The sequence below is a fragment of the Eretmochelys imbricata genome, chromosome 1, assembly GCF_965152235.1.
Source record: "Eretmochelys imbricata isolate rEreImb1 chromosome 1, rEreImb1.hap1, whole genome shotgun sequence".
Lineage (NCBI taxonomy): Eukaryota > Metazoa > Chordata > Testudines > Cheloniidae > Eretmochelys > Eretmochelys imbricata.
The window spans coordinates 224,929,037-224,999,949 of NC_135572.1; the positions used below are offsets into that span (position 1 = coordinate 224,929,037).

At 50.7% G+C, this 70,913-nt stretch overlaps 1 protein-coding gene across 1 annotated transcript; it reads right to left on the reverse strand.

Moving 5' to 3' along the window:
- Positions 1-24,589: 24,589 nt before the first annotated feature.
- On the reverse strand, positions 24,590-53,385 carry LOC144269984 (alpha-2-macroglobulin-like protein 1). The gene is made up of 35 exons (XM_077826163.1): positions 53,327-53,385; positions 51,470-51,653; positions 50,205-50,370; positions 48,561-48,613; positions 47,208-47,228; positions 46,354-46,513; positions 45,783-45,867; positions 44,722-44,842; positions 44,386-44,500; positions 43,765-43,874; positions 42,833-43,000; positions 42,276-42,506; positions 41,460-41,523; positions 40,894-41,039; positions 39,838-39,987; positions 39,430-39,582; positions 38,417-38,528; positions 36,721-36,802; positions 35,122-35,347; positions 34,884-35,010; positions 34,075-34,196; positions 33,452-33,506; positions 32,432-32,515; positions 31,015-31,191; positions 30,789-30,870; positions 29,763-29,919; positions 29,351-29,425; positions 28,549-28,711; positions 27,522-27,736; positions 27,039-27,254; positions 26,789-26,913; positions 26,173-26,263; positions 25,230-25,298; positions 24,772-24,874; positions 24,590-24,630 (listed from the first exon to the last, which is right to left on the reverse strand). The coding sequence occupies exons 1-35, from the start codon at positions 53,383-53,385 to the stop codon at positions 24,590-24,592; spliced, it is 4,308 nt and encodes a 1,435-aa protein (XP_077682289.1).
- Between the last annotated feature and the right edge of the window lie 17,528 nt (positions 53,386-70,913).

Consider the following 70,913-nt stretch of genomic DNA (forward strand, 5'->3'; position numbering starts at 1 on the left):
GGCAATATACGTTACTAGGCATGTGACTAGGGACGTGGTACCGCCTGATCAGACTGAAAAAAACGCAACGCCCAACCTTCAACCCAAATCCAACCCCCCAGCCTACTCCTGTGGAGAGCTCTTATAAAAGAACCATCCTATGGGATTTACTTAGCATTCTGCAGAGAGGCTGTCACCCTGCTACATTCTGTAGGTCTTTAGCAGAAGGACTGACCCCTATTCTGTTTCACCCTTATTAAATGCTGTAGGACCCTAAAGGTGGAAAACTCTGTATCCTGTTCCATTCAGGTGCCCCCAGCCTGGGCTGGATTGGAAACAATGCCTTAAACAGGAAAGGCCTCATACACCAATCTCCAGCTCTCCTGAGCCTGGATTGCAACCAGGGCCCTGCCGAACTTGAGACTAGGTTGGATCTAGTGGTGACAGCTGTGTATCCTATTCCCTGATCTCCCGGAGCCAGGCCATCCCCTGGCCTTGGCTTTGGGGATTCTGGGTGAGTTGTCAGTTAAATTTGAATGCCTTCTATGGAGTCCGAGCTCATGCATTGGCCAGAGGAAAGATCAGCTTCTCTTGGTTTGCATTAAGGTCTCGGCTTTGACCTATGAACTCGATGTGATCATTGTTACCATAGCCTGGTCCCAGATGGACTCCCCCACCCTACTCTGCCTCTCCACCCTAATATTCTCTGTTTCCACCTGCCTGTGTGTGTGTCCATCCCGGTCTCCAGGTATACAGTATGTTCAGTTATCTCAAGGAGTACCCCTACATCATCAGAGACACTTACAATGACCCCTGTGATGGCCACAGGTGTCACAGGGGGAGTCTTGAGGCTTCTGCATCTCCAGGGACCTCTAGTTCTCCTTATCAGATGGCTGAGACTACTACTCCACCCTTCATGCATGAATATTATCACACCTATTCCTATGCTGTATCGCTACCTGATCTATATGAACTTTTGAAGGTAAAGTCTCTTCCCAACCCTCAACCGGTGTCCTAGGACCCCAGAATCTCAGACTCCAGACTCCCAGCTTGTGGTCCTTCCTGACCCCCAGACATCCAAATTCCCAGATCACTTGCCTCCCAAGTACTTAGAACTTCAGATTCCCAAATTCCCAGTACTCTGGATCCCAAGCTTCTGGACTAAGATTGCTGGAGCCCCACACTCTCAGCTCCCTAATACCCCAGAACTCCAGACCTCTTGAACCTTAGATCCCCAGTTCCCCTTTACCTCAGTCTCCTAGGCCACCAGAACTCAAAGTGCCAGACCTTCAGACTTCTGGACAGGAGGGAGGGAAGTAGGGAAGCCTAGGGGAAAGAAGGATGAGAGAGACAGAGAGAGAGAAAGAAGAAGGTTGGGGAAAGGAGGGAGAGAAGCAGAGGAGAAGAGAGGTGAGAGGTAGTAATGGGAAGAAGGGATGGAGGTTTGTGAAACAGATAAGGGAGGGTAATAACAATTGAAGGATTGATCAAGTGAGAAACCACAAGTCTGTGAGGTCATATGAGAAACAGATTACAAAGGTCAGGCTATTGCGATGAACATGTATGAGTTTGTGTGAGCCACTGCACTCTGTTGACTGCAATGAGAACTATTCATCTGTGTATCATAGGCACTATACAGCTGACAACTGATGGGGATTCTCCTTCATTTTGAATGGTCAGGGCCTGGGTTTTTGATGCCAAAGGATCTGAGTTCTACCCTAGATGTTTCTGTAAAGCTCTGAGTGGCCCTGGGGTGCAGCAGAGGGACAGCCATGACATCCTAAGAGGTCATTGTCACTGACTGGGATGTGGGCAGTCACATCTAGTGGTTAGAGCAGGAGTCAGTAGCCAGGACTCAGAGCCCAGAGTCAATGTCAGGGCCAAAATCAGAGATCAAGAATCAGAGCCAAGGGGTCAGACCCAGGTTACCTGGAGTGAGGCAGAGTAGGCGCAAGGCTGGGGAAAAGGCTAGAAACAAGCAGGCACCCTCACAACCATGGGCAATTGGCTTGAGCTACTGCTGAGCAGCTGTTGCTGCTGGGCTCAAGAGCCGGTCTGCTGATTGCTGACCCTCCCACCCATCGGGCAGCCTGCTATGAGCCAGCTGTGCTTGTTTGGTTGCCTAGGCACTGGCTCCGATGCAGGCCCTGCTTCCAGACAGTCGTTACAATACAAACCAAGCAGGTTTGTGCCCCAGTGATACTGGCCACCCACCCCTCCAGTTCCCTTCTCTTCCTTTACACCCAGAACGCAGTGCTGAAACTTTTAACCAACGTTAAAATCAAGTCTCCCATTGAGTGCCGCACTGGGACCACTTACCATGGAGTCTTCATGAGTACGTCTTGTTTTATCACTATTGCTGTCAAGGTTCCTTCCCCACTCTGAACTCTAGGGTACAGATGTGGGGACCTGCATGAAAACCCCCTAAGCTTACTTTTAACAGCTTAGGTTAAAGCTTCCCCAAGGTACAAACTATTTTACCCTTGGACTTCCACTGCCACCACCAAACTTTATCTGGGTTCCTGAGAAAACGTAGTTTGGAAACATCTTTCCCCCCAAAATCCTCCCAATCCTTGCACCCCACTTCCTGGGGAAGGTTTGGTAAAAATCCTCACCAATTTGCATAGGTGACCACAAACCCAAACCCTTGGATATTAGAACAATGAAAAAGCATTCAGTTTTCTTACAAGAAGACTTAATAGAAGTAAAAAAAGAATCACCTCTGTAAAATCAGGATGGTGAATACCTTACAGGGTAATTAGATTCAAAACATAGAGAATCCCTCTAGGCAAAACCTTAAGTTACAAAGAAGATACACGGAGAGGAATATTCATTCTATTCAGCACAGCTATTTTCTCAGCCATTTAAAGAAATCATAATCTAACACATACCTAACTAGATTACTTACTAAGTTCTAAGACTCCATTCCTGTTCTGTCCCCGGCAAAAGCATCACATAGACAGACACAGACCCTTTGTTTTTCTCCCTCCTCCCAGCTTTTGAAAGTATCTTGTCTCCTCATTGGTCATTTTGGTCAGGAGCCAGCGAGGTTACCTTTAGCTTCTTAACCTTTTACAGGTGAGAGGATTTTTCCTCTGGCCAGGAGGGATTTTAAAGGGGTTTACCCTTCCCTTTATATTTATGACTGGGAGGTGGGAGGGGTCAGGATCCTCTGTCTAGAAAAGAGAGAATAAGGAAAGATCAGCACTTGGTGGGAGTCTGGGCTCCTTTGGGGGAGGCAGAACACAAAGCAGCGGTAAGGAGGCTGGGTCCCTCAGAAGGGAGTATGGGCATGTGTTTGGGTGCTGTGAGAGGTCCCAGAAGCTGGGTTAGGATCAGGTGTCTTGTTGAGGGAGACAAGGTTGGAGGGGGTGCGGAGTGCTTTCAGGGGTTTCTTGCTCAAGAGGGAAGGGCCTATGAAGAGATCAGAATGGGAAGAGGGAGAGATGGGGAGCTGACTACAGGTCACTAGCACCTCAAGGGTTAGGGTGTGGCATGCCCAGTGCATGTGATGTGGGACGTGGGACAGTGCCATTGGCCCTAGAAAGAGCAGTGACTTTATTTTCTCCATCTGATGTGCCCTTGGCCCTAGTGATGCCTTCTAGCACTGACTAGTTTGGGTACCTCACCTTAGCTATGGTGGCACCTGTGAGCCACGCTTTTGGCACTGAGGAGGATGTGGTTAAGAACAGTAACGAGCCAGAAGGCAACGAGGCCGTGCAGGCATGTGCCGGGGTCCCGGAGACCTTCCTGTGGAGTCTGGTCCCCATCAAGTAAGTAGCTGTACTGTCACAGACCTCACAACCCCACCCCACCCCCACTGGGCGAGGGCTAATAGGGCTTGGATGGGAGCAGAGGCAGGGGAATGCTGCTGCTCTGTCTCCTGAGAGGAAGGGTGGCCTTGTGGTTTAGGGAGTAGCTGGGGCTCAGGAGGTCTGGGCTCAGTTCCCGTCTGCACAAGGGGGCTAACAGCACTTCTCTGCTGGATCTGTTTAGATTGTGAGCACTTCAGGACAGGTGCTGTCTCCCGCTCTATGTGCTCCAGTGCCCAGCACCGTGGGCCGGGCTGAGGTTGCACTTGTCGTCTGCACGTATCCCAGGGAGCGAGCCTGAGTGGGGAGACTGCTCCCAGCCAGGATTTTCATCTGGGGCCTTGGCTGGACGCAAATTTCTATTTGCAAAACGTTTGCATGTGTCTCCCATTCAATGTCCCTCCCAGTCCTTTCCCCTACCTCTGTGCCCCCCATGCACAGTCCCGGATTCCTAGCCCTCCACGTTTCTCTCAGCCTCCTATCCCCCTCCTCCAGAGCTCCACCTCTGCTCAGGCCAGGAGCCTGGGCTGAGCATGAGCTCAGTTTCTTTGTGTAACTGTTAAATATTGCTCTATGTACATAGGCTATCAGGTCTGTGGGCATCTGGCCCAGGCCACAATCTCAGCGATATGGTCCTTGCTGGGTGGACCCTCCTTGCTGAGAGCCTTTCCACTCCCAATCTGCCGGTGGGGATGCCTGCACTGGAGCTGGAGGTGTAATTCCCCACTCAAGGAGACAGCTCCACACTAGCTCTGATGGAGCTACTGTGATAAAATGGGCAGCACCAGAAGGGGCTAGCCAACATGAGTACATACCTAGGGCTCAACGGGCTGGCTGCTCCTGCTGCTTGCTCTGTGACGGCCACGCTGTTTTAGTGCACTGGCTTGATCAGAGCTAGCATGGGTACGTCTCTTCAAGCTCCAACTCCAGTGTAGACAGACCTTCTGGCTTCTCTTTACACCCCTGCTCTGTGTTAGTGTGGAGTATGTACACTCCATCACAAGCTCCTTACTCTGTCATTTCCCCACTGAAAAAACAACCAGCCCAGAATACTTAAATGCACCTCTTCTCAGTGAGGCCAACAAAACAAATGTGGAGTTTGTAGCCAGGCCATTTTGGAGATATCATGAGCCAGTAAAAGTCAGGGATATTTTCCAAAAAGTCAACTCCAGGAGTGGTTTTTTGTTGTTGTTGTTGTTTTTTTTTTTTTTTTTTTTTGAAACACCATCACTTCCTTTCTGAGTCCCCTCCAGCCCCTATCAGATCACCCAGAAAACCCTAGGATGAGATATAGCACGTGAAATTTCAGGGTAGCTGGTTCTTTCGGGTGAAGTGAAGGAGGTGTTGAAAATCAAGCGTATAATGGAGCACTAGCCTCCGTCTTAATTATCCAGTGGCAACTCATAACCTTAAGTTCCCCCCCTCGACTGCCCACTGTAGTGTGTTGGCAACAGTGGGGTGCTGATGGGACCCAGGGTTGCACAGTCCCATTCTGAAACAGCACCTCTCCCTGTCTCCCCAATGACTCAGGAGCTGCCAAGCTGCCACTCACAGTACCTGACACAATCACCGACTGGAAAGCCATGACTTTCTATACCTCAGAGCACAGTGGTTTGGGAATCTCTGAGACTGTCAGCCTGCGGACCTTCAAGCCCTTCTTTGTGGAACCGGCCTTGCCCTACTCTGTGATTCGGGGGGAGTCATTCCCCCTAAAGGTCAAAGTCTTCAGCTACCTAACACAGTGCATGGGGGTAAGTGGCTTATCTGGGGGGAAGGGCCCTCTAATAGTCTTTCCCCATTAACAGAGATCCAGACAAGGTGTTACCGCAGTGAAGGGTAGAACTCATCAATCACCTTGGAACAGGATCTCTGGGGATCCAGCCAGCTCTTCACAACCCCATCCCACCCCAGTCTCCCACATTGCCCCATTCCAGCAGGGCTGAACCCCACAAGAATTGTGGTGTCAGCTGAGGATTGATTGCTCCCAGGTTATTTGCCATACTAGGTGCCAATGACCCCTGACCTGGGACTAGGGGCCTGACTAACATCCAGATCAGAAGTTTGAGGGGAAGAGGCAGAAGCAAATCTCACCCCAGTTCCCCTTTTGTCTCACCCCAGATCCAGCTTAGCCTAAAGGACTCTGGGGATTTTGAGTTTGTGCAATCGAATGTCGAGTTCACTGCCTGCCTCTGCCCTGATTTGGCAAAAACCTTCTCCTGGGACGAGATGGCTACAAAACTGGGTAAGGAGGGGTGAGTGACTGGAACTGCAGGGCAGGGCTGAGGGGCACTGGCAGGGTGTGTGGGGAGCCCAGGGCTGGGATAGCAGGCGGGCTGCAGGGCAGGACTGAGAGGCCTGGGTGAACTGGAGGAAAGGATCCAGCTGACCAAATTCCAGGGCGGGTTTTCGATGGTCTAGTCAATATATTTACAATTGGTTTTACAGGGGAGGTGAATTTCACCATCACTGCTGGGGCAATTGAACGTGAGGATGTTTGCACAGAGAACATGACTGTTGTGCTAGAGACAGGAGGGAAAGATACAGTGAATAAACCCCTGCTGGTCAAGGTCAGGTCCTGCTGTGGGGCCCGCTGAGGATGCGGTTTGAAAAACTTTGTGTCAGTCACAGCCTTACACTGAACCATTGACTTATGTGGGGGAGTGGAGATAACCCCTGGTTAACCCCCGCGGGGGCAATCCAGGCCTGCCCAATGCCTCGTGGTGAGGCTGACTAGGGTGTCTTAATGAGCACAGATTGGTCTAAAACAGATACCTGGCCACTCTGAGAGGCATTTTGGGGGTCCCAGGAGGGTTACTGGGTAAAGGCGCTCCAGGGACCTGGTGGTGCTTATGTTGCCTTATTATCTGTCAATATTTCCCCTTCTGAGCCTGTTTGCACTCTCCCGCCAGGCAGAGGGACTGCCAGAGGAAAACACCCACACCTCCCTCCTGTGCCCGAAAGGTAGGGGGGGCACTCCTGGGGAATGTGGGGGAGGTGGCTGATGTTCTGCTGGACACCTATGTGTGCATGGAGGTGGGAGGTGAAACAGAAATAATGTCATCTACCAGCAACCCCCATGATATCGGGCTGGGCAAGAGGAGCCCTGATGAGAGGGGACAGACAGGGGCTGTGGGACCTTTGCGGGAAGGGGGCCGCTGTCAGACAAGAAGGTCTTTCATGGCAGCACAAGCTCCTGGTACCACTGAACAATTGAATAACCATGTCACAGAGCCACTATGCCACTCTGTCACTGACAGCTTGGGCCACCCTGCCTCGAAGGGTATGTCCACACAGCAGGGTAAACCCAGGATTAGTAGAACTCGAGTTAGCAGACCCTGGGTTCGTTAACCTAGGGCTTGAGCATCTACACTCTCTTGTAATCCCAGGTTAGGAATTGTTGAATCCTGGGTCCCAACCTGGGGCTCCAGCATCTACTCTGTATTATGAGGGCCCAAGTCCAACCATCCCTATCCCAGACTTCCTAGCACCTTCCCAAAATATGCCCTCTCTAGCCTATTGTTCTTGAGCAGAGTGGGGAAAAGTTGATTGTCCAGAACACAAAGAAAGTCAGCCCATAGGATTGTGGGATACTTTTGGCAGACTCCCAGAGCATGATTCCAATGGGGCCATCTCTACACTGCAAAGCCGCAGGGCTTGAACCCTGAGTCCCAGCTTGACGCAGGGCTTGGACCCTCCACCTCGGGGCGGGGGTAGGGGGTCCTGGGACCCTGGATCCAAGCCCTGGGTTAATGCGATTTGTGTGTAGATGGAGGGTGGTTAGGCTTGAGCCTGAGTTCAAACCTTGGATTTACATTGCAGTGTAGACATGTCTGGCCATATTATTCTGCCAGTAAGCCCCAGCACAACCGTATCCACTCTATCAGGCCATCATGATACCATGTTACAAGGCCCCAGCAACACTATGCAGCTCTACTATTCATCCACTGCATTTACCCACATGAGCATAACGGACAAACCCCCACACCCCATTCCATGGCCTGGAAGAAGACAAACCCTCCACCTTCGTCTCCCCATCAATATGGCTTCAGGGAAGGTGCGGGGAGTTCCCGTGCGGGCCTGTCAGTGTAACTTGCTGTAATGTTCACCATTCCTTTCGTGTCCCAGGAGACCATCGGTGTCCAGGGAATCTTTTGAATCCTGATGTCAATTATTGGCACGTTCAGATCCAGAGGATCCCACATCTCATTCGCCCCATGGGGATGCTTAGTGCAGGCTGGGCTTCCATGTCACTCCACCATGCTGACAGGCCAGTGCTTTTGTCGTTCGCAGGGAACACCACTTCAGAGACCATCACTCTGGCTGTGCCGGGGGATGTGGTGCCAGGGTCAGAGAGAGCGCATATTTCCACTCTAGATGAGGAGCGTCTGTCTGTCTGTCTGAGCCAGGGCTTCCTTGGAAAACAGGATTCTCCATGTAGGAGACTTTCTCCTTCTAATGCCCTCTTCTCACGGAGGATCAAATTCACCCCTGGTGGAACTCCACTTACTGTGATGATCGGTTTGTATAGAATTGTATGAGCTAAAGATGGAAGATTTCTGTTACCACAGCCCCCTTCTTGTCTATCCACCTGCCCTGAATCCCCTTAGCCAATGCAAGATTGTTCCCTGCAGGATCACTGCCCAGTCAGTGCGCCTCTTTCTCACACACTCTTTGTATATTTAAAATATACACATGTCCTTTGGAGGCATCTGAATGGGAGAAGCCCCATTATGAAGCTACTCCTAAAAGAGCAGGATAAAATGGACGACAACACTGCTCAAATACTTTTTTCATACAAAGCATAATTAACCTGTGCAACTCCCTGCTGCAGGATTTAGAGGAAAATGGCTTTGGGGGGTTAAAAAGGAGACCTATGAATGAGAACAGCATCTGCAGTGCCATTAGCTAGCATAATAATGACCAGGGCTCTGAAACCTCATGCTCTAGTGAATAAAGTGATCTCCACCTGGGAATCAATTGAAAATTCCCCCAACCAGTCCCCCCAAGAGGAAGTATTGCACAGTGATATGCATTATGGGGAATTTTTGCCTTCCTGTGACTCATCCTGCATTGGCCCCTCTGTTATAGAACTAGTAGGATTTGTCGTCTGGTTCAGCACAGTAGGAGGTAGGGTGACCAGACAGCAAGTGTGAAAAATCAGGACGGGGGTGGGGAGGTAATAGGAGCCTATATAAGAAAAAGACCCCAAAATTGGGACTGTCCCTGTAAAATCAGGACATCTGGTCACCCTAGTAGGAGGTGTGACATTGGACTTCTGAATGGGTCCTTAATCTGGACCAGTAATGATACCTCCTATGTCCCGGGTTCTCCTGTCACACCAACTTTACCCTGCCGTAACTCCATTGGCTTGACTCCTGATTCACACCAGAGTAGGGGAGAGGTGAATCAGGCCCTGTGTTTCTAGGTTATTTCACAGGCTATGTGAGCAAAAAGGATTTTTATGTACATCAATCTATAAAGCCCTCTATGGCATGGTTTGGTCCCACAGGAGACATCATGGGAACAGCACTGCAGAACATCGACGGCCTCCTGCAGATGTCCGCTGGATGCAGAGAGCAGAACATATGGTGCGTTTCGCCCCCAACGTCTTCATCACACGGTACCTGGAGGACACAGGCCAGAGATCAAACAGAAAGCTGCTGGCTTCCTGGAAAGCGGTGAGCGGATCTGAATTTAGGTTGTGGTGCTAGCTGTGAGAGGTCGCTGCGGGCTTGTCTACACCAGAAATTCTGCAGCGGTGCGGCTGTAGTGCTTCAGTGTAGATGCTACCTATGCTGCTGGGAGAGGCTCTCCCATTGGCAGAGGTAATCCACCTCCCCAAAAGGCGGCAGCTAGGCCAATGGACGAATTCTTCTCTCAACCTAATGCTGTCTACACAGGGGCCTTAGATGGGCTTAACTACATTGATCAGAGGCATGGACTTTTCACACCTCAGAGCAACATAAACTGGGTCAAGCTACTAAGCTGATCACATGATGAAGCTGTAAGGAGAGTCCTGCTCCCGGATTCCTAGCTGGGTGAATCCAGCATAACTCTACTGATGTCACAAGAGTTACTCCAGATTGATGTTGGTGTAAATGAGTGCAGAATCCTCTTTTATCCCATATCTGTACAAGGGGGACAATAATGCTTACACACCTCTGCCAATCCCTTTGGTGGAGCTGCTCAAGTGCAAAACTCTGAACATTATTATTATAAAGACGAACTGGGAGGGAGATCACTCACCCAAAGAATGGGATGGCTGCAAAACATCTTCACTGTCTGGCTGGCTCTCTGGAGGATACCAGCGACAGCTCCGGTATAAGCACATTGATGGCTCATACAGCGCCTTTGGAGAAGGCCATGGTCCAGAGAACACCTGGTAAGCAGAGATCCCCAGAGCATGAGCTGAGAGCTGGCTGAGCTCAGGTCAGGCATGGCAAAGAGGAACAGATCTGGCCAGGGAAGCACTGCCCTAAGTATAGGGAACCTGAGAAGGTTCGGAGCATCTGATGCTACTCTGAACTGACACTGGGGCTGGGAAATCTGACTCGGGAGCTGATGTACTGATTTGGGGGGGTCTCCATGTTTGGGTGTCCAAAGTTGGGCATCCCAACATAAGATGCCACCTTTTGAAAATCTGACTGCAAAAGCTTTCTCCTCTCACAAGACTCCCATGGCTCTTTGGGTAAGTCTATGCTGCACACCGAGTCTGGATCTGTGGGACCCCAGCTTGCGGACTTGGTTTTTTCAAACTAAGTGTCCGTGCTGCATTGCACACCTGGGTTTGCAGGTAGGTCCCTCAGTCATGCTGACACATCCTTACTGCACTACATAGAGCTTCTGACTCAGGTCTGCAGCTGGGATTTCAGCCCTGCTGTCCCCACCCGCACTTGGGGAATGAGGTGAGAATAGCAGGGACCAGAGGGGAGAAACAACACTGAATTATCAGAAGCTCCAAAATGTCCTGGTGGGAGGGCGTGAGTCCGAGCTCAGGGCTGAAAACTTCAGATCTTTTTTATTTTGTGTGTTGCTTCTGTTTGCCCCCTCCTACTCTCCTAATACTACATCGGGAGGCAGCCCATTTGTTTCACCCCACGCGCAAAATACAATGGGAGATACCATGATGTTTGTGTCCTTTTAGAAACCGTTCTTCTGGGACTAGCAACCCTCGCGTTCTCTGTCCCCCACCCATCTCTTGCCTGGCCTCAGGCTGACCGCTCTTGTCCTCAAGACATTTTGCCAAGCCCAGCACTCCATTCACATATGTAAGCAGTGTCAGGATGAGCTCCACCCTGACATCTGGTGGTGAGGTGTGGCAAGTTGTGGAAAAGAACTTCAGGGGCCGATCTCATTTGCATAGGCACACCCACCACGCCTAGAATGAGGCCATAGCTGCCCAAATGGTCACTTTGGCTGCTGTGGGATCCCCAGTGTCTCTGTTATTGGGGCAGGAAGAATAAATTGTTATTACCCTGATTATGGGAACTGTGCTTGGAACTGTACGTGGCCTTTTGTTATGATGGAGGGACTCACCATCAACTAAGTAGCACTCGCTAGGCAAGGGTCATGGGTTCCAAAATTCTGTGAATTGAGAGAGGTTGGGTACAAGTATTAATACTTGGTGGCATAGGCCCCTTGGTGAGGGCCTTACATGCTAATTGCACTTCCTCCTCTCTCCACTGTGGAATATCAGAGTTAATTTTGATTCTATTAGGAGTCTAGTTACAGGCTGCTGAGCTCATTTTGGGCTAATGGTGTACCAGCATTGAGGCTCCCTTACTACAAGCTGAATTCACCAAGGAGCTGAACTGACTAAGAGCTGAAATCACTGAGCATTGTGTTAAGTAGTGGGGGAGCCTGAAGATATATTGTGGAGCAGTTTATGGGATGGCTGGAGTGCCTTGTGGACAGGCTGGTGGAGCAGTTCATAGGACGGTGGGAGCTGCTTTTGGGAGGTGGAGTGGAGCAGTTTGTGGACTGGCTGGTGGAGCAGTGGAGTGGAGCCGAGTGAAGCAGTTCGTGAGGTGGCTGGTGGAGCGAAGGCCTATGGAGCTGTGGGGCGGTCAGCTTCAGATCATGTAAGGTGCCCTTTACCTCTCTCTCTTCCCCCCCCCCCCACCCCATCTCCACCCAGGTTGGGAGGTAAAGCTCTGCAGATAAACTTTTGAACTCTGGGGCTGCCAGGGACAGAGACTTTTGGATCATTGGATTTTTGGGACTTTGGGTGATTTGGGGTTGCTGGACTCAAGAAACAAAGGGAAAGGGACATGCCCCAATTTGCTTGGGGTGGGTTTTTTTGCTCATGGGTTGTGTTACGAATCCTGTTGGTGGTGTTTCCCCAACATAATGCCACATTGTTTCTCTCTGTTATTAAAAAGCTTTTTGCTACACTCGGACTATGTGCTTGCGAGAGGGGAAGTATTGCCTCTTGGAGGCGCCCAGCGGGAGTGGTATATATTTGTCCCAGGTCACTGGGTGGGGGCTCGAGCCGGTTTGCATTGTGTTATTGGAATGAATCCCCTAGATATTGAACCCGGCCCTTGTTGCTGCCAACTCTGACGGGCAGAAGGGTTATACATAGACAAGCAGAACATAAAGGATGCTGCCAGGGCCCTGACCTGGAGCCAGATGCCATCCGGCTGCTTCCAGATCATGGGGAAGCTCTTCAGCAACGGCTTGATGGTACAACGCACCCCCCGCTGCTTTCCGGACTCCCCAGTTTTGCCTCCCACTCTGTTCCCTGAGCTGTATGTCAGGAGCAAAGCCCAGCTACACTGCTGGGGAAGCCATGTCACTGGACAGCCTGCCCTATGGAGCCAGGATCTCCCCTGATCCAGGGCTGTGCTTGGTCGGGGCCATATTTATCTGGGGTGGTGAATGTAGAGCTAGGCCAAAAATTTTGGCTGAAACTTTTTTGGTGAAAAATGCAAATTGAGCAGCACCGAAACAGTTTGCAAATTTGGGTCGGCCTTGCTGAATTGTTTTGGCCAAAAAAAAAAGGTGATAAAACATTTTGATTTTTTGGGGGGGCTTCAGAACAACTTTTTGTTTCAAAGTTTCTTTCCATTTAATTTTTAAACCAATGCAAGCGTTACAGAGAGACTCAAAATCGGAACAAAACATTTTGTTCAAACCAAAAGGAAATATTTTTCCATGTTTCGATTTCCAAAAAAGTTTCATTTTCAGTTTAATGCGAAGTGATTTCCCCCCCCCCCCCATGTTTTGGAATTGGCAGACAACCAAAAACTCGGTTATTTTCCCTGCTCTCTAACTGCGGCTGTGGAGATCCCCACTCCTCTGGGAAAGGGACAGCCGACAAGTGCCCTGAGCCAACCCCATCTCCAACCAATCCTGCCTGCTACCCCTGCAGGAACTGCCCCTGCTGCCAGACTGTCCCATGACCCCTCAGCAAGCAGCCTGGTCTGCCTTCCCCAGTACCGAATGCTACTCAGAAGGCAGAGAGTGACAGAAAGGAAATGGGGAGGGAGCTGCATCACCAACATGTGGTGCATCTTGATATAAATCCATGGTATATTCACATTTTGAATACTGCGTGCAGATGTGGTCACCCCATCTCAAAAAAGACATATTGGAAAAGGTTCAGAAAAGGGCAACAAAAATTATTAGGGGTATGGAATGGCTGCCATATGAGGAGAGATTAATCAGACTGGGACTTTTCAGCTTGGAAAGGGGGCCTAAGATAGAGGTCTATAAAATCATGACTGGTGTAGAGAAAGTGAATAAGTGTTGTTTACTCCTTCTCATAACACAAGAACTAGGGGTCACCCAATGAAATTAATAGGCAGCAGGTTTAAAACAAACAGAAGTATTTCTTCACACAACACACAGTCAACCTGTGGAACTCCTTGCCAGAGGATGTTGTGAAGGCCAAGGCTATAACAGGTTCAAAAAAGATCTAGCTAAGTTCATGGAGGATAGGTCAATCGATGGCTATTAGCCAGGATGGGCAGGGATGGTGTCCCTAGCTTCTGTTTGCCAGAAGCTGGGAATCGGCGACTGGGCACACTGGGAGACAAAGTGGTCGGGGAAGGGAAATCAGCCCAGTGCTCTCTGGAAGAAGAGAGCGGTTTGTGCTAGGAAGGTGTGTGCTGTGAGGGGAAAGCTGCTTCATCAGAGGTGGAAGCTCCAACACCCTTCCCAGATCACCTCTTCCCAAGTAAATGGTACCATGGCTGTGGTAGGTGCAGCTGTGTTCCATTTAGGGAGGTGGCTTAGGGAGAGCTGGGCTGGGGAAGCAAAGACTGGAAACCTCCCCGTGCTCTGATCTCATTGTGTTTCCTTTCCTCTTCTCTAGCTGTTGGGGAATTATACGGTGCAGTGGAGGAAGGACTTGGGCTGAGCGCTGTCATCACCACAACCCTCATTCGCTCTGGGCTGCTGCAGTCGGTGAGTATCAGCAGCAGGAACATGCTCTCTGAAAACAGTGTGCTCTGCATGTACTCTCCCTCATGGCAGCATGATCTGTATGTGCTCCAGGTGCTCGCCGACTGCCTAATCAGAGCACACGCGGCCTATACACTCCGCATATCTGCGCACATTCTGTCGGCACTGCCCTCCGTTAGGTACCTCGATAATGTGTGTCACTCCCTTGTTTGCATTCTAGGACCCAGTCTTGCAGAAAGCTCTGAAGTGCAGAAAGGATCTAGTCAATGCTGATCCTGGCAGTTCCAGCCTCTACAGCCAGGCACGAGTAGCAAATGCCTTTGCTCTGGTTGGGGATGAGGTAATGAGGAAAAAAAATAGTAAACGGATTGGATCAATCAGCCATCCTAGCAGGTATGACAATCCGCAGGTTAGGATGGAGACACTAACACAGCTGTGAGGGGAACCCAGGACAGGAATAGCAGGGGGGCTGCAGGGCAGGGACAAGAGGCATTGGCAGAGCTGGGTGAGGAGCCCAGCACTGGAATAGCAAGGGGGCTGCAGGACAGGACTGAGGGACATTGGGAGGGCCAGTAGCTGTTGGCCAAGCCCTCACTGAAGACAATATACACTAGGTGTCTTTCCCATCCACTTCTCCTCAGATGGGCAAATGTAGTGGACCCAGCAGCCCAAACCGAAGGAGGGATCCATGTACTGGTATCGGGCTCCATCCGTTGATGTGGAGCTGACATCTAGCATCCTCATGGTTCATTTTTTGAAGCCAAACTTGTCTTCTGCTGACATCGGAAAAGCATCCCAGATCGTGAGCTGGCTCACCAAGCAGCAGAACCCCTACGGAGGCTTTGCCTCAACCCAGGTAACCTGCTGCTTCCCTCACAGGCAGAGAACCCACCTTGATCTGGGGGCTGTAAGAGTAATGGGCTGTAGGCCATAATGCTGTCCTGGGGGGAACAAACCACCTAGCCTGGGAGGCTGTGTGGAGCTACCTGCATGTGGGGGCTGGGGGGAAATCTTTCTCCAGCTCATGCTATCTATTCTAGGGGAAGCCTCAATCTCTTCCTATGTTGCCCCTCATTGTGGTGTGAGGGGTGGGGCAGGAGGAGGGATGGGAGTTCAGACTCTGTTTTCCCCATCATATGTCTGTTCCCCAGGACACTGTGGTTGCCCTTGAAGCCTTAGCCTTGTATGCCCTCAAGACCTACAGCAAAGATGGTCCTGACCTCCCTGCTTCCATCTCCTCTGAGGGCTTCAGCCATGAGATCCAGGTGGACACCACCAACCGGCTTCTGCTGCAGACGGCGCAGCTGCCAGCCATCCCCAGCAGCTACACAGTGCAGGCTCAGGGCCACGGATGCCTGTTCCTCCAGGTCAGTCTGGGCAAGGGAGAGGGGTCCTCTCTGGGGGAAGACCCTATTGAGCCAGCCATGGGTACAGGAAGGAGATGAACATACTCCCTGGTATTCAGCCTGGACTGGAGAGCAGGCAGTTGGGAACTACCCTTCCCCACCAGGCCAGAGGAGCTGCTGTCTTCCAGGAGGCCTGGTGGCCAATTGCCAGACACAGCGGGACAGTGCAGCCACCCAACCTACCCAGTCCTCAGTATGGTCCTTTCCCCCGGCTGTGTGAGACAGCAGAAGGCCTGGAGAGCGCAGTTTGCTCTGTGACATCTGCCCCTGCACTGGGGCTCTCTGTCCATGTCTGCCTCTCTCTGTGTCTCCTGACAGACCACCCTGCGATACAACATCCCTCCTCCAAGGAGCGACCTCACCTTTGCGCTGTCTGTGAGGACGGAGTGCATCGGCCTGAATGCTGCCCGCTTTCCTGTCACCATTCAAAGCCGGTAGGAGACCCACGGCTGCCACTCGCCATCCCTGTGCATGGGAGCTTCTGGCTCTGTTAGCCTCCAGCTCTGTAGCAATCTCCAGCCAGCCAGGGTCCCCCTTTCCCACTCCTCTTGGGAGGCCTAAGTGCTGCTGCGGACCCAGTCTTCCTAGGACAGGGTCCTCCCCCATCCTCCCAAGCACCATGGACGTTACTAGCCCTGGGGTGAGCGGTGCAGGCTGTGGCCCTGACCTGAGCAGTGCTGATCACCCCCAGCTCCCCATGAAGTGTTCAGCATCTTGCAGGATTAGGCCCTGAAACACTAATGTGGAGGGACATGCACAACACACGGGCTGAACCAGCCCTGACACTCAGCTCAGACCTCCCCCGCCCCAGCAGTTTGTCACTCCAGCCTCCTCTGCCTTTCCCAGGCCTGGTTAGGGTCAGAATCGCTGGCATGCCAGCGAGAGGGTGAGATCTCCCTGCTGTGAATCTCCAGCCCCAACTGGAAGCAATAAATACCAGGAACTCCTGAGGAATTTGTTCTCTTGTAACTTTGGACACAGTTGGTAGGGGAGGTGCTATGGAGAGTAAATGGGGGGCACATATCCAGGGGTGTGTGTATTTATTACACTGCAGTTATGGAGAGGGATGCTGGCAGGAGAATGCCTATAGAGAGAAGCAGATCTCTCTGTCTGGCTCCCAACGGCCAAGCTGGAATCTGTCTGCTCCATGGATCACAGTCTCACAGGGTGATGTTCCTCTCTTCTATCCCTGGGCTCTTGCTGCAGCTACACTGGGAACCGTGTGTCCACCAACGTGGTGCTGATCAAGGTGAAGATGCTGTCTGGCTACAGCCCTGTGACAGAGTCCTTGGAAGAGGTGAGCGTGCACACAGCCGCCTACAGCCCTCCATAAAGTCTGTGTGCCGGGAAAACTGGTTTGTAGCCACGAGGAGGCTTATCCGCAAAGCAGTAAGAAGAAATGTATGTGTGCATTCCAGTGGGCAGAGAAATCCAGTTCTAGCTCTTCTCCTCCCAGAGGCCACAGCACCCACAGTCCATCCCAGGACTCTAGGAGTGGGATTCTGGTCACCCAGGACAATCACCACCCACCCCTTCCCTTGAACGTATCACACTTGCCTGCATGCAGGCAAGACTCCCTGGAGACAGATGTTCCATGCTGGAGTCTTTGGGTTTGTTTTCTATTCTCAGTTAAAGAAAATGCCCGTGGTGAAGAAAATTGAAAGAGAAGTTGAACAAGTCACCCTCTACTTGGATGAGGTGAGTTCAACTCAAACTTCCTTTTAGCTCTAAAATAAACTAGTCTCTAATTTCAAGCGCCCAGCCTGAGACACCTATAGCCTGGTTCGCAAGGATGTTGAGCACCAACAGCACCGCTGATTTCACCTGGAGCAGTGAGTGCTTGGCACCTCTGAGAACCAGGCCCAACTAACCCAGTGTAGCTCCTTGTTCCCCTCTCGTGATCGGACCACGTGGAGAGTTAGTCTTTTGCTACCTTCGTGTTACCTGACCTGATCCTTTAGCTGAAGCAGTAGAGGCTCATGCTTTTAGATCCAGAGATGCCAGATTCAGTCCCCACAGACAATCCAACCAGGGTGTCATTGCCAACAAGAGGGGATACAATTTTAGACTTGGTTTTAGTAGGTGGTGAGGACATTGTAGAGGAAATAACCTTGGATCGAGTGATCATGAGTTGATTCAGTTTAAATGAAACGGAAGGGTAATCAATACCAGGTCATCCCGAGCTGTGGTTTTTTTATTTCAAAAGGGCAGCCCTTGGGAAATGAAGGGAGTTAGTTAAAGAAGTCAGCTGGACTGGCGAGCTCAAGGACTTAAATGCGGAAGAGGCTTGGAGTTTCTTCAAATCAACTATACAAAACCTATCTGACATTTTTGCATCCCAAGTAAGGGGAAGAAACTTGTAGGAAATGACTCCAGACCCAGTTAGATGAATAACCACCTCACCAGGGTGATTAGGAGTAAGCAGAGAGCTTATAGGGAATGGAAAAAGGGGTTGACTAGCAAAGAAAGCTACAGCTTGGAAGATAGAAAATGTTGGCATAAAGTAAAAATTGCTAAAAGTCAAGCTCTTACCATGAAAAATTTAAAAAAACCCTCTTATTATTAATTTTGTTATATAACTAAAAAGAGAATAAGGAAGGATGAGGTTGGGCCACTATGCAGTGTGGATGGGAAGAATATTAAAGCTAATCTAGATGTGGCCCAAAAACTAGATGAATACTTTGCCTCGGTTTTCAGTAAGGATGATAATGTGGAACCTGGGCATGAAAGCAGGACAGTTGTTGGAAATGAGTGTCTAGAATTGAAAATGACCACATCTGAGGTGGAAAGAAAATTGAAAGAGCTTAATGTGCTCAAATCAGGGGGACTGGATAATATCCATCCCAAAATACTGAAACTTACATCTGAGATTGCTAGGCTCATAGCAATGATTTTTAATAAATCCACCTATTTGGGAGTAGTCCCATATGACTGGAGAATAACTAACATCATACCTCTAGTTAAGAAAGGGAAGAAAAGTGATCTGGGCAATTACAGCCTGATCTCAGTAGTATGCAAGGTTTTAGAGCAAATTGTGAAGGCAAGAATAATTATATTCGTAGAGGTAAAGGGGATGCAATGCAACATGGGTGTACCAAAGGTAGGGCATCCCAGACTAGCCTGATTTCTTTCTTTGGAAAAGGAACTGGTATTTTAGATAAGGGAAGTGCGGTAGATCTAATATACTTGGACTGCAGTAAAGCATTTGACACAGTACCACATGGGAAGTTATTAGTTAAATTAGGGAAGACAGGGTCAGTACAAGCATTGTATGGTGGAAAAAGAACTGGCTAAAGAGGAGGAGGAAATGGTTGTGCTGAAAGGTGGATTATTGGACTCAAGCGAGGTTACTAGCAGAGCTCCTCAAGGATCAGTCTTGGGGCCAATCTTATGCAATATTTTTATTAATGACCTTAGCACAGAAAAGGAAATTTCCTGATGATACACGGTTAGGAGGCATCGTCAATAGAGAGGAGGATCGGAATATTACACAGGAACATGTGGATGACTTTGAAGACTGGAGTGGAATCCAGAAATGGAATAAAATTCAATAGTACAAAGTGCAAGGTCATGCACTTAGGTTCTAATAATAAGAATTTCTGCTACAAGCTGGGGGCTCATCAGTTAAAAGGACAGAGAAAGAGGGAGACCTGGGTGTTAAGGCTGACCATAGGATGACTATGAGACACAAGTGTGATGTGGCTGAGAAAAGAGCAAATGCAATCCTAGAATGTATCCGATATTACACTCAGGGAGGTGATGTATCAGGCGAGTCATTTCCAGTAGAGAGAGAAATATTAATGCCATTATTCAAGGCACTGGTAAGACCTCATCTGGAATACTGTGTACAATTTCTGGTTGTCCACGTTCAGGAAAGATGAATTTAAACTGAAACAGATGCAGACAAGCTGTTAGTATGATCAGGGGAACGAAGGGCCTATTTTATGAGAAGAGACTGGAAGGGCTTGGCTTATTCAATCTAGCAAAAAGAAGGGTGATTGTTCACTATAAATACATCGGGGAAATGACAGGGAGGGTGAAGAGCTACTTAAGCTAAAGGATAATGCTGGCACAAGAACAAATGAATGTAAATTAGCCATGAACAAATTCAGGGTGGAAATTAGAAGTTTTCTTACCATCAGACAGCTGAGGTTCTGGAACAACCACCCTGTGGGGGGAAACCACTGAATTTGTTTCAAGAGAGCTGGATGAACGTATGAGTGTGATTGTGTGACAGAGGTGCATGTGATGGTGGGAGCAGGGCTCAGCAGCCCCACGGCTCACTTCTGGTTTATGTCCTGTGTTCCTAAAGCTCATGCTTCAGGGCTTCAGCCGACCACCTGCCAGGGCCAGGAAGGGATTTTTTCCCCCCAGTGTATTTTGGGAGGTTTTTTTTTTTTTTTAATCGCCTTCCTCTGAAGCAGCAGGGATGGCTGGGGCTGGAGATGGGACTGAGGGAGGGTGGGCCAGGGGCTCTGAGCTGGCACCGAGCATTTTCTCTCTCAGATGCTGGGCTGGCTGGGTCTTGCTCACAAGCTCAGGGTCTAACATCACCATGTCTGGGGTTGAAAAGAAATTTTCCGCCCTGTCAGACTGGCAGAGACCCTGGGTTTTTTCTCCTTTCTGTGCAGTGTGAGTCATATGCCAGGATCACCTGGGTATATCTCACTTAATTATTTCCCTGTCATTGCAGGGGCCTCAGTCACTGGTGCACCTTGGTCCCTCCTAGTCTCTGCCTGTGGCACATAATAGTGTAGTCTCCTGAGGACTGTAATACTCGGTGTCATTTTGGTTGGGTTGAGTGTGCGGGTGCTGGGTGGTGGTGGTGATGAACTGTGATATACAGCAGGTCAGACTAGGTGATCGGGCAGGAAACATCCCTTCTGGCCTTAAACGCTGTCTCTCTCTGTCTTGGTTTTACACCAGTCCACAGTATGTGACATGCTGCCAGATCAGAATTCTCCACTCATCCACGCTGGTGCTAACATTCTGACTGCACATTGCACTGGTCGACACAACTGCACAAGGCGCATGGCAGGGGACAGTCAGGCCCCAGGTGTCTAAAGAGTGGCACAGATGGAGGCACCCACAGTTCAAGGTCACATTTGAGCATCAAGGTATAAAGAAAGGGGAAATCTCCCGTGGGCCTACAGCTGGGATCAGGGCTGACCGTGGTGTACAGTGAAAAGAGGACTCTCGAAATGGGACTAGGATGATAGTGCATTTCCATGGTGGGTGACCCCCCCTCCCTACAGAGGCTGGCTGTAGGCGAACATTATCACACAAGATCTTGGTTCTGGCTGTAATGTCTGCCTTTGCATCTCTGCTCTTTAGCTGACTCGGGACTCAGTACTTTACCCTTGTGGTGCAGCAAGAAATCCAAGTGAAGGACCTGAAGCCTGCCAACGCGAAGGACTCTGATTACTACATGCCGGGTGAGCTCAGAACTGCTGACCAGTGGCTATACTATTTCAGAAGTCTGGAGCCCGATCCTGCAAGGCGCTGGGCACTCACAGCACCCCTTGAAATCGATGCCTGTCATGGTAGCGCAGCACCTCTCAGGATGAGCAATTTGTAGCGGCAGCTCAGAACCTCAGGTTCCTTCAAATTGAAGCTGATGGAGAGACCTGTCTGATAGCGAATATCTGGCCAATCCCTCCCTCAGCCCTGCGTCCTGCCCCCTGCTGTACACGTGCTAGCTGAGCTTGCTCTCCGGTGTCCTAGTGAGCAGTCTGTTCACTGCAGCGGAGTGAGCGCTAGGGTGAAGCAGACAGGGGCCGGGGGCAGAGATTTCCCTGCAGAGATCCAGGGCTGTAGAACTTGCTCTTCAGGCAGATCCAGCTGAGCCCGGAGCCTGCGAACTTTAGGGCATGCTGCAAGTGCCAGTGTTTTCATAATGGATGGACTGATGATGTCTCCTCTGGGAGCCTGACCCTTCTGACAAAAGAAGAGGACAGAACCCAAAAGAGCTTTCCTTTTGTGTGAGGGAATGTAGACAGAGAGGCACAATGGTGGGTGGTTTAGGTAATAGGGAAAATAATATCCCGTCTGCCCTGGGATCTTCAAGAGGTGAGGAGCTAGAGACATATCAAGGAGTGGTGTTGTTCTGGGCCAACTCTGAGGCCACCAAGGATGTCACTGTTCTTGGAATGCACTGCTCCAAAAGCCAAGGCCCTGACCATTTGAGCTAAAGGAGAATCCCCCATAGCTGTTACCAGTGCAGGGCCTATGACACACAGATCAGCAATTCTGAGTCTAGCCAGTCTAGGGTATGCTCCCTCGTTATTATGAGCAAATGTGCTGGCATTGCATTCGGCTCTGCTTTCATGGTTTCTGACAAATGTGTTTCATGGTCAATTTCCCTGCCTCTTACAGAAGAAAATGCTGTGACAGACTACGGCGCCCCCTGCCTATGAGGTGAGTAGGTGGTGCATCCTCTCATGCTTTGTGTGTGACTAACTGGTACACACTGGGAGGCCTGAAAGTTTCATTCAAGAAAAACACCAAGCTGGGACAAGCATGCTGAGGGTAGGAGGGGACTCGCATACAGCAGAACCTCGTTTATCTGATCTAATTGGGACCAGAGCCGGATCAGATCAACATAAATCCAGACAACTGCAGAATGGGAAAGCACAATGCTGCGGCACCCTCTAGTGGCCACAGGAGAGATGGCCCCTTTCTGGACTTGGGTGCGAGGGTTATCCGGTTAGCCTGGACAGATGGTTAATGGAGGGTCGGATAAATGGGGTTCGACTGTAATTAAGGGGAATGCTTCTGCCAGTATTTAAATTGGGGTGATGAGAGAATCTGTATTGCTGATCCCCCTGAACCATCCAGTTACGCAGCTTGGGGCTGGCTGGAAATGGGGCTGGAATGACGAAAGGCTGCAGAGCTGTCCTCCGGGGTCCGTGAGTGCTCAAGCCCTGCGGCGTCTGTTAGTCAGGCCAGTAGGAGTCATACACCTCCTGTTGTCATAAGAGTGGCTCTACTCTGTGGCTGAACAGAACGCAGTAGCAAGTTAACTGGCTGGTTAGGGGCCCATGTCATTATTGCAAGGATTTTACTGAGCCCCAGAATGGATCCTGATCACTCTGTATTTAGACAGAGATCAACGTCTGTTTCAATAGAGCTACAGGCTCCTCCTCGTGAGGCAGGGCTGTGTATGAGCAGAGCACTAGACTTGGATTTTGGACATCTAGACTCTGTTCTTGGCTCCGCTGGATGACCCTGGACAAATAATTTGATCTGTGCACTTTCCTTTCCCCTTATCTGTACAAGAGGTATGGGAGTGGGAAGATACCTGTCTCCAAAGGGTGCAGTGATGCTCAGCTTATTCATATGTGCAAAGCGCTTTAACATTCCCAGATGAAAGATGCTAGGGGGGGAAATGTTATTGTAATGAACAGGCTGGTGTGCATCTGCAATACTGCCTTCTGCTGGATGGAATCAGCACTACCCAAAACTTACTCCACTGACAGTGTAGGGTCTGTGACAGCGAGATTCTCCTCTGGCTTTAGCTCAAGTGGCTGCGGCCTGGGATGTTGAAGCAGCAGGCGGGGATTGCTGTTGCTGTGAAGTTCCATGTGGCCAAAGTGTCCTAAATCTCCATCGGCTGCTTGTATTGTTTTTTCTCAGGGTTGTGTGTGTCTTTCTTTTCCCCTCCTCTCCTCAGTCATGGACACTTTAAGTCCTTTTCTTTCCTCTTCACAGGATTGGGATAGTCAGCTGCTGACAGCTTTCCAACAGGCCTTTGTCAATCGTGCCCCGCTGATGTCCGATACCATAGTGAGAGATTATGGGTGACGGGACTAATCAATTGCCAGAACCAGGGAACTCACATCTGCTGGTGATGCACCAACATCATCCCTGTGGGATCCCATCATTCTGCAGTGACCATCAAACCAACCTTGCATGCAATTGTTTTAATTCTTTTCCTTGGGCAAGTCCCCAGATTAAATTGACTTGAAGCCAAAGACACCCTCCCCCTGGAAAGGAAAGTCAGACAGGGACTGTGAGCAGGGAAGGAAGCCCTAATCCAGTCTCCCCAGCCAGAAGCTCCTCCGTGAATCCCTCACAGGTTCCCCACACTGTAGCACAGCCATTGCCTTCCCCACTTCCCAGCAGGAGGCTGCAGGAATCTCACTGAGCTGTGGTGGGAGTCACTGCTGGATGCCTCGCTTCCATCCAGCCTCCTCCCCCTGCGCTGAAAGACAGGGCAGAGCCATTACCCAGCAGACAGGGGGCAGCAGTTCACCCCAAACACTTGGCGATTCTGTCCCCCTTGGTATCATCTGGGAAAGCAGCTGGGCTGCTGTGTTAGAGCCAGGAGAGACAGGCAGGACGGGTGTGATCCAGCCCGACCACTCCCCTTGGCCTCAGTGGGCTTTGGGGCAGGCCCTGCCTTGGCCAGCAGTAGGTGGGCTCCTGAGCTCCTTGGTCAGAGTTCTGTCTTAGATCCAGCCCCAGTGAAGTGCTTCCTGGAGTGAGGCTCCATTTTATTCCTTCAGAGGCAGCTTGCACAGAGCCAGCTACAGCTACCTGGCATGTGCACTGCTTGCAGGAACCACCAGGAGGCGGGGACAAATACCTCAGCCCCACTCCAAAGGCCAGATCCCTCCTTCTCCCCCTAGACAAGGTGGCACCATCCCAGCTGCTGCTCCCTATTTGCCCCATGACAAGCAGGGCTCCTGCCTCCCCACAACTCCTCCCTCCCACCACAAGGGTGTCAACTCCAAGCACAACAGAGAGGTTCTTCCAACCCTCACTCAGCCCCTCTTCCCCAGTCCCCTGCAGTGGCTTCCTCACTGTGTCCTGACCAGTGCTCCCCACTACCTAGCAGCCACCCCACTGTCTCCTGGGGCATCTCCTGCCCTCTGGATTCCCATCATACCCCACCCCAGACATCCACTCTCACCCACCCCGCCCCCAGCTGTCAGCTCCCGAGCCACTGGTTAGCCTCACTGTGGGCCAGAGCTCACACCTACCTCAGCTGCAGACAGCATTATAGTCAGCCAGGGCTCGCTCCTCTGCAATGGGAAACAAGAAAGCCAGAATTACACCCAGAGGAGAGGGTGCAGAGTCTCACACCAGCTCCCTTCAGCCACAGCCTGGAGGCCAGGAAGAGCCTGAGCTCCCTGCCTGGATACACAGCAGCCACCACCACCCACCTGGCTGGTAGTAGTCATAGACTTTGATGTTGGCTGGTTTCAGGCCCTTCACCTCGATCTCTTGTTCCAATTGCAGGACGAAGGTCTGTGACTCATCGCTCAGCTTGTGGAGGTAGGAGGGAGACCAGCAGGGAAAGGGAGGGATAGAGAGAAAGAAGTTACACAGCTGCTTTGGTCAGGGCTTGACGTGACTTTCTCCACTTGCAGCGCTTCAGGCTGTTAGAGGGTCAGGACTTTAGAAAAGGAGCAACTACTAGGATTGGCAAACACCCGACAGAGTGACAGGGCTATACAAGCTACCCCACTGCACAGCTCTCCCAATGCCCCTCAGTCCTGCCCTGCAGCCCCCCTGCTAGTCCTGGGCTCCCCACACAGCTCTACCAGTGCCCCTCAGTCCTGCCCTGCGGCTCAGCTACCCCCACTTCTTGTCCAAACCAAAAGCTCTTGCTCAAATTTACCTTCTCTAGATAAATGAAGATTGCATCAATTTTCACCTCCGTTTTCCTAACGAGGGGTCTCTGCTGCAGCTGAGACAGGAGATAAGAGAATTTCTGAGCTCCTCTTCCTCACCGCAGGGAAGAGAGTGTGACCGGGTCTATAGGTTCGGAGGAATGGTGTGAGAAGTGCCCCGCCCCTGCCCTTATGTCAGGTTTCATTTCCTCAGACGTCCCCTCATGGAGAGTTTATTCATAGATTCCGAGGCCGGAAGGTACCACTGTGACCTCAACACAGACCATAGAACATCCCCAAAATAATTCCTAGAGCAGATCTTGATTTAAACATTGTCAGTGATTGAGACCCCATCATGACTGCCGGTAACTTGTTCTAGTGGTTCATTATTGTCACTGTTAAAAATGTGTGCTTTATTCATGATAATTCTTGCAGGCCTAGGGAAGAGCAGGTTCCTGCCTGGATGCTTTCCAAATGAGCTGGGACAATCTCCCCATCCCAGCAGCGAAGGGCATGGATATGCTGTACGTGACCGACCCTGTCTTGGGTGTCAGTCTGTAAATCCTCTCAGCAGCAGCTGGAGCAGTTCTGGGTCTGCCTGCTGGACTTGAGCTCTGATTCACAATCAGGCCAGCTACTGTTTGGTCTGACTCCTCGCCCAGCTCATGAATGCTAGTACTGCTCCAGACACAGGGGAGGGGAGGCTCTAGATTCCCGGATGCTAGGCAGCCTGGGAGTAGTGTGTAGAGAGAGATCAGTGGTTGCCCAAGGTGGTTCAAAGGCTCCAAGTCTTACAGGAGGTTGCAGGGGCAGCTGAGTGAGGGTCCTCACAGCTGTCTAAGAGCCTCTGTCTGTGGAAGCTCCCTCCCCTCTCAGCAAGGACAGATCCCACCAGTGATTCACCACCTCACCCTTTGCCATGGCCCCCATTCTGATGCCAAGATTCCTTACCGATGTGTGGGAGCCTGAAGCCAGACTGAATCCAGACAACAGGGAGACCTCCAGAATCACCATGTTGGAAGTGACTCTGCTCCCGATGTAGCTGGGAGTGGGGAGATGGTCAGACTGTGAGCCGGGGCTAAATGAGGCTGTAACATTTCCTCCCCATCAGTCCTCACCAGCACTAGCCCTCCTGTGCACAGGGACTGGTGCCCAGCGTCCTGGGAGGGAGATGAGGCCTTGGCATTTGAAGATGTGGGGGCTAATGGGATCACACTGCTCTGAGCTGCCCCAGCCTCTTGGGTATCCCTCAGAGATTCCCTTTTCTGTACCTATCAGGCTCCTCCCCCAGCTGGATAAAGCTACAGGACCCTCACACTGTCCCACCCCATTGCCAGGCACCTGGTCCTGACCTTCCTCCCCATCCCTCCCTGCTGTCCTTTCCCCACACGGATGAGCACCCCAGCCCTTTGGCTTGCCTTGTTCCCAGCTGCCAAAGCTCTCTGTATCCCCCCCGCCCCCCCAGGTGGCCTGAACCCCTGCCCAGCTCTGACACTCCCTGCTCTGCGCCAGGCAGGGGCTGCGTCCCAGGTGAGTGATGTATACATGGGGGGAATCGCAGGGTCACCTGACGTGGATGCGGACGGTGAGGAAGCACGCATTGCCCTGGGCGCAGTCCATCAGCTGCGTGGTGACGCGCAGAGAGAATGTCATGGAGACCCGTGGAGGAGGCTCGTTGTATCTCAGCACCGTCTGCAGAGGAGCGAGAGAAGGGGAAGTGACAGATCCGAAATTCCACGCAGAGGGAAGCGGCAGAATTCCCACACCCCACCAGTAACACTTCCCCCTTGTCTCAGACACACTTCCCCGTGACTCACCTGGGCATAGACGCAGCCGCTGCCCTGGGCCTGCACTGCGAACTCCCCGGGGATTTCCGTCAGCAGCGCGTGCTGCAGTAGCAGCCGGTTCTTGTGGGTGACCTGGAACTTCCTCTCAAAGCTCCTCTGAGACTTCACCGTCACTGTCACCTGTGCCAATGCGCTGAACGTCCGGGCTGCGTACTTAGCCAGGGCCTGCAGCGCGACCACCGTGTCCTGGCGAGGGAGAGACAGCTACCTCACTGTTTGTGTCAAACCCTGCGGGCACAGGGAGGGATCTGTGCACCTGGGGAATCCCCCCCTCCAGCCCCCAAGTGCAGTGGGATCTGCACCCCTGGGTACGAGCGCTAGGCTTCTCCTCCCTCTGCCTGAGTACAGGAGTGCTCCCCAAAGGATTCTCTGTTCCTGAGTGCAGCAGGGGCCACAGCCTGCCCAATGCCCGGGAGGGAGGGGGCTCTGTCTCTGATGGGAGCCAGTCATCACCTGTGTGGAAGCAAACCCTCCGCGGGCGTTCTGCTGCCGGGCCAGCCAGGCCACGATGCCGGCAGCAGTGGCCATGTCCCTCGCGTTTATGCGTGGTTTGGAGAGGTAAGCCAGGAGCACGTAGGCTGTCAGCTCAACATCCACTGACTGAGTCCTAGGCCAGAAATCTGTGGCAGCCGGGGAGCTGGGCTTGGGGCTCCAGTGGATTTGGCCTCCTAGGGAAGAAAAAAATAACACACGAGTTACAAGGGGGAAAACACATCTCCAGAGATGGGGAAAGCCATAAAGGAATCATCCCAGTAGTCCGCAGGGGCCCAACCCAGGATTGCTCCCTACAGTCTTTGCTCTGGGGATTTGTCCACTCCTAGATCTCAGTGTTCCACTCCTTCCCTTGAAGAAAGTTGCTCATTCTCACAGACTCCTCTGTGTTACGAAGTGTTTCCTGAATGTCCAACCTGGAATGCCCCCCGTTGCTCTATGGCAGCCCGTGAGATCCACCCCCACAATCCACTTCCTCTTCATTCTTCATGATCACACCCTTCACCTACGGTAGCCTGTTACCATATTCACTGTGACTGGATAGCCAGCCAGCAGGAAACCAGCTCCTGGAAGTGCTCCAATGGCCCTAAATATCCTACAAAATCAGAGCATTTGTAATCGGGGGGGGGGGGGTTCAAAAGCACTCGGCCCTGGCTTACCTCTGCTCCCATTGAAGTCGGTGAGAGTTTTGCCATTTGCGTGTGCATGTTAGGTTTTAGTGCTGAGTATGTCTGACCAGGTCTAACTCCTTGATCCTGCAGTGCAGTTACTGCCCCTGTATAAAGACTATGAAAGCAGCCTTCTAAGTCCCTGTTCAGTCCCTCACAAAGCAGCCTGCCTGGCTTTACAGACTTCAAACCCCACAGAGCTTGACCAGAGCTGCTGCTGCCGAATGACCACACCGTGCTGGGCAGGTGTATGCTGCTTTTGCTCCCAGCAAATCAGACAACAATCCCTGCCCTAAAGAGCTGCCAGTTGAACCCAGTACCTGATTTGATGGCCTGTTCATCCAGCTTGTACAGCAGCTCCTGGGTCACCTCATAGTCCCCAGCCAGGGCGAAGGCGTAGGCCAACACAGCTTCCGTGTAAACATTGGTGACATTGTGAACGGCGTGAATGAGGCAACGTAAGGCCGCCTGCACCATGCTGCCCTGTGCGTGAGAAGTTGCCCACACAGAGGTCACATCTCAGACAGCTGGTATGCCTTTATCTGCAGGCTAGCTAGGGCCATGTATGAATGTGAGGACAATTGCACCAACTTCAGCGGGCTTACACCGGGGATGAATGAGACCCCTTGAGACTGCACTGACACAGTAACAACTATGAGCCAGACTCTGATCCCTGGGAAACGGGTGTAACTCCACGAATGCCAGTAGAGTTACTCCAGATACACTTGTGTAACAGAGCAGAATCTGCCCCACCGACCGGACTTTAACTCTACACTGCAACAGCTCTACAAGGCGCCTGCCCTGGAGATGCACAGGGATGCCTGTGTTACTAGCCCCCACTGCTCTGTCATGCCATGCCAATTATGCTGCGTGTGAGCTTCCTCCAGGCAGTGCCTTATCAACACCTGGCCTGGCAGATGCCAGCAGGGGAACACCCTCAGAGCCCTGCCCTCTTGGTGCCCAGCCACGGAAACGGTTGCAGCAGTGCGAGCTTCTCTAAAGCACTGCCCCACCAGTGCCCGCCCAGAGGGAGTCCAGCCTGCTCAGCTTCCTCACAGCAGCGCCCAGCTGGGGCCCTAGAGGAGGAAAGTGAGAGATGGGGGATGAGGCTGACGGGCTCACCTTGAGTGGCTGCCCCAGCTCCAGCAGAGCTGCAGTGATGTAGGCCCCCAGAGAGATCTCATCATTCACACCGCCCTGCGGGAAGTAGCAGCACACAGAGAGACGGGAGAGTGGACACACAGCACAGTTAGCAATCAAATGGCATTCTAATGGCGTGCCCAGGGGCTTAGCCAAAACCCATTTTCCTATTTAAAGGGGTTTCTAGGGTTGGGGAGGTGACTCCTTGGGGTGTGTTCCCTGTAAGAATCCTAAGGGATCTACCCCAGACTCTGTTCACTATAGTGCTGGTGAGAGGAATCCCAGGGCTGATCTCCCAGGATTCTCCTTGGCCCCCACACTCCTTTGCTGTCACAGCATCTGCCCATGTGTGCTCAGTTCCCCAGCTCTCCTGTCTGGCTTGGCTGCTATTTACCTTCATGGAAGAGTGGAAGAACCTCCCTTTGTTGGTAAAGCAGCCGCTGGGGAGCTGGTGAAGCTCCAGCCATTTCAGGGCATCTTGAATGTTCTTGTCATCTATGAAGACGGATTTTTTGGCTTGTCCAAAACTCTTAACCACAAATGCCGTCAGCCTAGGAAGGTGAGGATGGGGGGGCATGGGGAGAGACAGACAGACACAGATGCAAATGCTTAAATTCCTCCCCAGCAGAATTTAACTCAGCACCATTATACCAAGAATGACTTTGGCCCATCTGATTCATACAGTATTGAAAGTGAGAGGTAAAAGTTCCCCATTTGGGCCTATCCAGCCCTTCTCTGTAGGACCAACTCAGCATGGCCTCCCTATAGCACATGTTCTAGGACTTTGTCCAGTCTAATTGGAAAAGTCCGATGTGATGGGCCCTTGCTTTCCTCTCCTGGGAATCAGTTCCCCCCTCTCACTACCAGGAAGAGTTCCTAATCTTCAATCTATATTCCCCCTTTCTTAATTCCATCCCATGATCCCCAGGTAGCCTGTCATGCCTCCAACCACTAATCCCTCTCTCTCCTTCTTGTTTATGTCTTGCAGATACCTGTGGGCAGTTGTCTAAGGGGACTGGGGGTGATTATGGCATCGCAGAGCCAAGCCAGGCAGATTCAGCAATTTCCATTTCTCCTCCACCCACCTGATCAGTCTGGTTTCTCTTCTCTGAGCTCTCTCAAGTCCGTCAATGACTTCCAGCCCCTGGGATGCCCAGAGCTATAGAGAGGGGCACTAGCTTTCCCTACGCCCGCCCTGCTCCATGGGGCGATGCCTCTGTGTGTGCCACCCAAAACCACACTGCTCATCTAGCAGCCATATCACATTGCCAACTCCTATCTAATCTGCTCTCACTAGGTCTTTCTCAGCGTCACTGCTCCCAGTGAAGGCATGTGTGTATCAGAGGATCTTTCCCCAGCGGTAGTAGCTCGCATCTGTTCAGGCTGAGCATCGGAAGCAAGGGAAGGCACCAGCTCTTACCACGTGTTCCCCTCTCTATCGTGCTCCCCAAAGGCGCTGTATGCACCATGGCTGTGCTTGTATAGGAGCTGCCTCTGGTACCCTGGGGAGAGGGGAAAGAAAACTCATATATTGCACAGCTGTGCCAGGGTGAAGGCTGGTAGTTCCAGGGGAGGTGCAGGAGAGGGGCTATTGGCGTGGCCGGTGCCAGATTGGACACTATTGGAGCTGGGCTCAGGATACTTGCCTCTGCGCAGGAATCCCATCGCCCTCTCCCTGATCTCCGGGGTCAGCTGCCCTGTCTTCTCCAAATACTGCAGCACGTAGATGATGGGGGCGAACAGCACCATGTTCTGCTCCCCGCAGCCACTGGGCATCTGCACCAGCCGGTCCAGGTTCTGCAGCGCTGTCCCCATGATGTCCCCTGCCGGGGGGGGAGGCAAAAAAAGAGCCTTCAGTGCAATCTTAAATGCTTTCTTGCAGCTGATCATTCAAAACGACCTGGGGTGCCCAGTCCGGATCTGACAGCTCAATCTTTAATTACCAGGATGAGCGCTATGGCTGCGGGGATGCAGGAGGGGGACTCAGTCACGGGACGTTATGGGTGTTTGGCAAATGCCTAACCTAGGGAGAACAACACAGGTTGGATAGAGTGCGAACCGACTGGAAACCTTTGCCTCAATCCTCCAGTTAAAAAAGCTGAGCTGAACGCTAATGACAATGAGCCCTGCTTGTAAAAGGACACCAGTGGGGCTGTTTCTCTGGCTGTGCTGACAGGTGACCATGTTACACAGGGAGAGTAACCCAGAGGCATTTTTGCAGGGCCTGAGATTTTCCTGGCCTTTGAGGCAAGCAGATAGTGTTAGTAGGTCAGTGGCAGCTCGGGTGTCATTCTGTTTCATCACTGCAGTTGCCTCAATCTTATCTGGCCAGCTCAGAAGACTGAAATCCAAACAGGACGGTAGCTGTTCTCACCTCACGGGAAGTGGAAAATGCTGTAAATATGAGGGGGGAAAGCCTTGTTCTCTGTAATATCTCAAGGGCTTTCTGAAGTTAAGTCTCTTCTAGTGCAGTCAGGAGCCCGGGCCATGACTGCCTGGTCCAGGCCAGGCCCTGTAGTAGTCCTGCTACACTAGGCAGCATAGTCTATGAATGAATCCACAAGTCAGAGCCAGAGAGAACCTTAGGGTCTGGCTGCGTCCAGCAGCCTCAGTAAAGAATCCCCTTTTTCTTCATTCCAGCCAAGGCCAGTCTGTTCTCCACCGCAAGGCTGCACTATAGCTGTGAAACTCAGCAGTGTGGTACACGGCTGTGAGCATTATTGAGTATATCCCAGCCAGGCTCCCAAAGTCCTGTTCCAGCCGGCACTGGGCTCAGTGTAGGCCTTGGCCTGGATTCTCTGGGGGCAGCCTCTTTGTTCCAAAGTCCTGCTCAGGGGATCTTGCAGGGGATCTTCCCCCAGGACTCTCCCTTCCCCTTTAAAGCTGGGGTGCCAATCTAGAACTTCTGAAACAAGGTGGTTGGAAAATCTTGCAGAGATTCACTAATAAACAAGCATCAAATCTTTTGAGGCTTCCCCTGTCATTAATGGGACATGGCTGCCCAGCTCAGCACCTGTTTGTCTGTAACAGGAGTCAGTGAGCTCACACCCTGGGGCAACTTACCCAGGACAGAGATGGTAGCTCTGGCTGATCCTTTCACGACATTAGCAGGGAGGGTGAGGGACACAAGGTCTTTGACTGTATTTCCTGATGATCACACATTAAAGAAACAGCATTAGAAATCAAGCTGTATGACTCCAACCAAGGAGACAAGGTGGTAAGCAATACATCGATCTCCCCCATCATCCTGGCCAGTGCAGTCCACCCTCCAGGGCTCTGCCTAGTCCCAGTTTTAAAAATTCCCCAGTGATGGAGCTCCCAACATTCCTCTAAGGGAGATTCTCCCAGCTTTGTTATCACCCTGTCTATCTTAGAATCATAGAATATCAGGGTTGGAAGAGACCTCAGGAGGTCATCTAGTCCAACCCCCTGCTCAAAGCAGGACCAATCCCCAACTAAATCATCCCAGCCCAGGCTTTGTCAAGACCGACCTTAAAAACCTCTAAAAACTTACCTCCCTTTGCTCATTTTCACCTGGCTAGCCCCACCTATTCCATCAGATCCCTCACCAACAGCCTTTAGTTACTTGTGATCCCCTTTACAGCAGTAAATCCTGTACTAACTCTTCACAAGGCACTGGCAGAGTGATTAAGGAGATAAAATGGCATCCGAATACGAAAGCCATTACCCCAAACTCCAAGCATATAGATTTAAGTTTGGTCACCACTTGGCTGGGCATCTTCCTGGGGAAAACCTAGAATGCTGCAGGGAGGGATGGGGGGGACTCGAGGGGTGGGGGGTTCTTCCCTCTGAGTCAGTGTGGTGCTAGAGGGCGCTGTGCTAGAGGGAGCCGGGTGGGTGGCTCAGCAGAGGGTGCTCTCTCCCAGGCTGCGTGGTAGACGCAGTGGGATGCCAATGAGAGGGATTATTTTTTGTCTTTTCCTGTCCCGATACACCACGCCGAATAAGAAATACATTTTTACATATTCCTTTATCTGCCATCCCTGCACACCAGTCCCATTCCCTGCCACCAATCAAAGCAGGGACAAGGCTCCTGAGACCCCTCCGGTGCAGCTCTCCTACCTCCTCTAGGGCACAGCCGGCAGCTGTGAGCCTTCTCCACGAGCACTCCCTCTGGCTGTTGGAGCAGAGACAGAGGCATTGGAGGGGACAAACAGGGTTACAAACAAGATTTCCAAACAGCTGCAAAATCCATGTGTGATTTCAGGTCTCAAGGGGTTGTGCCCAAGCTGTCAGGAGCTTTACCCCCATTAGCCTCGGGCTGGGGTCTCTCTCCTTTTATCCCTATAGGGCTGGGCTGGAGTCCCCCTCCACAAGGAGCCCAGTGTTCCAGTCACAGTCCGGTCAGGGGAGCAGGAGGAACAAACCTAGAAGGAGGCACCACCCTGGTCTGTGATCACATGCCGGAGCTGGGGTCTGATGGAGAATGGCACAGACGGGAGTGTGGGTATGGCGTGCAGGGTGGCATGGGAAATGGTGCAGCGGGGAGGGTATAAGCGGGAGCGTTAGAGAAGCGTGGGCGACAGCAGTGACTGGTGCAAAGGCTTTGGGATGCTGGCTCCAGCTAATGGCACAGAATGAGAACTTTGTTCTCCAAACTCTCCCCCCTCCCTTCAACGATGGAGATGGGGTGACCCACGATCCTAAATCGTAAGGGACAGAGGGAAGCCTGGCCTCATACTGACCCGGATTAACAGGGGCTTGATCAGTGTATCTTTCCGTGGCATTGCTGGGGGGAAGGTTCTCCTGCCTCCACACTGTGGCGTGTTGTCCATCACTACTGTGCTGACCTTAATATTCGCCGTCCCTGTCAATCATATTGAACAGTGTCTGTTTCTCACAACCAGTGCCAGGCTGAGGCCATGTGCTCCAGCTGACATTTTGCTGACGCTGATCAGGCGGAGGCTAGAAGGTCTTGGGCTAGAAGGTCTTACTCTAGTTGGTCCTGATAGTCTGAATGGTCTCTTTGGTCTGGATCGGCCAGCTGGTCTAGCTGACTAGTCAGCATCACTGACCCCTGGTGTAAGTGACTCAGTGATGTTACACCAGGAGTGATTTTGGCCCATTAAGAATATCACTATAAAGGGTAAGTGTACTTTAATGCAGGTGGAGAGGGAAGACTCAGCAGCTCCTTGGAAACTGGAGACCCTCTTTATTGACAGGCTGTGTCCAGAATGGCAGCAACAATGCGAGCTTGCCCTGCATGTACCTGTGCGCCTCTCCCTACCCCAGGCCAATAAGAGTCTGCCTCGCCTTCGAGGGGCATAAGAGAGGGACTCCAAACCCTATCCATCCTGTCAACAGATGGGGGAGGCAATTAGTGTCAAGGTGGTTTTGTGTCTTGTCCCACTAGGGACTGGACTGAGAGCCAAGTGGGGACCTATATAAAGGCTCCATATAACACTCCCCAATCTCCGTGTGCCACCCAGGCCCTCTTCGTCACAGTCCAGTGGTCATGGACTTACCCGCCCCTCCACCACTGTCCCTGCCTTACCCAGTGTTGTGGCTGTCACGCTCCATGAGAAGGTTCTGGATTCTTCTACACACAGGCAGTGGACGTACCTGCAGCTGCTGCACAAGTCCACCCGGAAGTCTGGGGCTTTAGCCAGGGACACTTGGATCTGAGCGAGTGACAGAGGTAGGCAAGTGATTAGCGCAGCCTTGGAAAGCCCAGGGCACGGCACGGACTGCCACATCGGGCATGCTGCCACGTGTCGTGGCGGGGCACTCACCTGGATGCACTGCCTCAGGTAGTTGAAGACGGTGGCCTTTAGGGTGAAGGTCTCTCCCCGGACCAGAGAGTATGGCAGCGTCACATCCACGAAGAAGGGCTGGAATGTCACAAGGCTTGTGGTTGAGGCAAGTCCAAAGCCCAGCCTGGCCATGCAGAACATCCCGGCTTTCCACTCGGTGATGGTGTCAGGCACCGTGACTGGGATGTCCCTGTTTCCAGTGGGACTGAGAGGGGGAGAGCCATCACATAAAGCAATTTAACCCACCACCCTACAATGGGGGCAAAGCAGGGTCCCAGGCTCAGTGTGTGCAGTCACAATCCTGATATTATGGAGCAGCCAGTAACCCTAATCTCTAGTCCATTGGCTCTAGTCCATTGATATTAGCCCTCCCTAGGAATGAAAAAGAGATGGAAAGAGACTTCGTACTGGGCCATCTTTGGGCCATCCCCCAGGCCAGGACGGTTCCCTACAGTCTGTTCTCCAAGGCTTTGTCCAGGGCTCGTTTTAAATGTCCTCAGTGACGGAGCTTCCATCCCCTCCCTTGAGGAGACTCTGCTATAGTCCAGCAGACCCTCATTGTTAGAAAGGTTTCCTGGCACACTCCAGATTTGTGGGTTCCAACCCAAAGATACTGGGAGTGGGAGCCACACTTTGAATTCAGCTGGGAGTGTCTACCAAGTAGAGGATGCGCACTGAGTGGGGATGCTTGGTCTTGAACCAAAAGCAGTGTTTTTCTGTGCTAAGCGCGGTAAGAGCTGAACCCTGCTCCCCAAGTTCTGAGCTGGATTTTGGTTTGGCACATTACAAATATAGGGTTCAGCTACAAAATTCAGACCCAAGTGGGGGGGAATTCAGGCCCCTCTCCACAAAGATCTTTGGGGAATCTTTGGATTTGGGCTTTTGCTTCCTCTGCAGTGAGTCTAATCATGTGATCCACGCTCAGCAAACCCTTCTGTTTCAAAGAGAAAGACCAAAGGAGACAACCCCTTGCTCTGGTACAAAAATAGGTGTTTAGTGTCAGTATAAATACATTTGATCTACTCTCAAGAGTCAACAGTGACTCCTTTGCTACATCTGGTATATGGATAGAAGGGACCTGCCATGAGAGTTATGAGCAAAGATAAATGAATTCAATGTGTCTTGCTTGACTAAGGACAACAAAGGGGTGATAACTGTCTGTGATCATGGAGGTGTGTAAAGACCAGATAGGTTCAGGAGGCTACAGAGAGATTATGTAGGAGGAAATGTGATAGAAACTGAGCAAAGCAAGAGATTCTGGATGTAGATCAGGAAATATTCCCTAACACTTAGGATCTATTGATTGGGAGAAAACTTCGCCAAATGGAGCAGTGGAAATGCCATTGCTTGAATCACCATCAACCAGGACTAGACAATGCCCTGGAGAATGTGTTGTGAGAACTAACCTGTACTGGCTGGGACAATGGAGGGACTGGTAAATCTTTTCCATTTGGGGTTTTTAGAATTCCTAGGTCTGGCTTTTAATACAAACACTGGGGAGAAATCACCCAGACTTAACAAGAAAGGGCACAGTTTCCCTTCAGCCCCCATGGCATTCATCCAGCTGCTAATACCTACCCAACAGAGATCAAATCCCAGAGCCAGGTTTCAGGGAAATACTGACGAACTCTCCCTGGGATAGCGGGTTCTGGAGGAGCCTCTGAAACAAAGAATACAGATTCCCCGTCAGGATTTGGGCAGGTTAACCTCCTCAGCCACAGACTGTCCAGCACTGGGACGGCCAGTTCAGCTGGCTGAGGGAGGGTGCCAGGGCTGATACTCTGTGAGTGAGGGGTTAGTCTGACACTGGAGATGGAAGATTCAGGACAAAGCCACACTTGGTCCTGGGGACTGGCCCTCCATTAGTCTCTACGCAATGCCCCCAAAAGGATTATATGGCCTGTTACTTGGAGATGCTTCTGACTCTTTAAGTGCCAAAGCTGAGAAGGAGCCCTGCCCCTCACTGACAAGTGGGTGGGTGTTGCACCCATTAGGGGCAGTGGGTGTTCCCAGCATGGGGCACATGGTGAGAGATAGCTGGCAGCTAGGCTGTGCCTGGGACCTGGAAAGAAGAGCCTGGCAGAGGGATGCACTTGGGATTGGGCTGGGGTGATGGAAGCTCCTATGGGAAAGGAGGGAAATGGGGAAGGCTAGGGCCTTGGGGAAAGGGGAGAAGGGGAGGCCTCCGCAGGGTGGTCTTAGCGGTGGTTGCTTATGCTGTGCCTACCCAACAGCACCAGGGCACTGTCGGTGCGGCTAGGCTTTCCTCCCTTCATGCTGGGGGAACTGCAAGTGCCATGGTGATCCTCTGGTGGGCCCCGCTGCCTCAATGCACAGCCAGTCACATCACTGCTCTCCTGCCATTGGCAGCCTACTGTGTTTGAATTGTGGGCCTGATCCAAAGGCCACTGAAGTGTCACCGGGGCCTTAACGCAGTGTCCCAGATGCACTAGGGAGGGAATATGGAGACAAATCCACCCGACCCTAATCTCCACCTCTTGGCATCACGCTTCTCCACAGTGCTCCCCCCACAATGGATCTGTGGTTTAAGTTTGTCCCAGGTCAACGGGATCTGTGCTCAATCTGTCTTGGTTCTGGATGGCTCTTTTGCTGGGAGTTGACTGCTGGGATGTCCCCCCCCAATCCCAGACTGCTGAAGGAGCAGAAAGAAAAAAAAGCAAAAGAGAAAGGAAAAAGGGAGAGTGAAGGATCTGTTTAGCAGCTTGGAGAAGAGGAAGGAAATACTGAAAAGAAAGAGCAGAGACAGACAGCCATGAAATATTTGAAGAAGCCAGAAGATTTAGAGAGTGCAAAGTGAATAGCTACAAAGGAAATCACTGTTACCTTGGCCAGAGAGGGCAAAGTTTTGAGAATAGTTTGATAGCAACTCAGAAGATCAGGTAAACTTAATTATAAATATAAATTATAACACTTTGCATTGCTCAGCACCAAGGGGCTCAAAGCACTTTGCAACAATAATGATTTAAGCCTTATAATCCCACTGTGAAGCAGCGCAGTATCATTATCCCCCTTTTACAGATGGGGAAACTGAGGCACACAGAGGGAGTGACTTGCTCAGGGCAACAGAGCAGGCCAGTGGCACAGATGCGAAGAGAACCCAGGTCTCAGAACTCCCTGTGCTGAGGACTAAGCACTGGGCAACTCCCACTTCCGGATTTTGGCCTCAGCCCTGGTTTTCTCTCAGTATCCATTGGCCAGGCAGAGGCAGGGATACCCATCCAGCAGCTGGAGGGAGGGAATAAATAAAGCTTACCCAGGATGCTGATGGGCCTTAGTGGGGGTGCTGTTGGCCTGTTGTCCACTGGATAATAGCACTGAGTCCGCTTCTTTATCATGAGATTGGAAAAGATTTTCAGGCCTATGCTCTGTTACGAAGAAAAAGAGAGCAGCAGCTGCAAGATGGCAAGGCTAGATTAATTAATAACAGTGATCTAATCTGAGCTGATGGGATCAGCCTTGTGTCCAGGGTGGTACGGGGCTGCTCTGCCCCAGGAGGGGATACACCTCAGACTCCTGTTCCCTCCATGCGCTGGGAGGGCGGCACATCACTGCATCTCTTTTTGAGGTGCAGTTTACTTCCCCGTAGGTCCTTTGTGGCTGTTCAGAGGTCTGAGCCTCATTGCCCGTGATTCCCCTGCATGGCCTCGTAGGATCATGGCACAGCCCTGCCCGCTGTGACAAATCTATGAGCACCTGGGGCTGCATTGCACATAGTGGGAGAGTGCCCAGTATGAGTCACCCAGACAATCTCCTGAAGGTCCCATTTGATTCTCAACCCCAAGCACTGACTGAAGCCTCCAGTCCTCTCCCCTCGTCAAAAGGGGAGTCTCGGAGACTCGGATGGGCCATTTAATGTCCAGTGACTCCAGTCACCTGCCCAACGTGGTGGCACTGCCAAGGAGTGCTGGGTTCTACTGCCACCGCTCAGAGGTGCCCACCTCGCCTGCCCTGCCCCAGCCAGCGAGCGTTACTGCCTGGCTATTGGCTGGGAAGGAGTAAAGGGGATAACACTTATCCCTGGAGGAAAATGATCTAGAAATCGGGAGCGTCCTGTAATGATGAATTCTAGGAGCTTGTGGCACAGTCTCCCCAAGGGATGAGGTGGAAACCACACAGCGCTTGGGACACTAAAGCTAAGACTGGGCAAAGCACAGGGGAATAAACTGCAGGGAGTCAACCTGTTGGGGGAGGGCACTTTCCCACTGGCTTGTGTTTTCCCGGGTGCCATTTCCATGCAGATTCCAGGAAAGGATCAGAGACAATTACCCTGAAGAGGTTAAAGACATCCGGCTGATAGGGATACCAAGGCCTCCGTGACACCACTGGTAATAAAGGTGGAAGTCGCACACATAGATCTGGGTATTCCTCAACTTGGTAGGGGTACCCATGGCGGTGTATGAAAGGGAATAACTCATAGACCTAGGGAAACCAACAGAATGGAAAGAACCAGGCAGGGAGGAGCAGGTATCTATCACCCTCACACCATCCCAGAGACAAATGTCCCACACTTGCCCCTCCCTAGCACAGAAACACCCTTCACCCCACAGCCCAGCTTTCAACTCCAGCCCATTCCCCTGCAGACCTGCTGGTTCACAAGTCACTCCCCCTTTGTCTCTCCTCAATCCATCCCTGGTCCTTGGTGAGCATGACTCTGAGGGACAGACAGTCACTCACTGTGTGGTTGGTGAGCTCTTTCTCTGGCCTCATGAGGAGCACGCTCTTGTCCACTGCCCGGACTGCACACACCGAGCCGGAAGCTGCCTGAAGCTGGAGCTGGACTGTCGATCCTGGGAGAGTTTCTTTAGCTGAGAAGCCCATCTTCACCTTGATCAGCACATGGGGAAAGCAAGCAACAGTGGAAGAGAAAAAGAGATGTTACCTTTATGGGCCTTCCCACCCCTCCATCTCCACCCCTTCTTTTTCTCATCCCCACTCGCCGACGGCAAACACCCTCTCCAGCTCTTTCCTCTGTTCACTCACTCTCTGTGCCTCTGCTCTGTCTGGCAGTGGGGCCAGTGGATCTTTCCTTTCAGCCCTACCCAGTGTTTTGGTTGGGAAGACATGGTGGCTGGGTCTTTTTAGTGGAGCTCACCCAGTCCTTTGGTCTTCTAACTCTGCCCCAAGGCTAGGCACAGCTAGCAGAGCACTGCTCAGTGCATGGAGACAGCAGCTGATTCCCACTTCACACTCTGAACTGTCCCACAGAGGCCTCCTCCCCCCAGGATTCACTGACTCCCTTCGACGCAGATTCTGTGGGCCCCAAAAGGCATCTCTGACAGCAAGAGATCGCTGGGACAGGCAAAGTAGTGATAAGTCCAGGGGTAAATGGCATTACAGCACTGCACAACTGACCACATGCATCCTGGTGCCTCACTTTCCTCTGTGACAGCAGGTAGTGGCCATGGCTGGATGAAGGAAACCAGACTTGATGATCCAGCGCTGTGGAAGGTGGGATACTGCATTAGGCAGACTTATGGTCTGATCTGGTATAGGAAAAGGAGTGAGACCAGACTAGATGAAGCTGGTGCCTTGCCCACTCTAAATACTCTCATGCAGACCAGTCACTGTGGAAGCTCTGTGCCCCTGGGACCTGCATTTTCACACAATGCTTGCACCCATTTTCTCCTCTCTGAAGACTCTGGGGCTCCGGTTTACCCAAGGTGCACCAATCCCTCCCGGCTCTTCCTCCTCAGCACCACCCCCAGTTTTCCCCTCAGTTGCAAGCCTCACCTGGTTTCTGAAGCACATGGCAACATCAAACTGGATGCTGTCGGCTGCCACTCCTTTGCTGGGGAAGATGGCATACACCACTAATGAAGGGGTGGGCGTGAAGTCAGAGGTGAAGGTCAGAGGGATGGAGAAGGAGCCTTTCAGTGCTTGATGGAAAGAGAAAAAGTGTTACCATCACAACTCCACCAAGATCTCCTCCTATCCCCTCTGCCTCCCTGAATGTCTAACGCACCCTTCCCTGTGGTATTGAAGCATCTCCCAATATCCTTCCACTTTCTTTTCCATGTCCTCCTCTCTGCTCTATCCTTCCCTCAATCCTTTTCAGTCTCTCCTCCCTTCTCTCCCTCCCCACTCCATCATTCCATCCTCAATTTCCTTTGTCCCAGAGGCTATGATTTCTTCCCACAAGCCTCTCATCTATTGCCCATGTGTTATAACTCAGCCATGGAACCAGGTTACTCAGAACCAAGGGAGATTTCAAGGGAAACCTATGACCATTGGCCTCCAGGAGCCCTTTAGGAACTCCACCCTCTAAATCAGCCCTGGGACCAAGTGTCAGAACTCACTGCTCAGTTTCCCAATCCGTATGTTCTTCTGGCCCCTGACGACAATCCCGACTTTCCCAGTGACCTAAGAGAGGAGAAAAACTAGATGAATTTGCATGCTGTTATCCTCAGAATGCAATCAACCCCACCCCATGCACCCAAGTATAGCACACAGGTTGCACCCTTGATGGAACTGAGGCTCTAAGATAAGGGTCTTTTCACCTCTAGGATACTGGCTGATTCAGGGAGACCAGGGAATGGGATGAGGAGTCTTCCCCGCCAAGGGAACCAGTTATGAGTTGACCCCAGGTCAGGGGCAACGGATGGATGGTGAGTGTGTCAACGGATCAGGGTGTGGGAGATGGGGTCTTTCACCTCCAGAGAACAGACTCTAATCAAGCCTGGATGAACAGTGACCAGAAGTCATTCCCACTGGGTGGCTTTTTGGCAGCCTGTCTAAAAGGAATGAGGGGTTCTCAGTCCAGTTCCTAGTGAGAGAAGCGTGTGCATCAGAAAAACCCACCATCCCTATTGACGCTGAGTGGCCTACTGTTGGCAGCCTCAGCAGAGGCCAAGGATGGAATAAACCACACAGACTGAACTCCTCTCTCACCCATGGAGATGTCCCTAGGGCCCAGCTGAGGGTCATGTTGTGGAGAAGTTTGAACTGCCACTCCACATACAGCACCCAGAGTGCTTGCCCATCTGGCACTTTCCCTCAGTGTGAAATTAAGCGACAGCTACAGTGTTTCCCTGTAGGCTTCAGCTCAGCATCCCACCCCAATGTGGGCTGCTCTCCCCTTCCCCATTCATGATTATCCCTCCACTGTGACTCACATAGTAGGCAAAATCCATGCGGCTGGCTCCTTCTCCCAGGTCCTTCCGGCTGAGGGCAAATGTAACCTGGACATTCTGCTTCAGCCCGCAGGGCAGCGTTCCCGGCAGTGGGTGTATCTTCAGGAAGCTCTTGGTTGTGACATGGAACGGCTGCAGGTACTGGTAAGTGTTCACATAACCAACGTTGATCTTCCCAGGTTCCTGCACCAGATCCTCCAGTTTGAATCTTCCCTAGGATAAGGTCACAGACACACAGAAATTAGGGATGAAGACCTGTACAGTCACATTTTATCTCCTCCTTCTCCCCAACCCACACCAAGGCAGTCTATGCTCGAGGCCATTGTTCGTGACCAGCTATAAATGTCTCAAGAGATAGGGCTTCCACCACTTCCCTTGGGAAAGGCTATTCCTAATAAGCGCATTGCCAGAGCCGTGTAGGGAGCCCAGGACTGGAATAGCAGAGGGGCTGCAGGGGCAAGACTCGGGGGTGTTGGCTGGGCTGTTTGGTTCCAGGTCTTCACGTTCATGAACACAAGTGTTGAATCTTCTGGACTTACCTCCAAAGAGACCGACGAGCTATTCCAGGCAGTTGTGTCCATGTTGAATGAAGCTCTCCCAGTGCCATCTGTGATGTATGTTTTGTTAAACCGTCGCCCCATGTAGCTTATCACGAGGTAAACTTTTGCGCTTTTCATAATATCCCCAAGATGATCCTGTAGTTTAATCTGGTTGCACCACAGAGGGACATAAAAACTAAGATCTCTCATCTCCTTTAGTGTCCTATGCATCCGGCCTATGATTAATGCACCTCCAGAGCACTGATTGCAAACTAGCCCTAGAGCAGGGGCACTGGCTGGCTCAGGGGAATTGGAGCTGGCTCTTTTCACCTCTAGGGCACTGGTTCCAGTCTGGAGCCATGTCAGGCAAAAGGGATATTAAGCTTTCCTACCTCTAAAGCCAAGTATTCAGTATCAGCCAAGCTGAGAGTGGTTGAAAATTGTCCACCCTCAGCTATATGGTGGCCTGTGTGAAAAGAGTTGGTGGGGGTCAGTCCAGTTCCTATTGGACAGGGGTCCAATTACATCTGCTAATGGCATTAATTAACCCCTTTGATTGACTCTCAGCAGAAATCAGAGGTGAAACTACCTAAGAAAACTGGGGAAGGAGGGTGGATGTGTTGTGAAAATGCCCAACTCTTGCAGAGTGCAGAGAGCAAAAAGAGCACCGGAAAACCTTGGGGTGAGGGGACATGTCCCCCACAGGTGGCTGTACCTCGAACAGATGCTGAATGAACTTCTCTGCCAGCCTAGTGGGAGTACATCTAAAGCAAGACTAAGGCCCATTGACACGGGGGAGAGGGAGGGAAGCTGTATACATAGTGGGGACAAAGAGATCTTGTCAGCTCTCCACCAGGTGTTGGTTCAGCACAATTTATCAGCCACTAAATTCACTTGCAAACTAGGGGAAGGAAAGAGATGGGGAGAATCACCTTCCCTCTGTAGGGGACTCCAGGGATGTAGTAATCATCCAGCTTCTCAAAGGTGGCAGTCACAGCTGTCCTGGAGATGAGGAATTGGCCAGAGGCATTGATTTGCACCCCTAAGTGAAAGGCAGAGAGGGTGGGGTGAGGGATGAAAGCTAGTGAAGCTGGCACCAGGGAATGACTCCACCTAGAGAATGGCCCCTGGTTATCCAGCCTTTGTTTGATTTCATTTCATTATTCCTGTAACCCCCAGTGGGAACCTGCTAAACAGTTCCTGCTTGGCATCTGTACCCTTCAGAGACACGGAGACTGTTAGCATGGCGTGTTTCCCCAGAGTTGTCAAACGCACCTCTGTAAAATCACTCCCTACATTCACAGCTACTCCCAACCCCATTGTGAAGCAACACTGCCTCAGAGCAGAGATCTCTGCAGGACACACGCAGCCCAGAAAGCTCTCTGGCTCTCCTGATGCCTTGACGCAGCGCTCTGAAAGGAATGGACAAAAAGAGGGATGAAGAGCTCCTGATCCCCTCCCACGCCATTGGTGTGACCAGTCTGGAAATACCTTCCATCTCGGCCCCTTCCCTGTACCATGTGGTTCCACGTGTCTCATGCATCTGTGCTCACCTGTGCCGTCTTCCACCAGAGAGGCGTCTGCACTGAGCTTGCTGTCATACTCGTAGGAGGTGAGGTTAAAGACTGCCATGCTCACAGAAGTGGAGAAGCAGCCCCTGCTGGTGGTCTGGAAATGGAAAGGGAGCATGCATTAGCTGTGCCCGAGTGGAGGGACAGTGGAGACAGGAAGGAGTTACTGGGCCACACAAGCTTTGTGCAACTATTTCCCATGCTACCGAATGGGCAGTGCTGCTGCCCTCTCCTGTCCCTCCCTTTCCCTGACACCTCTGTCTCCACAGTGCTCCCTTCCTACCCACTTACCCTCTCCGATCTGGCTAACCAGCTCACCTGGCCACTGTACTCCTCACAGATATCTGTGCCAAAGTGTCTTGGGGGCCGCTTGGATCGCCAAGCTTTCTGACACAGGGTCACTCGGACGGTGCCCTGCACTGCTCTCCCATAGGTGTACCTGTGAGGGGCAGGGCAGAGGAGAAAGAAAACCAGGAGAGAAACACTAAGGAAAGAGAGAAATATCGTAGAGTGTGTGGTGGCATGCGCACTGTGCTCCTCTATGGGTGCCTCCCTCCTGAGGATCTCAAACACTCACAAATGAAACCTCCACTGTGAGGGAGGTCAGTACCAGTATCCCCATGTGACAGTCTCTTCTTCAGAGCTTTGCCCAGTTTGATTTCAAATAACCTAAGCTGGGGCTTCCCCACTTCTGAGTGGGGGGATGATGTCACAGTCTAGCAAATCAGTGATAAGAATGTTTCCTCATAACGCAGCCTGAAATTTACCCCTTCGCTCCTGGCTCTCCCCATTCAGTGTCTTCTTGAACATTTTCTCCCGCTCTGTGGAGTTTACACCATCCAAGTAGCAGTAGAGCATTCGCTCATCCTCCTTCCCCACCCTCCCCCACCCCCGCATTAGCCATTGCTAACAGTTGTGGCTCCAGCGAAATCCACCCACTCCGCCTATGAAGCAAATACGGTCAGCAGAGTTTAAGCAATGAGAAGTGGTGTGTTCTTCCCAAAAGTGATGGTGCGTGTTCCTTCGCGTCAAGAAGGGTCTCTCCAGCCTGGTATGTGTACCTTACCCTACCCCAGCTCTTTTCAGGTGGGCATGTGTATCTTCCAAGGAGACAGTCTCTCCAGCCTAGCACAGGGTTCCCCTCTCTGAGCGAGAGCCACTCTCTAGCTGGATTCATGTAGATCTTCCAGAGGGAAAGACAATGGCTTGGATCTTGCATTACCCAGTGAATCTCTTGGTATCTGAAGAGGAACCCAATGTTTGCCCCTTCTCCTTTCCCATTTCTTTCCTTTGATGGATTCAGGGGAAGGGCAGGGACTTGGGGAAGGGGTGCGTGACCACTGATTAGCAGCTCCCTCCCCGCAAAGCAGCCTCCTCACCTGCCACACACGTGGAGCGGGAAGGTTTTATCCAATGCATAAATCTGAGTTGGCCCCTCAAAGAAAACCTCAAATTTTGGCAGCACTAGAAGGAAAAGCCAGAGAGAGCAGGTGAAGAGCAGGCTGCCAGGATATAGGCTCAGGGAGGGGTCTCACAAGAGAACAGGGTGTGTGGGTGTATAGGGGGGATGTAGGCCAGGAGTGAATGAACAAGGGGAGGAGTGTATCCTATAGGTCACTGCTGGGATCCCTCAATGAAATGGTGTTGGAGGAATTTCCAGCACTGCTGTCATACTATTCCAGCCCAAGTATTAACTAGGCATCTTGGTGAAGTGACATTTCAACTTGTCCTGACTGTGATTCCCGCATCACCCCATCAGGTGCGATCCTCCCCAGGTGTGGACTCCTCCACTGGCATGTGATTAATCTTGGCTCTCAGATGGTATATGATCATTAACCCACTACTCGGACGAAAATGTTTTGCCGTCACATTTTTTTGGACCATTAGAAACCCGATTGATCGATAGGAGTTTCCTCTCCTCAGATCTCTCCCCTCCACGTTTCATCATACCATACTCCTCAACACTAAAGGTACTGGAAGCTTTTGTGCTGGCCACGTTGATGGTGTAAGTCCCCAGGGAAGGTTCATCAGCTAATTGGAAGGAGAGATCCACAATGCCCTGCCTCGGTCGCACATCCAGCCATTGACCAATCCGGTTACGGTTGGGGTCCTGCTCTCAGAGAGAAAAAAAGGCAGCCACCATTAGCACTGGCCCTACTTGCTTATTTAGAAAGGCTGCGGCCAGAACCGTCTAACAATTCTAGCTACTTTTGCTCCTTAAGTTCTAAAATGGTCCGAGTTGTCAAACTCATAAAGTTTTAAGTCTACTAGCTTCTCTTTCTCATCAAGGCCTATCCAACCGCAGGTCATAACCCAAAAATCTCTTCAGGTTCCACGTTTCTAGATCCCAGAACCCACAAAGTTATAAAGGTTTTAGTTTCTTTGCCCATTAAGTCCTAAAGAGGCCGAAAATAAAGTTCTACCTTATTGTTGCCCTCAAATTTTAAAGAGCCTGGACCTTATACTATATGAAGTTTTAAATGCTGGAGTCTTCAAAGCTTCAGAACTCTGTTCCATAGTATAGCTTAAAAGGAGACTATAAAGGGTCCTGACTTCTAGAACCTCCCCCTTTATCTAGGAATGAAATTCAAGAATCAACATAGGTTGCTTGAAGCTCTAGAACCTGCCCATTGATAAAAGATTGATCATGAGGTTTTGGGATGTCTGCTGTGAAAAGTGACTGGACAAAACACACACACACAACCCTGTCCAAAGGGAATATCTTTAACATAATGCTCAAATTATCTCTGTATGTATGCTGGAGCATCCATCACCATAGCATCTAGGTGTTATGAGATACCCACCTGGAGTTCTATCACAGAGTACTGAAAAATAAACAGACAGCAGTATTAGAAAATGTAATGACCCAGCAGACAGATATGTAAAAAATGCCATTGTCACCTAGCTAGTTACACATGCTGCAGCAGCATTGCCACCCCCAAAAGTTAAAAAATTAGTCCAGCCCTCCCCCAAAAAAATCACGAGATCAACTTTAAAATTCATGAGATATTAAAAAATAATAATAAATGTTGGGTTCTTTTTCTTTGGCTTCTGGTTTCTGAGCCTTTGGTGTGCACATGCTTTACATTTTCAAGCTTTTCCCTGCAACGACGAGGGCTAGAAACTTACTTTTTTAAAACAAAATGAAAGCTGATGTTCTCCTACAATATCATTCCAGCAACTGAGGCTTTGAGAGAAGCACTCAGAGACCATGAGACTCACAATAAAATCATGAGTGTTGGCAACACAGCATTAACGGGAGAGAACATCTGGCTCTGAAATCACTGGCTTCACAGGGAAGGGTTATAGTGGGTCTTTACTCTTCCAGCCACTAGTGAAGGGAAGCAGTTACAGGATTAAAAACACAGGAGCAGGTGCGAATTACTGGTTTGGGGATCAGATTTCTCACTGCCTTGCGCCATCATTTACACCTGTGCAACATGTGTATTCATGTGGAAATGACTACAAAGGATGCAAAGGACTACACAATGTGCAAGGCACAGGAGATTCAGGCTCTATCTGTATGTATGAGTGAGCATGTGATAGCAGCCTTGAGTGGGTGGCTCAAAAAGGAAATTTACTCCTCTTCGGATCTGTGTTTGTACAGAACCTAGCACAATGGGATCCTGCCCCATGACAATAATACAAATAAATATTAGTAATGTCGTTAGCAGAAACAGAAGAAACTCTCCTTGAGCTCAGGTGATAGAAGCCAGAGCTGCAAGGCAAGAATTCTAGTCCCAGCTTGCTGTGCATGTGATTTGTGACTGTGGTCTGCAGATGCTTACACAGGCTGGCATGTCCTCTTTGGTAGGGGATTGTGGTGCAGATCTCTGGACTACCCCTCAACCAGCCAGAAAAGGAGCTGGGATACACTTAATAGAGAATTGGTATTTCTGAGCCACCTGCTGGGGAGTGGCCATGTGGTGATTTAGACAGCACTGGGCCTCAGCATTAGCAATCGGACACCAGCTCCCATCCAATTTTAATAACAGTTTAGCAACTGTTACCTTGAGGGGTAGGGCCTCTTAGACCTTGTCTACATTCATGGGGAAAGAGACAGACATGACTTGGAATTGCCAGGGACCAGGTGACTGGAGGGGGGTGAGGGATGTGGAGTCAGGAAACTTCCCTTTGTCCACTTGAATATGCCTTACCTTGCTGTTAAGGGGAACAAACTTCTCATTCAGAGTCAAAATCCGAAACTTCACTGAGGGGAGAAAAGAATATTGAAAGAAAAGTTATGAAGATGAAACACATTCAGAAATGGACTTCAGTCTTGCCCTGCAGCCCCCCTGCTATTCCAGTGCTGGGCTCCCCACCCAGTCCTGCCAATGCCCCTCAGTCCTGCCCTGCAGCCCCCCTGCTATTCCAGTGCTGGATTCCCCACCCAGCCCTGCCAATGCCCCTCAGTCCTGCCTTGCAGCCCCCCTTCTATTCCAGTGCTGGGCTCCCCACCCAGCCCTGCCAATGCCCCTCAGTCCTGCCTTGCAGCCCCCCTTCTATTCCAGTGCTGGGCTCCCCACCCAGCCCTGCCAATGCCCCTCAGTCCTGCCTTGCAGCCCCCCTTCTATTCCAGTGCTGGGCTCCCCACCCAGCCCTGCCAATGCCCCTCAGTCCTGCCCTGCAGCCCCCCTGCTAGTCCAGTGCTGGATTCCCCACCCAGCCCTGCCAATGCCCCTCAGTCCTGCCTTGCAGCCCCCCTTCTATTCCAGTGCTGGGCTCCCCACCCAGCCCTGCCAATGCCCCTCAGTCCTGCCTTGCAGCCCCCCTTCTATTCCAGTGCTGGGCTCCCCACCCAGCTCTGCCAATGCTCCTCAGTCCTGCCCTGCAGCCCCCCTTCTATTCCAGTGCTGGGCTCCCCACCCAGCCCTGCCAATGCTCCTCAGTCCTGCCTTGCAGCCCCCCTTCTATTCCAGTGCTGGGCTCCCCACACAGCTCTGCCAATGCTCCTCAGTCCTGCCCTGCAGCCCCCCTGCTATTCCAGTGCTGGATTCCCCACCCAGCCCTGCCAATGCCCCTCAGTCCTGTCTTGCAGCCCCCCTGCTATTCCAGCCCTGGACTCCCCACCCAGCCCTGGCAGACCCCGGAAATTCTACCATTTGTATCCCACACCCAACATTTTTGTCCCACTTCCTCTGACAGGTTGCGAGGCTTATGGGTCGCAGGCTGTCTCTGTTATATTTTCTCCTCAGTGAAGCCTATAAACAGCTATGAGCTAAGCTCATGTGGAGGCCTCCAAGCTCCTCCGTTTGAGAGGTGAATAAGACTGGGTTTTCCCCAATCCTTAGGCCCTTGCACGTCCTCATCTCCAAGTTAATTCCTGCCTAGACCCTAGTGTTCCCCATCGCTCACTGTTTGTATCTCCAGACTTTGTTCCCTCACCCCCAGGCACCAGTGTGTTCCCTGGTGGTCCTGAGGCCCTGCACTGTGTCCTCCATCCTTGTGTGCCCATCTCCCCACACTGTATGTCCTCCAGTGTGGTCTGTCCTCCCTCCCACCAATGTGCTCCTATCACATGCATGAGCCCCCCAAAAATCCCCCGGCCCCCACTGCCAATCACAGGGGCTGACCACACAGCTGATGCTTTGTGGCCAGAGTCCCCAGCAGAGGGTGGAGCTGCTCAGGCATGGATTGAGGAAGGACCAGCAAGCTCAAGCCTCCCGCCCACCTGCTCCCCACCTTTGCTTCTTCCAGCAAGCAATACGTACAGCAGCTGCCTCAGGCCTGTGGGGACAAATGCGGGGCAGCCCTGACCAAGCCTGGAGAGCTGGCAGGTGAGATACGCTCACAGCTCTCACCTTTCTGCCCTGGCGTGTAAATGGGTTTGTCCGTCTGGACGAAGGTTCTGCTGTCACCCCTGCGGATCAGAACCTTCTTCTCCTCCTTCACATTGAAGTAGCGGCCGTTGGAGATGGTCAGCTGGACGGTGCAAACCTCCTCCCGGCCCCCAGCGGGAGACGGGACCTGCACACGGAGAGAGGGAGCCATCGTTTGCTCGCTGGGGAGAACTGGGGGATGGGAAAGGAGCGCAGTGCATTCTCCCCTGTCCCAATGGCATCAAAGCAGATACTCTTCTCCCCTGCTCCCTGGCATCTTGTGTCCAACTAATTCCCTTCCTGCCAGGAAGGACACCTGCTACCGATGCAATCTGTTCTCTCAGCGGCCAGGCAGCTCCGTCTGCTGGAACAATGAATGGTGCCTTTGTTCTGCTCTTGGGTTTGGGCTGTGGAGCCCTGGCAGGTATGTGAACAGCAGAGATGTTAGCAAGAGGGGGGAAGGTGTTTGCCCTAGTGCAGGAGCAGCCTGTATGGTGGCCTGTGCACTGCCTGGTCTCACCAGTGTAATGAGTTGGGCGGGGCTCACTCCAATCCTTAGCATGGCATCACAAATCAGCACTAACTGGTGTCCCTCACTGGCCATCTCTGTGTGGAGGTCAGTGACTGAATGGCTCATGGGGGCTGAAATCCCCCCTCACTCGTAGAGATGGTTTAGGACAGAGGCACATGGGTGGTATACATGATATGTAGGAAGCACCATGCTGTGCCTACTCAGGGATAACCAGAGGACACCACTCCCCAGGGCTGCCGGTTCAGCACCTTTTAAGGCCAATAAATTCCATCAAGGGAGAAATCAGGGAGAGACAAGAACATAAGGCAAGACATTTGGAGAGGGAAATGAAGAAACACAGTGGGGAAAAGCCAAGATGGCCAGAGGTTCCCTAACAGGCAGCATGCCAGGGGAATGCTGCTGTTTCCAGGTCATGTATCTGGTACTTAGGGCAGCATGTCAGACACATTTTACCTCACCAGACAGGACCTTTACGATGAAGCCACGCAGATAAATGCAGAAAAAGGGAAGAGACTATGCAGGCTGCCATTTACCTGGCTTTTTTCTGTCTCACTTTCCCTCCTCCTCCTTTCTCACCCTTCCGCATCCGTCTCATTTTTCTCATTCTCTATATCTTTCCTTTCTCTCTCTCTGGTGAGCGAACCCACGATGTGACACAGCAGCCTGGGAGCTGTCAGCAATGGGAGCCTGGCTCGTCCCCGGGAGAGCTGCTCACCCAAAACTTGGAGCATTCCAAGACCCTGTTGTTCCGGATGACCCTTCGGAAGAGGACAAGGCTCCTGGACGCATGCACAAGAGTCAAGGCCACTCGAATGGGCTTCTCCACCCCTCTCAGGTCCAAGCACACCCTCTGGACAGATGGGAAGGTTAGTGCGGCTGGGATGACAATCAGGTATCTCCTGCAGGGGGCACAAAGAACAGAAGAACAATGCAGTTTATATTAGGAGGCTCACCCTCATGGGAACAAATGGGACTAATGCTATAGAATCCATGTGACAACTTTTATAGGGATGGGGGAATAGGGGTGACAACATCTATCAGATTGGCTGGGAGAGAGTGTAACAATGTCTATAGGATCAGGGAGTGGATTTGACAAATTCTGTAGGATCGTGAGGGGAACATGTGATAAATTCAATAATTTCAATGGGGAGCAAAAGCTGCCAATGGAAAGGAAACAGGATCTCGCCCTGATCGCTGCACCCATAGGTGCTGTTTTTATGAATTTCCGGGGGGTACTCAACCCCTATTCTGCCCCAGGCCCTGCTCCCACTCCACCCCTTCCCCTAAATTCCCAACCCCGCAGCATCTCTTCCTACCCGCCCCTGCCCTGATCCACCCCCAAGTGTGCCCCACCCTCACTCCTCCCCCTCCCCCCAGTGCTTCCTGAATGCGGATGAACAGCTGATCCACAGCAGGCAGGAGCGCTGGGAGGGAGGGGGAGGTGCTGATCACCAGCTCTCTCCAGACTCCCAGGCTATGTGTTAACCACAAACCCACAGGCTGAAGTCCTGTGTTTATCCCTCAGGAAAGGCAGCTCCACCACCCTGGGACTTGATTCTGCCCTGGGGGCAGAGGGGAGTCTCCAGGCCCCATGCAGTCCATGGCCTCTCTGCTGAGACTGCCACCCAGGGCACCAATCAGTAACAGCGGTATTGCTGGGTTTACAATGCAGATATCTCCCCTGCTCAGAGCAAGACTGAGAGCCACCAGCGCATGTCACACAGGGGCTACTGCTGTGTCCCTTTGGGGCACAGTACAGTAGCACAGGTGAGGGGCCTGCATAGCTCTCCTGGCATAGAGAAAAATCACCTCCACCTGGGACAAGGGAACCATCGCCAGTGGGGCCCCCTCCCTGGTGGACTCCTAGAAATCAGAGCTGGGGACAGCCCTGCTGGGCTTGACTGCAACGTTCAGGTCTGCATCTAGATCCAAACCAGCCAAAGTTCAGGGGACACTTAGACCTGGGGCCTTGGCTCTGCCCTTATAGAGATAAGGACCAGCTGTGTACTTCCAATCCAAACCAGTCCCAGAGCTCTGGGTCATTCCAATCTCAGGTCTGATTAGGACTCATCTCTAACATCTGGACTATTCTCCCAGGAGCCAGCTCGGGATTGTTCGGTCTATTCTGCAGGGCTTTGTCCAGTCCTAGTTCTCAATGTCCCAAGTTGCAATGCAATGTCTCATCCCTTCCCTGGAGAGATTCTTTCACAGTCTCACAGGCCCTGCTCTTGGGAAGTATCTTCTGGTCATCCAGACCCAAATCCTCCATCCCCCTTCCTTTGTTCAATGTCATCCCCTTTACTCCTTGGTCCTCCCCCCTCAAGCTGCCAACCCCTCACTCCTTGGTGTTGCAACTTACCATATACCCAGATGATCACCACATTTCTCAGATATATTTTAGTGGGCCTTTCTCAGGTTGGTAGGATTTGGTCCTATAAGATGGGGCTTATAGGATTTTGCAAACCACCCCCAAGTCTGACAGGCATGGTTGCTGCCTCCCTCCTGTGACATCCTGGTCCCATTGAACCCCTCAATGTTACCTCTACTGATCAAGTATTTCAACATCTCTTACGGTTGTGCCACTGTCACCATGGTGTAGAACACGCAGCTAAGGATGATGGGAGCCCACATCTTCATGGGAGACCCGTGGGGAGCACAGGGAGGTGGAGTGTCTCAGGACGGAGGCCAGGAGAGAAGGGAGGCTGGTGATGAAGCTTGTTCTCTCACTCGGAGAACTCCAGCCCTCCCGTGTTCTGCTGTTTCTCCCTGGGGACGGGCAAGCGGAACAAGAGTCCAAGGGATCACCTGTCTCTCACTCGCTCCAGTGTTTATAGTCCCCCAGATTCAGGGGTGTATCATACAGGATGCTCCCCAGCCAATCCAAGCCTTCCTGGACTCTGTCCATTAGTCACTGGCCCCATCTGTTTCCCATGCCCGCTCCCCACATCAATTAGTGTCAGTCAGACAAATTGGCTTTTCACCCCGTTGAGCAGCTGCAGACTTCACGTTTGCTAAGCTGACCCCACTAGCTGTTCCGCTTGCAACTTCTGTCCCATTGTTTTGCCTTGAGATGGATCATCATGAGTCCCCTCTTGCATGCACACTTGGCTGGATTTCATAGTGAATGCTTCTGACCATATCACCCTCAAATCCTGTGATCCCATCAGCTCTCACGTGCCTGCTCAGGATTTGTATTGGCGACCAGGTGTTGCAGAAAATGGGCAGCCAAGTCCCTAGGTGCTCCCTGAGTCCTGGAGCAGGGAGTTACCCGTTTTCCCAATTTTGCACCAGTCTGGGGGATGAGACTGGAAGACAGAGCAGAGCCCTCCCTTGCAGATCACGTTATTTTCTAAGGGCACAGTGCAGAGTCCATGAGCTCACCTTTCACCTCGTCTACTGAGAGCTTCTAACACTTCTGCACACATCAGACTTGATTATTGAGCAGGGCTCCATCTCTCTCCCAAGACACAGGCCTTCAATGGATAAAGTAACTCCTAGCAGAGTTGGGTACAGAATCCTGAGCTCTAATACAACAAAGCTCAGCCATGCTGCCTTTTCCAAAGAAACAGCCAAATCCACCACTTGTGCTTTTCTAGTCTGTCTAGCATCACTACTCAACACTCCCCTCTGAGAGCTACAAACAGAACCCAAGAACCCTGATCCCCAACATTCCCCTGCTATGTAACAAGGCATCTAACCCACTGGCAAAATGGGTCACACTCTTCTCTAGTGGCTGGTTACCATAGAGGCATCTATTTGGGGACTGAAGCCCAAGTCCTCAAAGGTATTTAGACACCTAACTTCCATTCCATAGATGCCTAAATACGCATGGGGTCTGAATGTTTCAGGACATCACTAATGGCCTTTCAGCTATAAGTCACCAGTTTGAATCCAGCCCAACAACTGACGGGTGTTCCCATGGATGTTTAATGGCCACTTTATGAGATGAGTTTGGCGGGTCTCAGTTCCAGTTCCCACACTGCACACTCAGCACCACGTGGCACTGATTGTCTGACTCAGCAGAGAGACTGACCTACCTGTTACCCATTGGGCAGACTCCAGCTGTCAGGACTGAGGAAAGCTGGCAGGGTGGTGTGCGTGGGAAGCTTGCTGTCATAAATATAAAGGGAAGGGTAAACCCCTTTGAAATCCCTCCTGGCCAGGGGAAAGCTCCTCTCACCTGTAAAGGGTTAAGAAGCTAAAGGTAACCTCGCTGGCACCTGACCAAAATGTCCAATGAGGAGACAAGATACTTTCAAAAGCTGGGAGGAGGGAGAGAAACAAAGGGTCTGTGTCTGTCTGTATGCTGGTCTTGGCCAGGGATAGACCAGGAATGGAGTCTTAGAACTTTTAGTAAGTAATCTAGCTAGGTATGTGTTAGATTATGATTTCTTTAAATGGCTGAGAAAGGAATTGTGCTGAATAGAGTAACTATTTCTGTCTGTGTATCTTTTTTGTAACTTAAGGTTTTGCCTAGAGGGGTTCTCTATGTTTTTGAATCTAATCACCCTGTAAGATATCTATCATCCTGATTTTACAGGGGGGATTTCTTTATTTCTATTTACTTCTATTTTCTATTAAAAGTCTTCTTGTAAAAAACTGAATGCTTTTTCATTGTTCTCAGATCCAAGGGTTTGGGTCTGTGGTCACCTATGCAAATTGGTGAGGCTTTTTATCCAACATTTCCCAGGAAAGGGGGGGTGCAAGTGTTGGGAGGATTGTTCATTGTTCTTAAGATCCAAGGGTCTGGGTCTGTAGTCACCTAGGCAAATTGGTGAGGCTTTTTACCAAACCTTGTCCAGGAAGTGGGGTGCAGGGTTTTGGGAAGTATTGTGGGGGGAAGGACGCGTCCAAACAGCTCTTCCCCAGTAACCAGTATTAGTTTGGTGGTGGTAGCGGCCATTCCAAGGACCACGGGTGGAATACTTTGTACCTTGGGGAAGTTTTGACCTAAGCTGGTAAAGATAAGCTTAGGAGGTTTTTCATGCAGGTCCCCACATCTGTACCCTAGAGTTCAGAGTGGGGGAGGAACCTTGACATGGTGGCATAGTGGTGGGATTAACCTGAAATCATTTTGAGATCCAGTTGAGATTTTTTGAACTAGAAATACAGATTTTAAAAAGAAATTATTTTTTCCTTTGGAAAGGAAGTCCAGAAAGCAGTTGAAACTGAAAGCAGATTGTTTTTCTCTGCTTTGTGGCCAAGCAGAGACAAAAGGGGATTATCTTGTGAATTGCAGGTTTTCTTTGCCTGGAGGCAGGGTACTTAACTCCTGCAGGGAAATTCACAGTCTTCCAACCCAGAGGTTTTTTTTTCTTTTCTTCCTAAAAGTAAATAGGGGGTGTGTGTTCTACCCATTTGCTTTTTCTTTGGGCTGGATAAGCAGGTTTCCAAGTAGTTGGAATTTTTTTGCTTTAATTTGGGCCCAGAGCAGAGACAAGGGAATTGTCTTTTTCTGTAGGCTGACAATCACTATCAGAGAATAGGTATTCTATTCCAGCACAGCAAAATTTTACAGCCAAGTTTTGTTTGTTTATTTCTAAACCTCGGGTGTAAAGTTAGTTAAAAACAGAGAGGTTAGAATGACCAAATCCTCAGCTCGACTACGGCTGGAATTAGCCAAATTTCAGGCTGAGGAAAAACAAAGGGAACATGAAAGACAGATAGAACTCATGCGGCTGGAGAAGGAGGTACAGGAGGCTGCCCACAAGAGGGAAATGGAGGCAAGGAAGCATGTGGAGGAGGAGAAGGAAAAAGAGAGGAAGCATGTGGAGGAGGAGAAGGAAAAAGAGAGGAAGCATGTGGAGGAGGAGAAGGAAAAAGAGAGGAAGCATGTGGAGGAGGTGGAGAGGATAAAGGCCCGGCAGAATATACCAACAAACCCTAGCAATCCTTCTCCAGGTACCACTTCCCATCCCAGAAAGTTCCCCACCTACAAGGCAGGTGATGATACTGAGGCCTTCTTAGAAAACTTCGAAAGGGCCTGCCTTGGGTACAACATCTCTACTGACCAATACATGGTAGAACTGAGGCCGCAGCTCAGTGGACCCTTAGCTGAGGTGGCAGCTGAAATGCCTAAAGAACACATGAACAAATATGAACTGTTTAAATCCAAGGCGAGAGTCAGAATGGGGATAACACCCGAGCAGTCTCGTCGGAGGTTCAGAGCCCTAAGGTGGAAACCAGACATGTCATTTACCCGACATGCCTACCACATTGTGAAACATTGGGATGCCTGGATATCAGGAGCAAGTGTTGAATCTCCAAAAAATTTGCCCTTCCTAATGCAAATGGAACAATTCTTAGAGGGTGTTCCTGAGGAAATAGAAAGATACATCCTAGATGGGAAACCCAAAACTGTAATCGAGGCAGGAGAGATTGGAGCCAGATGGGTGGAGGTGGCAGAGAAGAAGAAAACTGGTCGCAGTTGGAGCGGAGACCAGAAGGGACCACCCCAGACCACACCCTATTACCGGGGGCCGCCCAAGGCCCCACCTACCTCCCAAAGAACCCTCCAGACCCCTTATCGTCCTGCCACCCCATTCTCCAGCAACCCTCCTCGCCCCAGTGACCCGTCAGCTGGACGATGTTTTAAATGTAACGAGCTGGGGCATGTAAAGGCCAACTGCCCCAAGAACCCCAACAGATTACAGTTCATTGCACCGGAATCACACCAGAGGTCCACAGGCCCAGATACCTCCCAGATACCCTTGGAGCGGAGGGAAACTGTGAGTGTGGGCGGGAAGAAGGTCACCGCGTGGAGGGACACCGGAGCACAAGTGTCAGCTATCCATGCTTCCTTGGTGGACCCCAATTTAATCAACCCAGAGATCCAAGTGACGATTCAACCCTTCAAGTCCAACTCTTTCAATTTGCCTACAGCCAAGTTGCCTGTCCAGTACAAGGGCTGGTCCGGAACATGGACTTTTGCAGTCTATGATGATTATCCCATTCCCATGCTGTTGGGGGAAGACTTGGCGAAGCATGTGAAGCAGGCCAAGAGGATGGGAACGGTCACCCGCAGCCAGGCTAAACAAGCCGTGAGGCCTAGCTCTGTTCCGGAAACTGCTATCAGGACCCGGTCAGAGGTGATGGACCTGGACCTCAGGCCAATGTCTGCAACAGCAGTAGTGGATCCAGTCCCAGAGACCCAGACGGAACCAGTCCCAGAACTGGAACCAGCCGAACAACCAACACCAGACCCCGTGTCAGCACTGAATCCAGTACTTGCAACCTCAACACCAGAGGGCCCCACTGAACCTGAACCGGCAGCAGCAGATAACCCTACACAAGAGGCTCAGCCGGAGCCTGAATCCCAACATAGTGCACCAGCGGAGAGCGGTTCACAGTCAACAGAAACAGCTCCATCCCCTATATCGCTTCCAGAGGGACCAAGCCTAGGTCCACAATCCAATGAGGGACTGATGTCTCCCGCATCAAGGGAACAGTTCCAGACCGAACAGGAAACAGATGAAAGCCTCCAGAGAGCTTGGACGGTGGCACGGAGCAACCCACCGCCTCTCAGCTCTTCTAATCGATCCAGGTTTGTTGTAGAAAGAGGACTTTTATACAAGGAAACTCTTTCTGGTGGACACCAGGAAGACTGGCATCCTCAGAGACAGTTGGTAGTTCCAACTAAATACCGGGCCAAGCTCTTGAGCTTAGCCCACGATCACCCTAGTGGCCATGCTGGGGTGAACAGGACCAAAGACCGTTTGGGGGGGTCATTCCACTGGGAGGGAATGGGCAAGGATGTTTCTACCTATGTCCAGTCTTGTGAGGTGTGCCAAAGAGTGGGAAAACCCCAAGACCAGGTCAAAGCCCCTCTACAGCCACTCCCCATCATTGAAGTTCCATTTCAACGAGTAGCTGTGGATATTCTGGGTCCTTTTCCGAAAAAGACACCCAGAGGAAAGCAGTACATACTGACTTTCATGGATTTTGCCACCCGATGGCCGGAAGCAGTAGCTCTAAGCAACACCAGGGCTAAAAGTGTGTGCCAGGCACTAGCAGACATTTTTGCCAGGGTAGGTTGGCCCTCCGACATCCTCACAGATGCAGGGACTAATTTCCTGGCAGGAACTATGAAAAACCTTTGGGAAGCTCATGGGGTAAATCACTTGGTTGCCACTCCTTACCACCATCAAACAAATGGCATGGTGGAGAAGTTTAATGGAACTTTGGGGGCCATGATACGTAAATTTGTAAATGAGCACTCCAATGATTGGGACCTAGTGTTGCAGCAGTTGCTCTTTGCCTACAGAGCTGTACCACATCCCAGTTTAGGGTTTTCCCCATTTGAACTTGTATATGGCCGTGAGGTTAAAGGGCCATTGCAGTTGGTGAAGCAGCAATGGGAGGGATTTACACCTTCTCCAGGAACTAACATTCTGGACTTTGTAACCAACCTACAAAACACCCTCCGAACCTCTTTAGCCCTTGCTAGAGAAAACTTACAGGATGCTCAAAAAGAGCAAAAAGCCTGGTATGATAAACATGCCAGAGAGCGTTCCTTCAAAGTAGGAGACCAGGTTATGGTCTTAAGGGCGCTCCAGGCCCATAAAATGGAAGCATCGTGGGAAGGGCCATTCACGGTCCAGGAGCGCCTGGGAGCTGTTAATTATCTCATAGCATTCCCCACCTCCAACCGAAAGCCTAAGGTGTACCATATTAATTCTCTAAAGCCCTTTTATTCCAGAGAATTAAAGGTTTGTCAGTTTACAGCCCAGGGAGAAGATGATGCTGAGTGGCCTGAAGGTGTCTACTACGAAGGGAAATGTGCTGGTGGTGTGGAAGAGGTGAACCTCTCCATGACCCTTGGGCGTATGCAGCGACAGCAGATCCAGGAGCTGTGCACTAGCTACGCGCCAACGTTCTCAGCCACCCCAGGACTGACTGAACGGGCATACCACTCCATTGACACAGGTAATGCTCACCCAATTAGGGTCCAACCTTACCGGGTGTCTCCTCAAGCTAAAACTGCTATAGAACGGGAGATCCAGGATAAGTTACAGATGGGTGTAATCCGCCCCTCTGAAAGTGCATGGGCATCTCCAGTGGTTCTAGTTCCCAAACCAGATGGGGAAATACGTTTTTGCGTGGACTACCGTAAGCTAAATGCTGTAACTCGCCCAGACAACTATCCAATGCCACGCACAGATGAGCTATTAGAGAAACTGGGACGGGCCCAGTTCATCTCTACCTTGGACTTAACCAAGGGGTACTGGCAGGTACCGCTAGATGAATCTGCCAAGGAAAGGTCAGCCTTCATCACACATCTCGGGCTGTATGAATTTAATGTACTCCCTTTCGGGCTGCGAAATGCACCCGCCACTTTCCAAAGACTTGTAGATGGTCTCCTAGCGGGATTAGGAGAATATGCAGTCGCCTACCTTGACGACGTGGCCATATTTTCGGATTCCTGGGCAGACCACCTGGAACATCTACACAAAGTCCTTGAGCGCATAAGGGAGGCAGGACTAACTGTTAAGGCTAAGAAGTGTCAAATAGGCCTAAACAGAGTGACTTACCTTGGACACCAGGTGGGTCAAGGGACTATCAGCCCCCTACAGGCCAAAGTGGATGCTATCCAAAAGTGGCCTGTCCCAAAGTCAAAGAAACAGGTTCAATCCTTCTTAGGCTTGGCCGGTTATTACAGACGATTTGTACCGCACTACAGCCAAATCGCTGCCCCACTGACAGACCTAACCAAAAAGAAACAGCCAAATGCTGTTCAGTGGACCGGAAAGTGTCAGAAGGCCTTTAACAAGCTTAAAGCGACACTCATGTCTGACCCTGTACTAAGGGCCCCAGACTTTGACAAACCGTTCCTAGTAACCACAGATGCATCCGAGCGTGGTGTGGGAGCAGTTTTAATGCAGAAAGGACCTGATCAAGAATTCCACCCTGTAGTGTTTCTCAGCAAAAAACTGTCTGAGAGGGAAAGCAACTGGTCAGTCACTGAAAAAGAATGTTATGCCATTGTCTACGCTCTGGAAAAGCTACGCCCATATGTTTGGGGACGGCGTTTCCACCTGCAAACCGACCATGCTGCACTAAAGTGGCTTCACACCGTCAAAGAAACTAACAAAAAACTTCTTCGGTGGAGTTTAGCTCTCCAAGATTTTGATTTCGACATCCAACACATCTCAGGAGCTTCTAACAAAGTGGCTGATGCACTCTCCCGTGAAAGTTTCCCAGAATCAACTGGTTAAAATCGTCCTTGAGATGTGGAAAATATTGTTAGTCTTTATGTACTTGGTAGTATATTTAGAGATGCATGTGTCTTATTAACTCTGTTTTTCCTAGAGCTCCAGGAAGAAATCCCAGCCAGTGTTTCACCCTAGCTGAGATTTGGGGGGCGTGTCATAAATATAAAGGGAAGGGTAAACCCCTTTGAAATCCCTCCTGGCCAGGGGAAAGCTCCTCTCACCTGTAAAGGGTTAAGAAGCTAAAGGTAACCTCGCTGGCACCTGACCAAAATGTCCAATGAGGAGACAAGATACTTTCAAAAGCTGGGAGGAGGGAGAGAAACAAAGGGTCTGTGTCTGTCTGTATGCTGGTCTTGGCCAGGGATAGACCAGGAATGGAGTCTTAGAACTTTTAGTAAGTAATCTAGCTAGGTATGTGTTAGATTATGATTTCTTTAAATGGCTGAGAAAGGAATTGTGCTGAATAGAATAACTATTTCTGTCTGTGTATCTTTTTTGTAACTTAAGGTTTTGCCTAGAGGGGTTCTCTATGTTTTTGAATCTAATCACCCTGTAAGATATCTATCATCCTGATTTTACAGGGGGGATTTCTTTATTTCTATTTACTTCTATTTTCTATTAAAAGTCTTCTTGTAAAAAACTGAATGCTTTTTCATTGTTCTCAGATCCAAGGGTTTGGGTCTGTGGTCACCTATGCAAATTGGTGAGGCTTTTTATCCAACATTTCCCAGGAAAGGGGGGGTGCAAGTGTTGGGAGGATTGTTCATTGTTCTTAAGATCCAAGGGTCTGGGTCTGTAGTCACCTAGGCAAATTGGTGAGGCTTTTTACCAAACCTTGTCCAGGAAGTGGGGTGCAGGGTTTTGGGAAGTATTGTGGGGGGAAGGACGCGTCCAAACAGCTCTTCCCCAGTAACCAGTATTAGTTTGGTGGTGGTAGCGGCCATTCCAAGGACCACGGGTGGAATACTTTGTACCTTGGGGAAGTTTTGACCTAAGCTGGTAAAGATAAGCTTAGGAGGTTTTTCATGCAGGTCCCCACATCTGTACCCTAGAGTTCAGAGTGGGGGAGGAACCTTGACACTTGCCTTGTAGACACACAGAGGGCTTTCTTCGCCAAGGTTGCCCATTTGCTGCCTCCGTCGGTATTTAATCTACATAATTTTTAAATGGAGATTACTACATGCAATTTATGTCCCTGTATGCAAATTAGCTTATTACATACTTTTTCACTCAATAACAGCATCCCGAATTTTTTGCCCATAAGGTGGCAACACTGTTTGGTATCCTTCAGCATGAAAATTTGGTGATAGAGCTGGACCAGGACCAAATTCCCAGCCCAACCACTCCCAAATTTTCAGATGCCAGAAATTCCAACCCCAGCAGTAGGATTTGGGGCCATCTCTGCTTTATGTGTCTGAATTGCCTTCTGAGCAGCTTTCAAAATACTCTTGTTATATAAATTCCTAAGCATCAGGCAAAACTCTTACAGTGTGCAGGGATTAGAATACCTAAGGGTCACAAAATCTTCATCCATAAACTTCTCCACTGGGCAGCTGTTGAATCTAATCTTGTATATTAGCCTAACATGTTTGAAATGTATCACAAAACTACCCCAAGCCACCAACTGAGCTCTTGGGTGAATTAGCCACTGGGAACACTTTTTTTTCTTTTAAATATAGGATAGGGGAGACTGCCACATGACAAAGGAAACTGGCACATTTTTGCCCTGCTGCCTAATTTGGTCATAAAAGCAAGATAGACAGGAGTCAAGTCCTGTCTAGCTGCATATCACTTTGCCCAGCTGAAGCTCTGGCTCTGATAACTGAGGAAAAGGAGGGAAAATGCACCTGGATAAACAAAAAAGCAGAAACAGGAGCAGGAACAGAATCTTTCTCCCTGGCGCTGACCCAAACTTAAGGTACTGTACATGGTGCTCACTCAGCACTGGCAGTTCCTGCCGAACATCCCCAGCTGGCATTTGGGGTGGTTTTTTTGCAACAGATCCACACCAACAGTTTCCATGGGAAAAGCCTGAATCGCTCACAAAGATACTAGCTACAATGATACTAGATGCCCTAGAAATATTGTGGAGAGAGAGAGAGGTTCTCAAGAGCTGACCAGATAATGTACATTCTGAGATCACTACCTATCATGTTGACCAATATTGTCTCATTGTTTCCTTGTGCTCCCCATTGGTCTGTCAGCCTGTACCCATCTGTTGGCAGCACAGAGCATATATTTGAGCAGCTCTGGTTTCATCCATTTGAGGCCAGGGAGAATATATAAATTACAATACTGCATTGTCACAGACAGAAGCAATGTTAGCTGAGTGGTTTTGCAGGAAAAGCTGTGAAATATTTTTAAGTGTAAGCAAAAAGCAGAAGAAGAAAATCCCAGAGTGCTGGATTTGCCTCTGCATTGCTCAGAGACTGGCTCTGGGGCTGAGTCAAGAGTGGAGAACACACCTGGGTAAACAAAGAAGCAGGAACAGGATCAGGAAGAGAGCTCCCTCTGGACCTGAGCCAACCGTCTGCCTTTCCCTTCCTGGGTTTTATGGGGCACTTACCCCAGGACTGGCAGCCCCCAGCTGTCGTTTATTTGCATGCAGGGTGGAATCCTGGGCTTAGTGGCTTGTGTCTGAAAGAATAGGAAGATTTTCAATAGTTGCTCCAACAGTGTATCCTGCCAATGGATCTCTCCACTACATTACAAACAGCAAAGCTAAAACTTACCTCTGACTACAGGATTTAGCAATCCCTCTTCATTTGCTTCATGATGGGGAAAGTAGGAACTGGAATTTGACTCTGAAACTTTCCACCCAAAACTGGATTTTAACGCAAAACTGAAATCCTAACCCGAAACTCCAGCGCAGGACCTTTAGCTCAAAACTAGACCTTGGAGCCCCAAGATTTTTAATCCAAGAGTGGACCCCACAAACTCTCAACACAAAATTTCAACACAAAATTCAAATCCCAACTCTGAGCCTTTGAACCAACCCTCCAATCCAAAGCCTGATCCCGGACTTCACACCCTTTCAACCAGCACTCATGTTTGGGGGCAGGTGGTTGGGGAAAGGGAAACAGAGAAGCTCTGAGGTGCAGGGGCTGTGTCTTCACAGCCAGCTCAGTGGGCCCCCAATCCTGACTGGGTCTGTGGACGTTACTGCAATACACATAATTGGCTGAGAGAAGTGAAGCCCAACACTCAACTCAGTGGCATTTCTCAGTCTGTCTGTAACCTGATTTCCACTAAAATCACCCTTTAGCCACTCTGGATACAGGGGTGAGCAGTGACTGCAGGGTTAGGATTCTGGAAGAGGGTTAGGCTAGTGTTAGTAGGCTGCCGCATGGCTTGTTAGTTCTGTCATAAAAAACAAAGTGTCTCTTGCACATAGGGGGGTGGGGTGTAAGTGCCCCAGCCAGCCCGGGTCACCATTCCTGACAGACAGTCATCCCTTATTCCACCCCTCCAATCTACCCCACCCACCCAAATAACAAAATTTAAAAAGGAAGTGAAAAGAGACGGTTACTGCCCTGGCCTGTAGCTGTTGTTCTTTGAGATGTGGGTACAAACATGTGTATCACTCAGGTGTGTGCATGCCCAGTGCACCAAAGCCAGAAAATTTTGGTGGGCAGTGCTTTGCTCATGTCCTGTGGCCCTTAGCCCCTCTCCGGGCTATTGAAAGGCAGCGCCGCTGTGACTGAACATCAAGAGTAGAGACTCTGATGCAGACGGTGGGTCGTGGAATGCACGTCTGCACCCACATCTTAAAGGACAGTTACAATACAGGGAAGTGTGACCCTAAGAGCAACCCAGTGCCAGATGGCAAGGGACTCCCTGGGTAGGTACCAGTGAGTTTCAGCTGGCCTGACAAGCACAGTGTACCCCCACTCACTCTTGTCATAATCTGTGTCTAAAATGAGTTATGTAAGGTGCCATATGTGAACTGGTGACACACTGGTGATTATCATTGTGAAATGTCTGTATTAACACTATATGACACATTATGGATACTCAATGTTACACGTTAAAGTCAGTGAACAAACAAAAGGAGAGAAATCGGTTTTCTCCCAGACTAGAGGGAAGGCAGCTATCTACCTGCCTCCCATGTAAATTAAGCATGGTGGAATCAAAACAACGGAAGCCTCATTTGCATAGAAATCAGCAGTGGGATGGAAAGGCCACAGGAGGGGAAGCACATCATGATGTCACCCTGCCTCTTGCAAGAGCTACAGTGAACTTTGAGAGATAAAAGCAGAGACAGAAAGCCATCTTGGCATCTTTCACCTAAGATGACAAAGGAATTGAGCACCCAAGGGGGTGGTCAGCCATTTTCCTGGGAGGAAGTGTGGTAAGAATCTAATCTTGAAGCAAAACTGTAATTTTGTTAAGTCTTAGTCCCAATGCACAGGGGTCCACTCATCACTAGGGCACCACCTCCTGGCTGTACAGGGGATTAGCTCTGCCCAGTTCTGACCCCACCCTTTCCATTGTTTGCTCTTCTGGGATTTAGTGTTGCTAACTGTCTAATCACACAAACCCAAACACCATTGCCCCGCCCCTTCCCCAAGGCCCCACCCCTTCTCTGAGGCCCCACCCTGCTCACTCAATCCCCCCTCCCTCCATCACTCACTCTCCCCCACCCTCACTCACTTTCATCAGGCTGGGGCAGGGGGTAGGGGTGGGGAGGTGACAGATGCGGGCTCTGGCCAGGCGGCACTTATCTCAGGTGGCTCCCGGTCAGCAGCGCAGTGGTGCTAAGGCAGGCTCACTGCCTGCCCTGACCCTGCGCCTCTCCTGGAAGTGACCAGCACATCCCTGTAGCCTCTGGGGAGGGGGCCCAGGCGTCTCTGCACGCTGCCTGCACCCTGAGAGCTGACTCTGCAGCTCCAATTGGCCAGGAATTGTGGCCAATGGGAGCTACAGGGGCGGAGCCTGCCTTCGACCTGCTGCACCACAGACTGGGAGCCTCCCGAGGTACGTGATGCAAGGGGGATCCATACGCTGCCCCCTCCACACACCGCTCCAGAAGCGGCTAGCATGTCCCTGCGGCTCCTGGTGGGGGGGGGGCAGGTGGCTCTGCATGCTGCCCCTGCCTGCAGGAACCCCCCACTGCATCTCCCATTGGCTGCAGTTCCTGGACAATGGGAGTTGCGGAGTCAGCAAGGTGGAGTGGCCTCCCTCTGATGCTGACATGGAGAATCCACCCCCTAACCCCTGGTGGGCAGTGCCAAGCTGGGCCTGCCCCTCACCCCAGAAGCAAAGGGGTAGAACAGAAAATATAAGAGGCAGGGCCTCCGGCTCAGTTGAGAGGGAATCAGGGAAGAAGTTGGATGCTGCTGGCCCCTGAACAAGTGACCGAGCTGTATCAACCCCTACCGCTGGAGGAATACTCTGAGATGCTGCTGGAACTTCCGGCTGCCGAGTACCCTGGGGGCCCGTGAGTAACAAACCCCTATGAACAGGTAGGGGTAGAAAGTAGCCGAAGGAAACCAGACATTAGTCTGGTTGTGGTTGCTGAAGCTATGGTCAGCGTGTTTCGGCAGGATCCATGATGACCCAATGGTAGGATTCTCTGCCATTGGGACCTGGTGGAGTAATGTGGGCCAGGTCCCCCTACCCCCTGTTGCCAACCCCACCCCTGGGGTGGCAGCCTTCCCACCTTACGCTGGATGGCCTGCATTTTCCTGCTTCTGCTCTGCTCTACCCAGAGGGCTTGAACCTGACTGTTTGTTGTCTGCCCAGCCAGGGACCTGGGCCACAGCCTGCTTTTGCTCTGCCCCACCCTGAGGGCTGAGCCTGACCATGCTAATTCCTTGTTGATCGGCTCTCAGCTGTTAGGTGGCATAGCAAGATGGAGTGGCTCCCTTCTGATGCTGACAGGAAGGAACGACTCCAAGCCACTACTGTTACTATATGTGTTTCCCCTTCCAGGCATATCCAGGTCTCTCCGGATTGACTGTCCAGTTGTCTTTCCAGGCCATTCTCTAATTCAAGACTATGCCACTTTCCTCAGTGGTGGCTAGGGGAACCCAGGTCCGTCCACTACTCCAAGTTCCAGCACAGGGACCCTCTGTTCAGCAAACACAATCTGCTTACTCCTAGATCCCGTTGCTCTTTCCCTATGCTCCAGCCTACTTTTCTCCTCTACCTCCCTCCCCAGGTTACCAGTCAGGCACCCTCTGCTCCCTGTGGCTATTTCACCCTTTTTTTCAGGTTCTTGCCAGAGTCTTTATTGCAAACACACCTCCTGTCTCCCAGGCAGTGATTGCAGATTACTTCCTCTGCAGCCCTTTTCTGCTGCCAACTTCCTGGCTTTATACCAACCCTGCCTGTTCCTTCTCAGGTGAGCTCCGTTTTCAATCAACCATTCAATCCCTAGCTCTCCAGTATGTGAGCCTATCCAGTTAATTAACCTAATTTAACTTGCTCTGCCTTGTGTGGGGCGAACACCCCACCACACACTAGAAACATTTTTCACTTTTATTTGCTTGTAACCATTTCTGTCTTTATCCCTTATGCATGAACTCTCTTAAAACCTCCCTTTTTGGTTAAACTTGTTTTACTTTTATTTTAAATCCACCTAGTGTTGTGTTTGACTTGAAGTAATTATTAACACTAGTTAAAGCAACAAACTGCTCTGCTTTTGTCTCTTTATAGGAGCAACGGACCTTTTTACTCCTCTGAACGTTCCAGACATTTCAGGGCAGATGGCGTTGGGAACGTTTGGGACTGGGAGCATGCTGGGATCACTTGGCTAGTAGTAACGAAGGCTGGTGGATACCAGAGTGTGACTTTGGTGTAAAAACTAGGCTGTGGGAGTCAGAACTGCTGAATCAGAGCTGTGCAAGAGAGAGACACCCTGTGCATGCTTGTCTGCTAGCGGGGAGTGTCCATACAAGGAGCTACAACAGCAGAACATTTTAAAGCACTCAGGGTTACAGGACAAGCAGGGACACAACCTCTCACTGGTCTGAATTGCATCCCAGAATATGACAGTAAGTAACCATCTTTTCTTCTTCGAATGGTTACAAATCTATTTTCCATTCAGATGACTGACAAACGGCATCAGAAGGAGGTGGGACTAGAGCAACTGCAAGACTGCCTTCCCAAAATTCGCATCTGAGCTGGACACAGACGTAATAGCAGAGTTTTGGGTAAAAGTATGTGGGGAAAACCAAGCAGCAGCCTTGCAAATGTCCACTGTCGTACTCTATTAAGGGCTTGATCCTGTGAGGGACTAAGGGCTTTGCTGTTGGGTGCAAGAGACAGGCAAAGTCACCACAGGCAATGGGCCTTGGACTCCAGGAAATACCATCCCGTCATCAGGATCATCACTGAGCCCAGCTGGGTGGTCTCATTCTACTATTTTATAGCTTCTCAATACCTGAGCTCTGATTGACTCAGTTATCAAATTACGACCATTTATGGCTCCACTTACCATAGAAACTTACCCTCCAGCTCATGGAAGAACACAGATCTGCCCAGTAACTACCAGCATGTGCTTCTGGATGGTTCTGGGCACTTCAGGTAAATGGCTTTGCCTAGTCTCCTTGCATGAGAGATACAAACAGAAATCCAATACTTTCTCATGTCTCTCTCTCTCTCTCTCTCTAAAAAAAATCAAATACTGCAGTGCAAAAGCACGTGGGTTACATGAGCAGAAGTCTTGGATTGTTAGTTCTTTTGTTTTTCTGGGGGTAGGCATCGGGGGTTATGGAACGAGGGAGAAGAAGCAGAGTGTGCAACCAGAAAGGAATAACCCTGGTGTCAAAGCAGGCCCCTGTGGGCAGAAGAGCCAAAATCCTTCAAAGAGCAGCCACTAGTGTTGCTTTTAACACCTGGGAACTGGAGGAAAAAACTGTGATGGCTGCAGGTCATAAAAAAGAACCTATCTGGGAATACTTTCAGGAAATTCCTGTACCTCTGAGCAAACAAGGAACATGTGCCAAATGTAAACAGTTCAACAAAGAGATGCAAGGCCTGGGTGTCAGCATGAAACATCATGAAAAATGCTTCTCAGAAGGCAGACTTTGAAGATGATGATGTGGACATGTCTGAGCAATCTGGATCAACTGATTAGCAAACTTGTTTTTGCACCGTTCTTGTGGATGGTCTGCAATGTCTTACTATGTTAGTAAATAATAGATTTGTTTTGGGTGGATTGCTTATGAATTTGAAATGTTTGTGTTCAAAATATAATGGGTATGTGTAACATTACGCAGGGTGTCCCCTCAGTTCTCCAACCTGGGGTGCCTTTTACACTGCTTTGCTGTGAGAGCAACCACACCCTCACCAGTTCACACACAGCCTCGAGCATGTAAATTACCCCCAGCTATACTGCAAGAGTGCTCCAGCCAGCCACCCTTGAATTACACCGTAGAGCAACTCCAGCAAACTCCTGGTCCCAGACTTTCCCCCAGAAATGTGTATCTTGTACGGTCCAGCCCCTCCTGGATAACACAAGCTCATATAAAGTCTGGCATTTTATTAATAGAAAATGATATGCACAAATCCTGTTATCCCAAATGGAGTATCCCAAACACTTCAATCCAAACACACACTGGTTAAGATAAAAAAATAAAACAAGTTAATTAACTACCTAAAGATAGATTTGAAGTGATTACAAGTAATGAGGCATAAATGTCAGAACTGGTTATGAAGAAATAGGTAAAATAGGGAAGAATAGCAGCCTTCCCTCTCCACTATGTCCCGGCCAAGGGCTCAAGAGGGAAGAGGTGAGGAGAGTCACAGTCCCTTCTGGCTGGTACAACAGACCAGCCTCCCCTGGGCCACTTCCTACCTTCCCTGTTCTCGCCTCAGTTTGGGGCATGGTCACGGCACTCTGCCTCCCTTCCCATGGAGGGTTGCCCAAGCAGTCTCAACTATTCAGATAATCAGTCGGGACTTCCCTGCTCCCTTCTCGCTGTCCAGTGATTTCTCCTTGTCAGGGAGAAGGGGAAAGAAAAAGGGGTCAAACCCCTGGCAGCCCTTCTTCTGTGGATTTCTCTGTCTCAGATTATACTAACTGGCTTCCTTTCTGCAGAGAGCCTCTCCTTCACTCTCCCACTGCTTGATTGCCAATGTCCCATTTTAAGCAGGCCCTCTATTGGAGCATGCTCTGCAGCTCCTGAGGGATGCAGCCTTTTTGGCCCAAGTTTGCTCCATCCCCCGACCCCTTTAGTCTTGATGAGGAGATCGGTTAACCCCAGCACCTAGTATTTATCAGTTACATTTTTACTGTTACTGCTGGACTTCTGAAATGACTTTTTATTGCTCAGTATAACCAAACATCCCAGGTGAAGATTTTCAGTTGTTTTATAAGCCATTTATGAATGTTAACATTTAATAAAATGTCAGGCTACCTGGTATGTTGCTAGAGATAAGGGTTTAATTACATTTAGGCAATCTTTATGATTTATTAATTATTTTCCCATAAAACTGGTACAAACAGCAGCAGCAGGAGGAATCTTTCAGTTACAATCTCATTTTTAAAGCAGTGCACTGAGTAATAAGCAGTGAAAGAGTGACTTTTTTACCATTTTGTTTCAGGGTCCATCTTAGACATAAGGGGTTATGAATGTCCCTCATCAGCAATGCCTACAACTTCAGAGCCACCTGCTGGTATCAACAGCAGTGCTGCAACTTAATGTATGTCAAACAGTAAATTACCTGTATCAAAATAAAAAGATTTTTTTCATCATCTAGTAAAACTGTAGACGAGTTCGTAGTCAGGACCAGCAAATTCCAGCAAGACTCCATAAATGAAGAGATTGCTCAGTTCATTTATGCAGCAAATTCTCTCTTTCATCTTGTCCAGAACAAATATTACATTGACATGGTTCAATCATTGTGGCCTGACTACACTCCATCTGGCACAGCAGACATTGCTGGGAGGTTGCTGGATACAGTGTACGAGAATGAAATTGAACAGTGTGCAAAACACAT

Excerpts from the sequence above, each read along its gene's own strand:
- LOC144269984 (XM_077826163.1), bottom strand. The coding sequence starts at position 53,385 with ATGTGGGCTCCCATCATCCTTAGCTGCGTGTTCTACACCATGGTGACA. Across the intron at positions 41,524-42,275 it reads GCATGGATTTTGCCTACTAT|GTCACTGGGAAAGTCGGGAT; the intron begins GTGAGTCACAGT and ends CTCCTCTCTTAG. Across the intron at positions 39,583-39,837 it reads AAGAGCTCACCAACCACACA|GTCTATGAGTTATTCCCTTT; the intron begins GTGAGTGACTGT and ends TGGTTTCCCTAG.